General features: G+C 42.9%; 1 protein-coding gene across 1 annotated transcript; it reads right to left on the bottom strand.

Annotated features, from left to right (window-relative positions):
* Positions 1–37,789: 37,789 nt before the first annotated feature.
* Positions 37,790–54,891, bottom strand: LOC139156709 (beclin 1-associated autophagy-related key regulator-like). Its single transcript, XM_070732654.1, has 3 exons — positions 54,855–54,891; positions 52,584–52,665; positions 37,790–42,990 (listed from the first exon to the last, which is right to left on the bottom strand). The coding sequence occupies exons 2-3, from the start codon at positions 52,651–52,653 to the stop codon at positions 42,797–42,799; spliced, it is 264 nt and encodes an 87-aa protein (XP_070588755.1). The 5' UTR covers positions 52,654–52,665; positions 54,855–54,891; the 3' UTR covers positions 37,790–42,796.
* Positions 54,892–72,089: the final 17,198 nt, after the last annotated feature.

The following is a 72,089-nucleotide window of genomic DNA, read 5'->3' as shown; positions in this document are numbered from 1 at the left end:
ATGAGAGAGAAAGAGAGAGGCAGAGGTCGGGCGCATTACCGGGAGGTGGAGGCGGCGTGGGGACGCTGGGTGCCGGGGACACTGAGGAGGGGGTGGACGTGGTCTCTCAGCTGCAGAGGCGGAGGCGGAGGCAACGGCGGAGTCCGGCGCTGGGGCCATGCGGGGCCGCTCATCCAGGGGGGCGTGGACTGGCAAGTCGCCCTCCTTTCTCTTTCTTTCTCTCTCTTATACCACACCGGTAACAGGGAGAGAAAGAGAGAGAGCGGAGGGCACCTTGCCGGTCCACGCCCCCCTAGATGAGCGGCTCCGCATGGCCCCAGCGCTGCCCAGGCAAAGGGGAAACCCCAAGATCGCTTGCCGCTTGCCGTATTGCAGCGAAGGAGGCGAAGCAAGGCTCCAAGCTGCAATACGGCAAGCGGCAAGCGGCAAGTGATCTTGGGGTTTCCCCTTTGCCTGGGCGGCGGGAAGACCAAGGGAAGGTTCCTTCAGCCGCCCAACACCTGATCCGCTCCGCAGCGCGGCAACGGGGAAACCCCATCTTCGGCTCTGCGCTGCGGAGCAGATCAGCTGTTGGGCGGCTGAAGGAACCTTCCCTTGGTCTTCCCCGCCGCCCACACGCAAACTCCACCATCTGCGCACGTGCGGCCATGAAAAAAATGGCGCACATGCGCAGATGGTGGTTTTTACTTCCGCATCCAGTATAACGCGGAAATCGGTTAGCGCGGGAGGTCTTGGAACGTAACCCCCGCGCTAACCGAGAGATCACTGTATATCTTTACAAAGTCTGATTGTAACAAAACAAAGAAAAGTTAACTCACCTGCCAGGTTTTTTTAAGTAGCTGCCTATTTTGCTTAACAACTTTCCTCAGTATAGCTCTCAGCCACTCAAACAACAGTTTCCTCTTGGTTGCCAGAATTTGTCTTAACCTGATGGTAGTATTTCTCCACTTAGGGCAAGGGTAGGCAAAGTTGGCTCTTCTATGACATGTGGACTTCAACTCCCAGAAATCCTGAGCTAGCATGATTGGTTCAGAAATTCTGGGAGTTGAAGTCCATAAGTCATAGAAAGCCAACTTTGCCTACCCCTGACCCAGGGGAATTTTGACTGAGGAATTCTGGGAATTGAAGTCCACTATCTTCATGTTGGCATGATTGAGACATGCTGTCCTGCAGTATAACATAATATCCCAGCGACCAATTAGGTTGCACAGAGTCAGCCTTCTCCAGGTCCCAGCAGTCAAGCAATGCTAGCTGGCGGGGGGACCATGGGGAAGAGCCTTCTCTGTTGTGGCCCTGGTCCTCTGGAACAACTCCCCCCAGAGATTCATACCGCCCCAACTCTCTTCACCTTCCGGCAAGCCTAGGATCATTGAGCGATAGTTCTTCACTCCGGCCAGTAGTATGAATGCGTAATAACTGTATGCTGTTATATTAGCTTTTAATTTTTATATGTTTCTATTTTATAATCAAAGTATTTTAAATTTGTAATTATTTTATTGTTGTAAGCTGCCCTGAATCCACTAGGAGAAGGATGGCCTATAAATTCAATAAATAAATAAAATAAATAAATGCACTTTTGGAGGTTGAAGACAGAGTGTAGCACAACTTAATTAAGTCATTTGTATATCAACGTGTAACAGCATAACAGCATTGCAAGGGACCTTGGAGGTCTTCTAATCTAACCCCCTGCTCAGGCAAGAAAGCCTTTATCATCTCAGGCAAATTGTTGTCCAATCTCTTCTTAAAGATCTCCTGTATCAGAGCACAACTGAAGGCAAATCATTCTATTGATTATTGCCTTCGCTTTAATTTCATACAGTTAACCTGATTTCACATCTCTGGTAAGGATGATATTTCAACTCTCAAAGGAAGAGATGGAGACAGGGAGGGACAAAGATAAAGAGGAGATGTTACAAGGAGGGGTCCTACCCATTGTTTAGGCCAGTGATGGCAAACCTTTTTTTCCTCGGGTGCCGAAAGAGCGTGCATGTATGCCATCGCACATGTGCGAGTGCCCACACCCATAATTCAATACCTGGAGAGGGTGAAAGCAGCTTCCCCCACCCTCTGGAGGGCCTCTGGAGGCCGGAAATGGCCTGTTTCCCAACTTCTGGTGGGCCCAGTAGGCTCGTGGGCCCAAAGGCTTCCCTGGAGCCAGGGGAGGGTAAAAATACCCTTCCCCATCTCCCTGGAGGCTGTCTGGACGCCAAACATGCCCTCCCAGAGCCTCTGTGTGAGCCAAATATCAGCTGGCCGACACACATATGCACATTGGAACTGAGCTAAGGCAACGGCTTATGTGCCAGCAGATATGGCTCTGCGTGCCACCTGTGGCACCCGTGCCATCATGGGTTTAGGCTGTACCCACCACTGGCATGCATCCCTACCGATAGATTACCCTTGATTAAATGTGATCCAGGTCAGAAAAAAAAGTTGTACATGGCATAATATATATGTATTGCAGAACAACTGCAAGTCTGGTAGTGAATTCCAGGTGTTGACCACTCTATTGCTGAAATTGTATTTTCTGCAGTCTAGTTTGGAGCGATTTACATTTAGTTTGTCTCTATTACGTGCTCTTATGTTGTTGTTAAAGGTGAAGTAGTCGCTAACAGGGAGTATACATTGTGATCTATGATTTTATGAACAAAGGCTAAATCAGTTTGGAGGCGGCGTAGCTGTAAATTTTCTAAATGTAGTAATTGAAGTCTGGAGGAGTAAGGTAATTTGTTGCGTGAAGAGGAGTGGAGGACTCTTCTTGTGAAGTATTTCTGGACTCCTTCAATTGTATTAATGTCTGTTATGCAATGTGGATTCCATATTCAAGAATTGGTCTGACAAATGTTTTGTTTTCTCCAGTTAGTAGATCAGTGTTTCTAGAGAAGAAGCTGCGTAGAATTAAGTTTGTGACTCTTAGTGCTTTTTTGGCAATGCTGTTGCAGTGGCCTCTGGAACTTAGGTAATTGGAAATGAGTACTCCAAGGCCTTTGACTGAGTGAGGGTCCTCTATGAATTCAGTTTGTCCAAGTGTGTATTTAGCATTTGGATGCTTTTTTTACCAATGTGTAGGACAGAGCATTTGTTGGATGAGATTTGGAGTTGCCAGTTGTTAGACCATTCAGCTACACGGTCAAGGTCCTTTTGAAGGGTAGAAATGTTATCGGAGGTATTAAATAGTTTAACATCATCAACAAAGAGAACACAATTACTTGTAATATTGTCACAGAAATCATTTATGTAGAGTATAATGAGACTGGGAATTAGGACACTGCCTTGGAGAACACCACTGTTAACTGGAGAAGGATTAGATATGGCATTACCTATTTTGACCTCCTGTTGTCTGTTTGACAGGAACACTGATATCCAATCGTGCAGAGATCCTGAGATGCCATAAGTTTCATAAGAAGTTTGTCGTGAACTACTGAATCGAAGGCTTTGCAAAAGTCTATGTAGATTTGGAAGAAACTCCCATTTCCTTCTATACAGGTGCAGGAATGCATAGACAATGGATGACGTTGGCAATCTGGAAGAAATTTATTATGGCTACATGCAGGCAACCGTCTTGCAATTACCCCTCCCAAATTTCCACAGCAAAGAATATATTTTAAAATGGTATAAATTATGGCAGGACACAGGCTTTGGCCTGACAATGAGTAGAACCCAACAGCTCTGCCTAGTAGCAAATTAAATGAATTGTAGCAAATGACCCATTGCTGATGTGAGCATAGAATGATAATGCTACACCTTATATGCCACTTTTCCAGAAAGGTACTCAGGGGGTGAAACCAGAGGTGGGCTACTGCCTGGATGGGGGAGACGCGGTGGGATAGTAAAAATGGAGCTCCACCCCAGAGCATTCAATTTGCACTGAAAGATGTTGAAAAAAATGCAGGGTGTCCTGCATAAGCCACGTCCATAGTGTGGTAGTAAACATTTTGGTAGCCCTTCACTGGGTGATACTATCTTATTCTGAAGGCCACAAGACTAGATAAAGAACTGAACATTTTTGCCCATTCGCTTCTTCAGAAACTGCACCCGAAAGATCGATTATAATGTTGAACTAATGACTTATTTAATCATGATACTCAATCCTCAGTTCAGTCTCTAGTCTAGTAGATCAGAAGTATCCTCCCTGCAGGCGTGCCATGAGGCATAGACTAAAGCAGAATGCTTCCACCAAAAAAAGAAGGAAAGAGTTAGGAAAACTATGACTCAGATGCTTTGTGCAGCTCTCCAGGGTAATGCAGTTCATTAAACACAGTAAAGAGGAGCAAGGAAAGAGGGTAAAAGAGAGTACAGAAGAGTGTGCATCCAAGATTAAATTTGTGTGCAGGGACTGGAGGATGAGAAAATTCAAACATAAAGACGTTCACCATTATGAAAGAATCCAACACAGTCCTTCAAAAAGATCTCCAGTCCACTGACTCAAAAAGAACTCTCATCCAGCTCAATCCAGCTCATATTCTCAGCAATTGCTGTATTATAGCCTTGGAAAACAAAGTCAGCTAAAGCTGGCTATTTTACTCAGCAGTGTAGGTCTTAGCCACTCAAACCCAAGGTTCCTCCTGCTTGCCAGAATTTGCCTTACCCTGATAGCAACGTTTCTTAATTTGGCAACCTGAAGATAGTATTATAGCTTTAGTATTACAGGTTTCATTTTACAGAACGAAGATTTGCATGTGTGCATTTCACTCATTTGAGCATCCATTGTGAGATGGCCAAGGCATAGTTGGTTTGCCTATTGCAGTGAAAACGAACCTTTTTTTCTTCAGGCACCAAAAATGCATGTGCCTGTGCTATCGTGCACGCATGAGTGCCCAAAACCATAATTCAATGCCTGGGGACATCAAAAATGCCCCCCCCCTGGAGACCCTCTGGAGGCCTGAAACAGCCCATTTCCCAAACTCTGGTGGGCCCGGTAGGCCTATTTTTTGCCCTCCCCAGTCTCCCCCATCCCACTGGAGACTCTTGGAAAGCCGAAAATGCCCTCCCAGAGCCTCCAAGCAAGCTGAAAATCAGCTGGCTGGCACGCATATCCACACCCAAACTGAGCTAGGGCAATGGCTCACGTGCCAGCAGATATGGCTCCGCGTGCCACCTGTGGCACCTGTGCCATAGGTTCGCCATCACTGGCCTATAGAATAGAATGAGCCCGCTAGATTTAACGTGAAATGTAATAAAGGCAGAAATTTTGTACTATGTAATGTCCTCATCTTTTTGCCATAGAATAGAATTTGAAACCTGTACCCATGGATTAATTTGGTGGGGTTTCATTCCCAATATAGCTTTGAATTTCTGCAATTTCCAAAAAAATAGAGAATGCGCATCCATGACAGAGTTTTTATTAAGGTTGTGTGCAGGAGCTGGAGCAGAGGTGGGATTCAGCTGGTTCAGACCGGTTCAGGGGAACTAGTGAAATTTTTTTCATAGTTCTGAGCATCGGCTAATTGCACCACTGGCTGGCCCCACCTGTCCCCTCCTCTCCCAGTCACTTCTTATCTCCCCTTACCCACCTTGGCCACAGCATAGCAGCTGCTGCTCTCTGGCTCTCTTACTTGCTAGCTCGCTTGCCTCGACTATGTGTCCCCGGCCCCCGGTGGCCCAGCCCACTTGCCTGCCTTTGCCCCGGCCTCCCACACAACCCAATTCCCTGTAGAGTCTTCCTTCACCATTCTCCACTGCCTCCTATGCAGCCCAGCTACCTGCCTGCTTGGTGAGCTTTCTTTCGCTTCTTTGCTGCTGCTGCCTCTTTGTTGGTGCAAACAGTCTGCTGCCATTGCCTCTTTGCCAGTGTGAATCCTTAGTAGTGCAGTGATTAGAGTATAGTAGTGGAAGCTGTTCCTGCTGATCAACGTCTGCCAGCATTTTGACAGATCGAATCTCAGTAGGCTCAAGGTTGATTCAGCCTTCCGTCCTTCCAAGGTCAGTAAAATGAGGACCCAGATTGTTGGGGAAAATATGCTTAATCTAATGCTTATTGTAAAGCACTGTGAAGCGGTGTATAAATCTAAATGCTATTGCTAATCCAATGGAAGCCAATATCCCAGGGCTCTATTGCAGCATAGCGATGCTACATGTGGATTTCAGATATTTCAAGGTAAGTTCCCATAGTTCTCACAGTCTTTGCTGAGTATTAGACTCTTAAAAGTAAAATAAAGTGTGCCTTTCAGAGCATAAGTTGGTCTCAACATTTATAGTTTGGAGGCCCAAAGCCTCTTTTTGCTCTCTGCTTGCTTGCTGATCAGTTTGCTGATTTAGGGGACACCGGAAGGGCAGTGGGGAAGACCTCAATCCAGGAATGTGCTGGGCTTGTCACTGAGTATTTGTGATATCATTTGAAGTAACCTTCTGCTGTTGAAATTGTTTTACATATACGTATTGCTGCAATAATCCTTACATTAATCATGCAGAGTGTGACTCTGCAGTTCTGTTATTACATTCACTCTTTTTTTAAAAAAATCTTTTAACTTCACAGTTTGCTCAGTTGTTGCAGAAGCACATTAAACAAGCAGTACCACTCTGGAAGCCTGGATCAAACTTGCATAGAATGTAAATCAGTGAAGGAGAGAAGTTTTTTTTTCTATGAGTAGTACAAAAACAGCAAATGACTCCCCCAAACCAGGGAAAATAGGACCAGCATACTAGTTCTGCCCCCTAGTGCCATTTCACCTTAGGGGGCATTCATCTGTAGTAAAGGGTCTGTCCTCTCCACAAGATTCTCCATATCATTTAGGACCTAGAAAGTTAAGTAAACAAGCAAAGAAAAACAGAGTGAAGCAGAATAATAATAATTTATTAGATTTGTATGCTGCCCCTCTCCGCAGACTTGGGGCGGCTCACAACAACAATAATAACAACGTGACAGTGTAGCAAATCTAATATTTAAAAGAAAGCATCTAAAAATCTATCATTTAAAAACCATGCAACAGAAGCACATCATACATAAAACTATATAAGCCGGGGGGAGATGTCTCAATTCCCCATGCCTGGCGATATAGGTGGGTCTGAAGCAATTTACGAAAGACAAGGAGGGTTGGAGCAGTTCTGATCTCCAGGGGGAGTTGATTCCAGAGGGCTGGGGCTGCCACAGAGAAGGCTCTTCCCCTGGGGCCCACCAGATGACATTGTTTAGTCGACGGGACCCGGAGAAGGCCAACTCTGTGGGACCTTATCAGCCGCTGGGATTCGTGCGTGTGAAACTGTGATTCCAAAAGCTTTCTTGGCATAAATTCATGCTCTGATACAGATTAACACTTGTCTAGTCTACCACATAGTTGCAAAAATCTGGGATGTCCGAGAAATTGCAGCACAACGTAGTGTCCCCCAACCTTTTGGGCATGGTAGTGGTTCCATGAAGAGAGGTTTTTCCAGGGATAATAGGGGATGTGGCTTCATGTGCTGCCTGCATCACATTATGGGGCTTCATTTGTTTGTGTGGCCTGGTTGCTGGCATGTCGTGGCCCACTGCTGGTCCACGGACCAGGAGTTGGCACCCCTGTCAGAGAGACCTATAGGTTATCTGGATTTTTACACCTCCGATCTGGTAGTTTTAGTCCAGCATCCTATCTCAAATGACATACAGTCATACCTCGTCTTACGAACTTAATTGGTTCCAGGGGGAGGTTCGTAAGACGAAAGGTTCGTAAGACGAAACATTGTTTCCCATAGGAAACAATGTAAAGTCAATTAATCCGTGCAACCAAAAACCCCCCCCCCGCAAAAAAAACGCTGCCGCCTGGCTGTCACCTTTTAAAACAGCCTGGGGGCTTCTCAGCGACCTCCCGAACGCCAAACGCCAAACCCGAACTTCCAGGTTCGGCCTTCGGGAGGCCGCCGAGAAGCCCCCAGGCTGTTTTAAAAGGTGACAGCTGGGCAGCGGGGCTTCCCAGCAGCCTCCAAATGCCAAACGCAGAAGTTCGGGTTTGGCGTTCGGCTTCGGGAGGCTGCTCGGAAGCCGCCCGACTGTTTTAAAAGGTGACAGCCGGGCTGGGGGGCTTCCCAGCAGCCTCCCGAACCCTGAACCCAGAAGTTCGGCAAAGGTTCAGGGTTTGGGAGGCTGCTGGGAAGCCCCCCAGCCCGGCTGTCACCTTTTAAAACAGCTGGGCGGCTTCCCAGCAGCCTTCCGAAGCCAAACGCCAAACCCGAACTTCCGCGTTCGGCGTTCGGCGGCTGCTGAGAAGCCGCCCGGTTGTTTTAAAAGGTGACAGCCGGGCTGGGGGGCTTCCCAGCAGCCTCTCAAACCCCGAACCCGGAGGTTCGGCAAAAGTTCGGGGTTCGGGAGGCTGCTGGGAAGCCCCCCAGCCCGGCTGCGACCTTTTAAAACAGCCGGGCGGCTTCCCAGCAGCCTCCCGAAGCCGAACGCCAAACCCAAACTTCCGCGTTCGGCGGCTGCTGGGAAGCCCCCCGGCTGTTTTAAATTCCGAACCCAGAAGTTCGGCAAAAGTTTGGGGTTCGGGAGGCTGCTGGGAAGCCCCGCCGCCCAGCTTTCACCTTTTAAAACAGCCGAGGGGCTTCCCAGCAGCCTCCCGAACGCCGAACCCGGAAGTTCGGGTTTGGCATTCGTAACTCGAAAAAAGTTCGTAAGAAGAGGCAAAATTTTTCTGAACCCCGGGTTGGTATCACGAGTTGTTCGTAAGACGAGGGGTTCGTATCTTGAGGTACCACTGTATTTTGAAAGCTGATGTGCAGGGTGTCAGGCCGAAGCCATCATTTGGAGGTAGAGACTTTGGCCTGCCACAGTAGAATAGTATCATGATTCATGGGTACTAGGAGCGGTAGTTGCATGAGAGGGAAAGATACTAGCCACAACAATTTCCTTTCTTAAAGTCCAAAGTCATCCTTTGTTCTGCACCAGAGGATGTACGAAGGCAGTCGGTGGAATTCCCGCAACCAGATTGGTCCACGTGGTGAACTTGTAGGTGTGGGGGCAAGGGGTGAACCTTAACCTGGGTGGGGTACTGGAAGGAAGTTAGTATCTTGGTGGCTACTGTTATGTCTTACTATACTGTTTTAAAGCTGAGCGGTGATTGGTTAAGACGCGGCAAGTCAAATTAGACTTGCCGCCAAAAACAAGTAACTGTCAAAAGGTTTTCCCGCACTTTTAAAAGTATAAATAGACGCGGCTTTTGCCGTTACTCTCAGTTGGAGACTGTTAACAGAGCTGAACACTTCTGATCATTCTCTGCAAATAAAAGAGCTGTTATCAACCTGTGGTCTCCAGCCTCCTGATTTAACAGTGGCGATGAGGGTGCCCGACCTCCGCGTTCCCGATGGCCTCCTCCATGGCACAGGCACCGGCTTTCTTCAACCCCGATCATGGCTTTGTTAATAAATCAAACCTTGGATGAGAGAAATGGACTGGAATCTGATTTATTTTTCAAATGCTATTTGGAGTGCTGACACAGAGAATGCAATCAACAGCTGACCCAAGCTCCTAATATTCAGAATTATATATCATATCCTTGGTATATGTCCAGAGCTGTTAAAAGCTGGGAGACACATAAATTTAGAATAATGATAAAGATACCTCTTGTTACCATGACTAATTTACTGTCTTCCCTGAATTTGCTTTTCTTGTTCATAAAAGCTATCTAATCATTTAGGATCTGCAATGAAGGTCTTAGCATCTATGCTGCCAGGGGTGAAGTTATCAGGAAAAGGACATCTCGCTTTGGAAAACTTTCCTCAAGATCAGAGGTGGGTAAATTATTTTGCCAGGGGTCCTCACAAGAAATTAGGACTGTGATGGTCAACCGAACCAGGAGGCTGGACTTAATTCTGCTCCATATTAATTTTATTGCTTTATATAAAGCAGTAAATTAATATGATTTGGATCAGTTGCATGTAAGAATACATTTTATGATACAGCTTTGAAAATGTGTAGCTCAAGAATATCAGTAAAAAAAACCAGTAAAAACACCAAATATCACTATTTCATGTTCTTTTTGACACAACACACTTTTAGCTTTCACAAGAAATACTGAAAATTTGATATGTGCAGTATGTTAAAGGCGAGCAATTAATTAACTTTGTACAAAAGGCAATGGCATTCATTCTGTACTTCATCAATATGTTGAGCTCTGGTGTTGCTGTGGTTAGAACACAATATTGTGTATGTATTCTATCTATTGGGTTTTTTTTCTTTTTAGACCTTGTAATGTAAAAATGTTATTTTAGATTTTAATTATTAGATCTGTTACCATGCATTGTTTTTATCACTGTTGTGAGCCGCCCCGAGTCTACGGAGAGGGGCAGCATACAAATCTAATAAATAATAATTGTGGAATAATTCTTTCCACAGCCAAGAGTTTGATTCTGACCGGTCCTACACAGCCTTCCATCCTTCTGAGGTCAGTAAAATGAGGACCCAGATTGTTGGGGGCAATATGCTGACTCTGTACACTGCTTAAAGAGGGCTGTAAAGCACTACAAACTAGTACATCAATATAAATGCTATTGCTGTGGTTATGTTCAATTGCTTTCTGCTTCTCTTTGTTAGAGATCTCCTCAACTCCGTCATGGTTGGAGTTGAGCTCCTTCATGGTGACTTTGGCCAAAAGTACCAACATATTGAGGAAAGAGGGAGCATAGAGCTTCACTGCACTTTGCCTCAGACCAACCTGACCTGCCTGCTGCTCTTCTGCTATTGCTGCCTCCTTAGGCTGTTCCATGAGAGAAGGCTGTGCAGGTGCAGAATACCACTCTCTTTGCCCTCTGGCAGCCATCAGTGTTCAGCGTAGAGTGGGGCCTGATGCAGCTTCTTCTCCCGCCCCTATGCTGCATTTATTTATATTTGATTTCTAACTTCTGATTGACCTCATGTGGGCTGGACAGGGACAGCCAAAGAACCAGATGTAGCCAGAGGCCATGAAATGCCCAGGTGTGCTCAAGAGACATATGTCTATTTTTATTTAAACCATTCTCAGAATATAAATTCAGTTTCTTGTAACATAACAATCTTCAACTGCTGAATAAACACTGCCTATCCAATTTGTGAGCTGACAAAAGACTAACATCACCTAATACACAACACACACACACATTTTGCTTCTGTTGCCTTTGTTCCCAGTCACCACAGCAGAACATCCACCCACCCATCCACCCATCTATCCACCTACCCTTCCATCCATCCACCCATCCACCCAACCACCCATCCATCCAACCACCCACCCACCCATCCACTCACCCACCCAACCTACCCTTCCACCCATCCACCCACCTACCCTTCCATCCATCCACCCAACCACCCATCCATCCATCCACTCACCCACCCAACCTACTGTTCCATCCGTCCACCCAACCACCCATCCATCCACCCACCCACCCACCCACCTACCCTTCCATCCACCCAACCACCCATCCACCCCGCCCACCTATCCATCCATCATCCCTCCCTCTCTTTGTGGGTATTTCCCAACATTCTTTCTCTCACACTCACTTACACTCTCTAACCACCTTCTATTTATCTATCTATCTGTCTGTCTGTCTGTCTGTCTGTCTGTCTGTCTGTCTGTCTATCTATCTATCTACCTACCTTCCCCTCCCTCTTTCTCCCTCCTTTTCCTCTCTCCCTCCTTCCCTATCTTTCCAAAGCTGTGTTGTGGAGGAAGAGATTTAGAGAGTTCTGTGTCTTAATTACTTGATGTATGAACCTGCCATATTTTCTGTTGCCTAGTGTGGTAAGCCTACTGTTTTTCTCTGAAACATGTGAATATAATAGCTGACAATGGAAACTGTTAAGAAGTTGGTACCCTATCTGACTATGGGCTTGGTAGACTGTAGGTTATCTCTATTGCACTGTGGGAGATAAACAGGAATATGAAGGAAGCAGATGGTAGTATGCTTCCCAAGCTGGGACAGGGGGAAAAATAGATGAAACATAAATATTGAAAAACATTGAAAATGTCTACAAAAAAAAATCATGGAAACAACAGCTTCTCTACAAAATCTTTCTAATTCAAAATAAAAGGAAGGGAGGAGAGAGAGAAGATGAAAAGAATGTTCGAATCACAAGATATATAAAACTTCAGTTTTAAATGGATTCTTCATTCCCTTTCTAGTGCTCAGGTGCTTGCAAGCCAAGAAAAACTAAGAGATGTTAATGGGGATGTTAGTCTTGCATGCTGAATTTTATCTGCTGACCATCTAGGTCAGGGGTAGGCAAAATTGACTTGTGAACTTCAATTCCCAGAATTTCTGAGTTGACATGATTGGTTCAGGAATTCTGGGAGTTGAAGTCCACAAGTCATAGAAGAGCCAACTTTGCTACCTTCTTGAGCTGACTGTGAAAGTCCTCCTGTACAAATAGTCCTCAGTTATTGACCTTAATTAGGAACTGCAACTTGTTATTACCGTGTTTCCCCGATAGTAAGGCAGTGTCTTACTATCTTTTTACCCCCAAAAGCCCCACTGTGTCTTACTTTGGGGGTATGTCTTATATTGTCCCGGGCACCGGGGGTTGCTCGTCTTCAGGCTTCGGCTCGGGCGAGGCCTCTTCTCCTCTGGGCGGGCGGGGCGGGGCCTGCCCGTTGGGCCCGGTCTCCATCCCTCCTGCGCCGCGGCGGGGCCGGTCCACGATGCGCGTCCTGGGGCGCCCGGCTGGCCGGCTCCGGAGGCTGCGGCTCGTCTTCGGGCTTCGGCCCGGGCGAGGCCTCTTCTCCTCCGGGCGGGCGGCGTTAGGCGGCATTGCGTGGCAGGCACGGCTGCCCATCAGGCCCGGCCTCCATCCCTCCTGCGCCGCGGCGGGGCCGGTCCGCGATGCGCATCCTGGGGGCGCCTGGCTGGCCGGCTCCGGAGGCTGCGGCTCATCTTCGGGCTTCAGACTGGGCGAGGCCTCTTCTCCTCCGGGCGGGCGGCGTTAGGTGGCATTGCATGGCAGACACAGCTGCCCGTCAGGCCCGGCCTCTATCCCTCCTGAGCCGCGGCGGGGCCGGTCCGCGATGCGCATCCTGGGGGCGCCTGGCTGGCCGGCTCCGGAGGCTGCGGCTCGTCTTCGGGCTTCGGACCGGGCGAGGCCTCTTCTCCTCCGGGCGGGCGGGGCGGGGGCCTGCCCGTTGGGCCCGGCCTCCATCCCTCCTGCGCCGCGGCAGGGCCGGTCCACGATGCGCGTCGTGGTGGCGCCCGGCTGGCCGGCTCCGGAGGCTGCGGCTCGTCTTCGGGCTTCGGCCCGGGCGAGGCCTCTTCTCCTCCGGGCGGGGCGGCGTTAGGCGGTGTTGCGCGGCAGGCGCGGCTGCCCGTCGGGCCCGGCCTCCATCCCTCCTGCGCCACGGCGGGGCCGGTCCGCGATGCGCGTCCTGGGGGCGCCCGGCTAGAGGAAGCACGGCGGCAGGCTCCGGAGAAGAAAGAAGCGGCGGATAGCTGGCGAGGCGCCAGCTAGAGGGCTGGACCCCGCCGCTTTGCCGCCGCTCTCGCCGCCGGCTTTGCTCTCCCCCGCCGCGCCTGGGGCTGCCTGCCTGCTGCCCAACGCCGAGGATGCCCCGCGCCCAGCCCGGCTACGGCAGCAGGCAGGCAGGCAGCCCCAGGCGCGGCGGGGAGAGCAAAGCCGGCGGCGAGAGCGGCGGCAAAGCGGCCGGGTCCAGCCCTCTAGCCGGCGCCTCGCCAGCTATCCGCCGCTTCTTTCTTCTCCGGAGCCTGCCGCCGCCGCCGCCGCGCTTCCTCCGCCGGCCGAGGAGTCCTTATCCGCGCCGGGTTTGGGAGACTCTCCTGGGCGCGAAGCTCCCTCGCCAGCGCCACGAACTGCTTCGATGCCTCCCTCGCTTTTAGTACCTTGTTTCCCCGAAAGTAAGACATATGTCTTACTTTCGGGGTATGGCTTATATTAGCCAACCCCCCTGAAGCCCCCCATATGTCTTACAATCGGGGGGGGGTCTTACTATCGGGGAAACACGGTAACAAAGCAATTGCTAATTGAAACTGCATCTGTGCTTACGATCTTACTTACCTTGCTTTATAGACCTATTAAGATTATAAATGTGACTATTAGTAGTAAAGTTACATTTTCAACGATTCCTGGTGAGGCAGTGGTTAGAATGAAGTATTCCAGGCTAATTCAAACCCACCATTTTAACATAAGACTAAACTTAAATCTCGATTACAAAGCGAGCATGGCCCCCTCAGTTTTTATTTAGATGGTCTCTTTTATAACAGATTCAGAAAATTTATAACGCTGTTGTGAAAATGTTAATTAAAAATAAAATAAAATTCATTTATATGGCTGCTGATCTCACAAAGGTATCTTCAGGCGCCTGAAGGATGTTTGAGACATAAGGGAAACAAACAAATACACACAGTTGGATTGCACTCGAGAGCCCTGAATCCTGCTTTCCTCCTCCTGGTCTTCAAATTCAGCACCATTACTGGATCAGAAATCCTTTTAGGAGATTTCCTTAACATTGGCTCAGATTCCCCTTTGGTCTTTCAATATTCTGTCCTTGCCTTGCAGGATGCAGGCAAGGCAGATGCTCCAATATTTTCTAACAAAATCCCCATATCATCTCATCAGGTGTTGTTTTTTTCAGCCAAAACCAGTGATCTATACAGTATTTCCATTATGGAAGAATTGATATACTCCCCACCCCATCCTGCTATTTGCTAAAGCTCCCTGCTGGTAATTTTGCTATTCTCAGCATGATCTTCCTTGTTATTTTATTTCAGAGAGGAAGGAACGAACGAACGAATGAACGAAGGAATGAAGGAAAAGAAAGGACAAATGACACTCAAATACAAAATGGAAAACAATTGCATGTGTTCTGTAATACATCTACATTTCAAAACAAAAAGAAAGAATTATGGTCTAAATTTTTTTTGCTAGAAATTCTAAACCCACTATTTATTATTAAAATGGGTTGGGATAGCCCCAATAACTTCAAATGTAAGATTGTAATGATTCTATTACATTGGTTCAAAAAATGATTATCTCTTAAACCTTCTAGTGTCCAGTGCACTTAATAGGGAGACAGTAGAACCTACTGTATGAGCATAATGTTAATACATTCAAGAAACTTGATCTAGAGACATCTTTTATCATCACTACTCACCAGAGCTTACAAAACTTTTGTCAGACTCATCCTCAAATACAGCTCATCTGTCTGGAACCTACACCGCATTTTGGACATCAACACCCTAGAAAAAGCCCAACGATACTTCACCAGAAGAGCCCTTCACTCCACCACTTGAAACAGAATACCCTACGAAACTAGACTTACAATCCTGGGTCTAGAAAGCCTAGAACCACGACTCCTTAAACATGATCTAAGTATTGCCCACAAGATCATATACTGCAACATCCTGCCTGTCAATGACTACTTCAGCTTCAACCACAATAACACAAGAGCATGCAACAGGTTCAAACTTAATATCAACCGCTCCAAAGTTGACTGTAAAAAATATGACTTTAGCAATCGAGTTGTCGAAGCGTGGAACTCATTACCGGACTCCATGGTGTCAACCCCCAACACTTTTCCCTTAGACTATCCATGATTGATCTCACCAGGTTCCTTAGAGATCAGTAAGGGGCGAGCATAAGTGCACTAGTGTGTCTTCCGTCCCCTGTCCAATTGTCTCTCCTATATTTTATATATCTTTTCTTCCATTCATGCATCCTTTCCTCTACTCTTCATTGACGTATTCTATTCTCATATCTTTTCTTCTATCCTTTCCCTGATATTTACTGCGACATGTTTTTATTCTCTTTAACTCTCAATTTGTATTGGACAAAATAAATAATTAATTAATTAATTAATTAATTAATTAATTAATTCTTAAGGCCATCAAAATCTGTCAGTTTTAAGCGCTCTCTCTCTTTCTCTCTCTCCTCTCCCTTCTCTTCCTCTCAAAAATAAATTTCTTAATTGTTTCTGAAGTACCTTGCATATTTTTCTTACCACAAACAATTCAAATTAAACTGTCACCCATATGCACCATCCAAATCTAAAATGTTTTGCTCCTTTGTAATCAGAAGATCAGGATAGAGTCTGACAGACATGATCAGAAAATTCAGGATCCCACCTGTACAGAAAATGCAAGGGTGAAAATTTAAGAGCTCTTTCTTTCTATAGATGAATCTGTCAAGATAAGTTTTTATTTTAAAACAAAACAGAAAATAAAAACTTCATCCAAACTGAATTTTTCATCTATTGTTAGTTCAGGTTGAATTTTTACATTAATTTATAAGAAATAGAAGTCTAAACTGGATCCAACCCACATAATATTTATCAGTTCCATATGTAATGGAATACATTATATATTCCATATCTTAAAATAATATCCATAAATTGATTTGAAAAGATCAGTCAGTACAAGCAAACATTGACTACAACAATATGTTTAGTGACTGTTTGACGTTACAATGGTACTTTAAAAAGTGACATGACAACTGACGATTGTTGCAGCAACCCATGGACACATAATTAAAATTCAGATGCTTGTCAACTGATTTCTATTTATGATGGTTGCAATGTCCCAGGGTCATGTGTGTTAGTACTATGTACATTACTGGTTGGGTTTAGCAATATATAAACAAACTATCAATGTATGTTTAAATGAATTATAACACTATAGCTTTAAGTGTTGCAATTAGCCATAAGAGGGAGCCAGAAGTGTGTCTGTCTGTCTGTCTGTCTCTGCCTCTCTCTGTCCAACCCACATAATATTTATCAATTCCATATGTAATGGAATACATTATATATTCCATATCTTAAAATAATAAGAATATCCATAAATGGATTTGAAAAGACCAGTCAGTACAAGCAGACATTGACTGTAGCAATATGTTTAGTGACATATCTCTCTCTCTGATTATTATCTGATATTTCTGGTTTCTCTGTGTGACTATGCTGTAGAACTGTGTGACTATGCTGTAGAACTGTGTATTCAAATGATGGTTAATGTACTTTGTAAGTAAGGCTTCTAATATTGTATATGTATTGAGAGTATTGACTGATGTAAATGTGTATGAATAGAATTGTTCTTCACTAAGAGATTTGCCAAAGTAAATAATATTATACACTTGATGTATCTGGCTATCTACCGTATTTTTCGCTCCATAAGACGCAGTTTTTTCCCTCCCAAAGTAGGATGAAAAATCAGCCTCGTCTTATGGAGCGAAGATGCAGGCAGGGAGGGGGGGGGGGAGGCTGCGAATTCGGAAGCGCCATCCCGCCGGCTGGCTGGCTAGCTGCTGCCTGGCCCACCGTTCCTCGTAAGCTGCGCCCGTGAGCAGGCGTGCACCCCCAAATACACCCGAGCGCCCTTTTCCACGGGCGCGCGCTCCCCATCCCCCTGCCAGCCCGCGGGGAGGTGGGCGGGGGCGGGGAGGTGTGGCAGTAGGAGTAAAGGGAGCCGCGGCCGCCCCTGCCTCCCCGCTGGCTTCTCCACGCTGCCCTATTGCCCGCCCGATCCGCCTCCTCTCCTCCTCTGCCACCTCCTGCGTTGGGGCGCGATCTGCCTCTCCTCCGCTGCCTCCTCCTGCCTTGGGGCGCAATCTGCCCCCTCTCCAACGTCGCTGCCTTCTGCCTTGGGGCGCGATCCGCCCCCTCTCCTCCTCTGCCACCTCCTGCGTTGGGGCGCGATCTGCCTCTCCTCCGCTGCCTCCTCCTGCCTTGGGGCGCGATCCGCCCCCTCTCCTCCTCCGCCGCCCCCTGCCTTGGGCAAGCAGTCCGGGACAGGGTGGCTTTACGCTATGAAGAGAAAACGGCCGACTTTTCCCTGCTGCCGGAGCCGTTTCCTCTTCATGGCGCAAAGCCACACAGTCCCGGACTCCGGGATTGCTCGCCCAAGGCAGGAAGCGGCGGAGGAGGAGAGGGGGCGGATCGCGCCCCAAGGCAGAAGGCGGCGGCGGAGGAGGAGAGGGGGCGAATCGCGCCCCAAGGCAGAAGGCAGCCATCTGCCCAGACAGAAAGGAAACAAGAGAGAGAAAGTGAGAAGAAGAGAGAGAAAGAGGGGGAGAGAGAGAGAAAGAGAGAGGGGGAGAGAGAGAAAGAGAGGGAGAGGGAGAAAGAGAGTGGGAGAGGGGGGAGAGATAGCAAGAGAGGGAGAGAGAGAAAGAGAGAGGGAGAGGGGGGAGAGAGAGGGAGAGGGGGGAGAGATAGCAAGAGAGGGAGAGAGAGAAAGAGAGAGGGAGAGGGGGGAGAGAGAGGGAGAGGGGGGAGAGATAGCAAGAGAGAGAGAAAGAGAGAGGGAAAGGGGGAGAGAGGGGGGAGAGAAAGAGAGAGGGAGAGAGAGAGAGGAGATAAAGAAAGAGGAGAGAGAGAAAGGAAGAGAAAGAAAGAAAGAGGGATAGAAAGAGAGAGAGAGTGAGAGATGCTCAGTGAGCCTTTCTTTGAAGTTGCCTTTCTTTCTTTCTTTCCTTCTTTCTTTTTCTCTCTTGCTCTCTTGCTCTTTCATTCTTTTTTCTTTCTCTTGCTTTCTTTCTCTCCTTCCTTCCCTCATTCCATTTCTTTCATTCCCCCTCTCTATTTTTATTTCTCTTTCATTTTCTTTCTTTCTCTCTTTCTTGCTTTCTTTCTTGCTCTTTTTCTTTCTCTCTTTTACCTTCCCTTCCTCTATTTCTTCTTTTCTTTCTCCTTCCTACCTTCTTCCCTCCCTCCCTTCAGTCCTTCCTCTCTTACTCTCCCCTTTCATAAGTTTCCTTGCTTCCTTCCTCTGTTCCTGTCCCTTCCCCCTTTCTTTCTTTCTTTCCTTCCTTCCTTCCTTCCTTTCCTCCCTCCATTTCTTGCTTTCCTTTTCCTTCCTCCCTTCTTCCCTCCCTCACTCCCTTCTTTCACTCCTTCCTCTCTTCCTCTCCCCTTTTTGGCTCAAAATATTTTTTTTCTATTTTCCTCCTCTAAAATCTAGGTGCGTCTTATCAGCAGGTGCGTCTTATAGAGCGAAAAATACGGTACTTCTATCTCTGGGCTATCAGCTGGATATCTGTCACATACACACTTCTTCTGTGCATCCGTGGTAAGTCAAGGGTTACTCTGCACACTCTTTAATGCTTAACAATGTGATCCCCTTTTGTGGCCTTATGACAAGCAAAGCCAATGGGGAAGACACATTCACTTAATATCCATCTTACTAACTTAATTATAGTGATTTGCTTAACACACTATAGCAAGAAAGATAATAAAATAGGGCAAAACTCACTTAACAACTGTCTTTGCTTAGCAATGGAAATTCTGGGCTTCAGTTGTGGTCCCAAGTCAAGGACTACCTGTGTGCTCTGACAATGCATGATGGTTATTTAACAAATTATTCCAATTTAAACACTGAAAATATTCCTGAACTGAGAAGTTGTATTTCCAAATCAGAAGAAAGGCTACAACAGTAGGACAAATCTATAACGTTCGACCCCCAGTCTAGCCTTTTACCTTCCATAAATGTACATTAATTTTACATTAATAATAATCTTAGGATTTAGTGGATTGGGCTCAGAGTCCATCAACTTTCGTAGATTTTATTCTTTGTCCATTTCTATAATACAAATATGCAAATCACAAGTGGTTTAGTGTCCACATTAGTACACCAGCACAGACTCTGATGATACTTGTTTCTACATTTTAAAAATTAATAGCAGTCTGTAACCCTTTAAGTTCACAAAATCTTGCAACATATGGCTTTGTTTTCCATGCAATTATGTCACCATTTGCATAATTGCCTAAGGACCTTTTTTAAAAAATGCAAATCATTCTGTTATTTATTTATTTTTACATTACCCTTCCCTGATGCAAATTCAGACTATTTTATTATGTTCTGCTTTGAACAACACGGCTATTGTTTGGAGACAATCATTCCCTTCCACCACCACCCAATTCATTTTGTGAGGATTGGGGAAAGAGAAAATTAGCAGTCTGGTTTCATGCTCGCTTGTGTACCAGCGCAAACACTGGTGGGAACTTAAGTCCTCTCCTGTAAAATTTGAAATGTAATGTTGCAAAACATGAATAAGAAGGCTTGTCCTGCCTCCTATAAACCATCAATTCCCCACCACTAATATTTCTCATTCAAGTGTTTGTCCACTGCACACCTTCTGCTCCATATGGGGAGCTCCCAGGAAGATTGGGAACTTCCTTTCATCAGTGGGCTAAAGAATCATCAAGGATAGTCAGTACACCGAAGGCGCAGAATAATACGGAATCCACAATGAATGAGCAAAAGGGGCACAAAGTCAATGTTTCCGGATAAAAGACACAAAAGGCTGCCGTGTATGTTGTTTCCCCCGCAACCTGAGTTGCCTGCGGAGTGAAGGCTTGTGCTCCTAGCAGCTGAGCCTCTCTCAGGCTCATCTGCTGCTCATTAGCACTTCCCCGGGGGCTACTCTTAAGGAAGATGTTACTCCCAACGAGTCTGGCCTCATCATCTAGCTAGCACCTCTGCCCTATGCAGCTGGTTTCTTCTCCAGGTGATAATTCAGAGGCAGATTTGTTAATATGGCATTGAAAAGGAGAGAAACTCTGCAGGACTGGGCAGAATGGGATGCAGTTGAGACCTGTGTTTCTTGGGTAAGAGCTGCTGTCATAGAGTTCCCACTCCCCCATCTTCTCAGAGTTTAAGACATTTGCAGTATCTGTTTAGACAGTTCAAAGCCAGTGCTTTGTTTCCTTTAAAGACTGACAAATGGATTAAGACATAGGTATTCCTAGATGTGAAACCGTGTCTCCAGAACCCATCAGCAGTCATCTTTAAGCAGCTTGATGATTCCATTTGTTTTATCTGAAGCTATCCACAGTAACAAATTCCAGAGTCATTGGGGTTTGGGAAAGTTGTTCATGTTCGGGATTAAAAGGAGGGTCAACATTTAATGGAATACATTTAGAACATGTAAAATTCTTGGGACAATTTTTATGCTACCAGGCACTTATACCAGATTCTGATGCTTAAGTAGCTACTACAATATAATTATTAGCTGTGCTATAAACTTGTCAGATAAGTTGATGTGGACAGAAGCCATATTACTGAGAATTAGTAATGTTATAGATGACACAAGCTTTACAAGTATTCAAGGAAAATGTTTTGACCTGGCAGCAAGGATATTCCATGCTGAGAACAGCTGCTCTACCAAGTAGAAGAGTAGTCCAGAACAGTTGTAGAGGAACGGCTGTAGTAGCATGGTCACCAGTGGGAATGAATTATATCTTTATGGCTATATGTAACATAGTAGAATAGAATAGAATAGAATTTTTTATTGGCCAAGTGTGATTGGACACACAAGGAATTTGTCTTGGTGCATATGCTCTCAGCGAACATAAAGGAAAAAGATACATTTATCAAGAATCATGTGGTGCAACACTTAATGATTGTCATAGGGGTCAAATAAGCAATGAAGAAACAATCAATATTAATAAAAATCTTAGGATACAAGCAACAAGTTACAGTCATACAGTCCTAAGTGGGAGGAAAAGGATGATAGGAATGATGAGAAAAACTAGTAGAAATAAAAGTGCAGATTAAGTAAAAAGTTTGACAGTGTTGAGGGAATTATTTGTTTAGTAGAGTGATGGCGTTCAGGAAAAAACTGTTCTTGTGTCTAGTTGTCTTGGTGTGCAGTGCTCTGTAGCGACGTTTTGAGGGTAGGAGTTGAAACAGTTTGTGTCCAGGATGCGAGGGGTCAGTAAATAGCATGGAAAGCAGTGAGAAATTATTGAATTATGTTTTCCCAAGAAAAGAAGCAACTAATGAAATTATAAGTAGAAGGTTGGCATGCTGCAAAGGCACCTATCCCCAAATCAGCTTTATTTTCAAGAATACAGTACTTCTATTTTCTCATTTCTTAGAAAATAAAAGCTATCAATGGCTGTTGTTGGGGCTTGTTTAGAAACGTACCTATCCACGAAAACAAAAATGGCTAAGGTAAGTGGCAGCTGACAACCTTCTTTGATCTAGGTGGAAGCTATTATGATTTATTTATTCTTCAAATGAATAGGTCCTTTGGGACTTTGATGGAATATCCAACAGAATATAGAGGAGTGAACTTAAACCATTACCGAGAAGATTTCTTAGGCAGAGAGAGAGAACCCATGAGAAAGTGATTCAGAATAACTCTACATTAATTATTAGATCTAAGGTGATCTGAAGACTTGTTTTGATAGGTTTTTAAGATTCTGTTGCATTACCATAGTGGCAGTAAAAATATTTCCAGAAATCCAAATGGCACCTCTTTTTTAATTTTGCTGGCATTGCAGGATCATCTCTCTTTGCAATTGTGGTGAATATCTGTGGGTTGTGTGTAGGATGAAGGTTAGTTCCCTGTGCTTCTGGGGTTGGTTTCTGAATGTTTGATTACCAGGCAAGGTAACATCTTTAGCAGAGTTTAGGACAGGGGTGTCAAACTTGCCGCCCATGGGCCAGATGCATCATGCGCTGACCACAGCCAACCCTAGTTTAGCTAAGGAGAAAAGTCATCATGAGAGGACACGGTGATGAAGCGAGTTTGACACCCCTGGTTTAGGGGGTGTCAGTGTCAGTCATGGATCAGCTGTGAGTCATCAGTGGAGGTGAAGTGCTGGTTGACCCTCACCTGAGATAACTTCCCCATCACAAGACCCATCACAAAACTCTCAATGATGACACACATCTGACCAGAGGTGGGTTCTAACATACCTCGCTGCCAATTCACTTCCTCCTGCACTGAGTGGCTGTGCTTCATGGGTGTGTACATACTTTGCGCATGCACAGTAACAAAATATCTAAAAAACAATTTAAAGCCGAAAGATGGCAACACATGCACAATGCCAGAAATCTGGCTTATGCACATAAGGGGAAAAAATACCCCAAAATACCCCCCAAATGTTCCCCCCCCCAAAATGTATACAGTCCAATTTTTTTTTTTAAGATGGCGGCCTCCACAGACCAGCACCCACCAATCTTGTTCTGTGATGTCATTGTGATGTCATCAGTGGGTTGCTTCTGAACCGGGGGGAATCCAACTCTGCATCTGACCCATCATAAGACCCTCACTTGACACACCCACACCTGACTCATCACAAGACCTACTGACCACATGAAGCCCTCATAAACAGAAGAGCACTCACATCCCCTAAACTCCACTGAAGATGTTACATAGCCTGGTAATGAAACATTTGGAAACCACCCACAGGCTTGGAGAATGAACTTTTACCATTAATCTCTTTCCTGGGTTCTTCCCCTCCCGTGAGCCACAGAGAATAATGGTTCACCTTCCTCTTGTAATGATGTTACTCATTCCTTCATGTTCCCTGGGTCTGTTAGATATTTAATCACAGGGACTGACCACACCTTTAAGGCACCTATTTTATGAGAGTAACCATCACATGCCATCAATTTAGCCTTTTAATGCAAAAGCTTTTCTGCTTTGGCCTAAAGTAATCTTGGAGATAAATTATACTGTCCAAAGGTTGAGCTTGTCAGATTTTTGTTTGCAAAGCACAGGCTAATTTACAGAGATATTTGTACAATACAGTAAGAAAATATTTAGGGGGAAAGGACGTTGGAGTGGATTGGATATACTGTATGTTTAAATTGTGAGTGTTTTTCTTCTTCTACCAAACAGAAACACATCCATTATATCTAGCATTTGCCTTACATATTTTGATATGAATCCTAATCATTATCTCTAATCAATTATTTTTAAAAAATCTCTGTCTTTGATGCCATCTTTTATATCATTCTATTAAATTCAACTGATAATACTTGCTACTGTGGTTTTACAATATGCAGTTAAGCACACTATAACCATATATTATGAACGAAGTAATTGAATGACTTAACTATTTTAGAATCCTGGACTTTAATTTGATAAAAATACCCACCTTTAATTGGCTAACTTAATTGCTATATTGGCAACATAATGTGACTCAGCTCAAATCAAAATGCCACCACTGTTTCACATCTGTGACTTCTTTCCAAATAGTTTATTGCCTTGGACGGGAAATGAACACTCGGACACCAAGCTGGGTAAAATGGGTCACTTTATTAAATATTAACAGAAAGACCTGCAGGGGTCGCTAAATGGGGCGGAGTTTCCTGAACACAACATACTTGGGCAACTCAAATGGGCGTTACTCCATGCCTGGTCAGGGTGAGGCGTGCCCCGCCTACTCCCGACCCAAAAGCCACGCCCAGCATGTGGGAGGGCTCGCCTTGCATGACCCGGAACCGGAAATGACATAGGTGAGCCCCAAGGGCACCCCCTTCCCTCTCTCTGTCCGTGGAGGAAGCTTGAGTTGTGCAATGGGGGTGCCTATCATCTTACAAAAGATGCCCAAAGGAGAACACACAGTTGCTACTGATACCCTTTCCGCCCCGCTTGTGCCACAGCAGGGGGTCAGATCTCTATCTTGGCCCCCTGCTCCCCACCTAAGCCTGCCCCAGCTCACGCAGGCACCACTGCAGGTCTGTGTAAAATTTGCCACTCCTGACATCTTCCTAAATTGACCCAGTGAAAGCTAGGGGGGGGGGGTTAAAAACACATGCCCGGGTGTCAGATCACTTTGCCTCCCCCCTGCCATGTTAACCCATATCCTGGTCCCGTCAACTGCTGTTGGTGTGACGGCGACTCCGCATCCCCTCCATGTGGGGGTATCAAAACCACACACCACGGCCGTAGGCCCCGTACGACCGGTGGTTCACCAGGACATGACATCACTGTGCCAAGTCCACCAACAAATTGTATGTTGAGCCATATGCTCTGCAAGCCCCGGGGGTCTGCCATGACTTGACACCACTGAGCCAAGACCTTCACCAGCACCAGGTTGTTGCCACCAGTGTGCAACACCAACGATCTGGTCCATATGCTCTGCAAGCCCCGGGGGACTGCCATGACTTGACGCCACTGAGCCAAGTCCTTCACCACCACCAGGTCGTTGCCACCCATGTGCAACACCAACAATCTGGGTCCGGCCCATCACTGCTCCCGACTTTTCACAATGGAAGAGGCCCGTCTCCAACGAAGACCTCTGAGCTCAAGCCTTTCCGCTGAAGCCCCAGCGACTCAGCAACCTCCACATTCCTGAAGATAATGTTGCAGCTCAACGTTCAGCCACCAAGCCACGCTGTGGCCGCAGTTCACTACTGTGGGCAATGGAAGGGCAGCTCCTTCGCACTTCGCACGTAACAAAGTGGAGCAGGGCCAGGACCTAGAGAAACAATAAGGATACAAAGACAGTGTTAGCCACGCAATCCCAAAAGCGCTTGTACTCAGGTGTTCTGAATCTACTTCATGACAGCCACTGACTTCCATCTGCCACCGGATTCATTACTATGCTGAGAACTTGTTGAAACCTGCATTCAGTATTGTTGAGGGAATACCAACCGATATCCTGCCGATCCTCCTGTAACGGCCCCTAACTGTTATTTATTCAGTGGAGGCCTGTCTTATGGTAAAAAAGGCACCATTCCCTGGCTTCACTGCACTGAGTCCATCATACCCCGGCATATATCCTTGTTTGATATACCCGGCCAGTGATCAATCCACCATCTGCGTTACTTGTCAGCCACCGTGCGTAACCAACGCGGCTGCCGCAGCCCCCATTTAACACCAGGGAACCTTGCATATCCACTACTATGCGATCATGACAGCACCTTGCAGACCTACCATGTCCCAAAGGCCATTTTTTATGGCTGTCATGTGAAACAGCCTCGCCTCGTTGGGTGAGGATCTGGGTCTCATCCAATGACCGCTGCCCCTGAAACTGGGCAATGTATAGCGGCTTACTAATTTCTCCCCAATCTGAGTCCTTTCCTTGGACCATCTCTTGATCATTCCCCCTATCCTCAAATAGTTTGCCACCGAGGTCTTTTGTTAGGAGAGCTAAGCCCACCTGTTGCCCCTACATGATGGCATGTAACCATGTGGTCCAACCTGCACTCCTTTGCTTGAGAGATAGCACCGTCCACCAATTCTGGGTACCCTGCGCCCCAGCTTATGCCATGTGGCTGCCAACCGCCTGCCCATGCACACATACTCCCTGTTAACGGACTGGGCCTCCTGTTGCTGTCTCGCTTCCCTCCACCGATGGGTCAGCTGTACACCATAGTCGCAGACCCATGTTCCTGTATTCCTCTCAGGCAATCATAATACTCTTCCTCCAGCATTAAAATGCCAGGGAGATTAGCCAATATGCTCCGTGGCCCTGCCTGCTCACCCAGGGAGTAGAATAATTGCAAGAAATTTATGAAGATAAGCAAAGGCCCATGCCAGTGCTTTCTTTACCGTTAGCGAATGGATTAGCTTTACCAACATGACTTAATCAATATAACCATAATATCAATGGTACCATGTTGACACCACGACTTCAATATTGTTTATGATAATAACATTTTCTAAATTATTATTCACTAAAACAATTAATATAATGCTTAATAACTCATATTAAGCTAAAATCAACTCAAGCGTGAATTTGATTCAGATGACCTCAATGCTTAGCGTTCTTGCAAGCACCCCATTCCAGTGACTACACCATTCCTTACGAACAAACTAAAGGGGCTGAGATAAACTGACTAATTTATTTATTTATTTATTCGATTTTTATGCCGCCCTTCTCCTTAGACTCATGGCGGCTCGCAACATGTCAGCAATAGCACTTTTCAAACAGAGCCAGGCTATTGCCCCCACAATCCGGTTCCTCATTGTCTTACTCCTGAGGGGATTAACCAGAAATTAGGAGATTTCCAACTTTCAGCATGGTAATGACATCGGGATCCGCAGGCTGTAGTTATGGTATTAATAGTATCTTTCGGTTTTGTTGGTACAGAAAAGCGTCTGCTACCAACTGCACCCGTACTGTTATAGCCTTCAGTACAATAACTTTACATTTGGAAATGTGGCAAAATTCATAATATTAGTAGCACCTTTCATGGAGACATAATGACTTCCATGTGCAACTGCTCCAGGATCCGGCACATCATGAAAATAATAATAATAATAATAATAGTAATAGTACTAAGAATAATAATAAAATACCCAGGAGCAAGCACATAAAAAACCTTGTTACCAAGTAATCCAGTACAGTGATCCCTCGAGTATCGCGAGGGTTACGTTCCAAGACCTCTCGCGATAATCGATTTTTCGCGATATAGTGGTGCGGAAGAAAAAACACCATCTGCGCATGCGCGCCCTTTTTTCAATGGCCGTGCATGCGCAGATGGTGGAGCCGGGGAGCGACTAATATTAGATAAGTGCAACTAATACTGTATTAGATAAACATCTATCTAAATAAATAAAATACAGTAAACATCTCGCCGCTTGTCCGTTTGCCCGCCGCTCGTTCGTCCGTTCACCTGCCGCTCGCCGCTCGTCCTTTCGCCCGCCCGCCGCTCGTCCTTTCGCCCGCCCGCCGCTCATTCGTCACTTGTCCGTTCGCCCGCCCGCCGCTCGTTCATCCGTTCACCCGGCCGCCCGGCCGCCGTTTGCCGCTCGCCTGTCCGCCATTTGCCGCTCGCCTGTTCACCCGCCCGCCCGGCCGCTGTTTGCCGCTCGCCTGTCCGCCGCTCGCCGCTCACCTGTTCACCCGCCCGCCCGGCCGCCGTTTGCCGCTCGAGAGCAAGAGGGGGAGAGATAGAGAAAGAGAGAGAAGGAAAGAAAGAGATGAGAGAGGGAGGAAGAGAGTGTGAGAGAGGAAGAAGCAAGATAGAGAAAGAGAGAGAGAAAGAAAGATGAGAAAGGAAGGAAGACAGTGAGAGAGAGGAAGAAAGAGAGAGAGAGAAGAGTGGAAGGAAGAGAGAGAGAAATGATAGAAAAAAGGGGAGGAAAAAATAGAAATGAGAAAATGATTGAAGCAGAGAATGACAGGAAAGAAAGAGAAAGAGACAGGGAAGTGACTCTTGGTGATGACGTATGACGTTATCGGGTGGGAAAAACCGTGGTATAGCAAAAAAACCGTGGAGTATTTTTTAATTAATATTTTCTGAAAAATCGTAGTGTGGCGTTTCGCGAAGATCGAGATCGCGAAAATCGAGGGATCACTGTACATCAGTAGTTAAGTATGGCCATAAAATTAACAAAGATAATTCCTCAGGAAAAAAGGGGGGGGCATATTTGACCAGGAGGATTGCCATTAAGCCAACTTGAAAGTGAAGAGGAAAACATACAAAAGTAAACTTCCGGCCTGATAACATGTATATATTCTCAACAAAAGCTTTAATAAGCAAATTTTACTATGTAAGGTGTAGAACATAGCTCACTATGTTCCACCTGCCATAACAGTTTATATTAACACTGTCAACCCTTATTAAAGCATGAGAGCAATTATTTATTTATTTATTTTAAATTGAGGGTAAGGGAGCAGCATGAGGCTATATTTACTTACCGCCCAATAACCTAATTGCTATTTTCAATGTGGTAAAGAAACATATGCCAGACCTGTCTGCCAAACAGCTTCTTAGGTCCCTATTCCACAGTGCTTCAAAGAAAGGCCAAGATATATTTCTGCACAGTGCTCTCGGTAGGAGATCCTTACATAGGAAGAAACAAATCCTTTATATTCAGCATCACTGTTCCAAAGGAAGTGCAGAGATTTATAATGTTTGATAAAAGTGTAATAAAGATTAGCAGCCTCCCAAGTAGCAGAAAACCCTCATCATTTGTTGTAATGTTTCTTCTAAACCCGCTTACGAGTAGAAGCCAAGGTTTTAACTGCAAAGCTGCTGTCAGAAGCCAGCTAAGTCCCCTGAAGCTATGATGAACCAAAGGGGCAAGGTCTATAGTAATGTTACAGTCTTTTGATCACTACAAGCCATTCTCACTGGCAAAGCAGTCTTTCCATAGATCCAGTTGCTCAAACACCACCTAACCTGGTTTCATGGCTACTATCCCTGATTGTTATTGTCCCTCTTGTGAGAAAATGCCATAGGAGGGCGCCATTATCCACTGGGTATGAAAGAACTGTTATCAAATGGTAGTGAGACCGGGCTGCTGAAAAGCATTTCCGAATATGAATTTTTTAATCCCCATACCATTTCTATGTCCACCACATTATGGCTCAATTATATATCTCGTTCGAACCAATGCTCATAACTCTTTGGCCTACCCCAATATTTAACTGGCGTACAGGAGCCTTATTTCTCCAGATTTGTGTACACTAAAAATTGCCTTAAAGGGATGCTCACATTGCCCTGTGGAATTGGGGGGGGGCAGAGGGGGGGAGTTTGCCCCCCCCCGCTGTAATATCACAACCCATGTGTTGTGCCCCCCCAGTAAATCAGTTTAATTTCAGATTAATTCATTTTAAGCTCACTCCATTCAAATATACTAACTTAATAAATTAAACCATTTTCATAATTCATTAAGTACAATCCATTCCCATATCCTGACTTAATAACCTAAATCATTTTTTACAAATCACTTTATGTTCAACCAAATCCAATATAATTGTTTCAATAAATTAACTCGTTTTAATTCATTCCCCCTAGGATCAATTCATTCAAGTATACTAGCTTAAATTAAATTAGATCATTTTGATTCAATCATTTATGCTCAATCAATTAAAGTCTACTGACTTAAATCGATTAAATTTTAATAATTCAATTCAAGCTCAATTTCCCTATGCTGACTTAATAAATTAAATTGTTTTTACAAATCTTTGGAACATAGAATATCAGTTGGAAGGAACTTCAAATGTAATCTGACCCATTCTTTGCTCAAGCAGGAGACTCCATGCCCCTTCAGATAGATATCCCATCTCTTTTGAAAGCATCCATTGATGTAGCACCTACAGCTTGGAATTTGTGTCACATCCCTGTAGGGAAGGTACAGCATGGGAGCATTGTATATTAAGAGCTATGATTCCAGCCCTATATAAAATCCTCTATCCACATGACATAAGAGTAGAGCTCTTTATATCCTGCTTAACATGAAGCAATACTCCAAGATGCCAAAATTAATGCCCCAACCATATTAGCAATATATTATTCAAGTTGAATAATCACGAAGTTTAGCTATTTTAGCACAATGTATTATCTGGCAGTGTGGATGCCCTAGATCTCACCCCCCAAGTGCCTGATGAGTTCCAAATACCCACATGATTGCAGCTATTAAAACAACAATAGATTCTCCCCCCCCCCGCCATCCAAATATATACATATATATATATTTCTTAAACAAACCAGTGAGGGGTGGGGGGCAACAGATAAAACTTGTCCTCTGAGAATGTGCACTTCAGAAAAGGGGAACATTTGCAGATCCTTCAATCTGCATCTCTCCTGTCCTCTCCCGTCTCCATCGGATCTCTAGCCTGACACTCCAATGAAAGTGAGAAATCCACCGCGTAGCTTGCATCCAGTGTAAGCAATGTTTTTTACCTACACTTAGGAGGGCGGGGCGCGCCAGCATGCCCAAGGCAGACTCCCGCCCCCCATCCCCACGAAAGGAAACTCAGGCGCGGCGCGCCATGCCGGGAACAGAGCAAGTGCGAGTAGCCCGCCACGCTGTACCAACCCCGGCGCCGCGCAAAGCGTCATGACCCCGAAATCGGCTGCAAAAACAAACCACGTGGAGGAAGGGAGAAAGTCCTCTCCGCTGCTGTCGCCCACTCCCTAGCGCTCGCCCAGGCTGCCCCACACCAAAATGCTCCAGGCGCGTAGCCAGCTGGGCCGTCAGGGCCCTGGATCACCTGCCCGGGCGGAACACAGGCCCCGAACCACGAACCCAGCAGGCAAGCCGTCAAAGCCCCTGCGCACTCCGCCGCTACATACACAAGGTTGGGGGGGGCGCCGACCCACGCCAGCCATCTGACCACCTCCCCCCTTTCCCAAGCAAGCAAACCGGGCGGGAGAAAGGTGAATGTTCGATGTTCTTGTAGGCGCCGTTCTGCGCGCTGCCGGCAATGAAGGAGAGGCGATCCAACGAAGGAGGCGAGCTCCGTTTTGTGGCGAGCTCGGGGGCAACAGAAGCGGGGGGGGGGGCAAGCAAGCCCTGATAAAGGGGTTGCGCCCCGCCCCTCGGCTTTCCCAGAATGCCCGAGCGGCCACTGATTGCTCTGGGGCGTTCCCGCGCTATCGCGGGGAACGCCCCCCAGCTGATGGGGGAGCTGAGTTGGTTCCTGCCATTGGCAATTTTCGGCCAGGCGTTATTTCGCCCGGCCTCTCATTTATCCTACAACATAGGAAACATTGGCTGTTTTTCCATAGTAAAAAATAAAGTTTTGGAAGAAATAGAAACATTGATGACCATGTTGTTGTTTTTAATTCTCACTCTTCAGAGGTGGGTTCCTACCAGTTTGGACCACTTCAATAGAACCATTAGTAACTTTGCGGTCTGGGTCGCTGGAATTGGCACTGACCCACGCCTGCCACCCCCCCAAGTCAGTTCTCTTGGCGACACCATAGGCGTGTAACATGCACCCACCCGCCCATGTAGTATGTCCCTGGGTGAATCAGCAGTAGAAGAATCTAGAATCCACCCCTGAAAAAAATACATCACAAAATAAAAGCACCAGATCATAAACTTCTCATCTCCAAACACTTCTCATAAATTGGTTGTTCGTCATGGTAAGGAAAAGACTTAGCAAAGTGTATTTTTTGAGCCAAAAAGCTCAGTGGAGATATTGAATTTATACATCCCCAAACAGAAATAACCCCAGTGGGCTTCTCAAATATTCTGCATGAATTGAAATGGTAAAGGCTTATCTACCAGCAAGGACTAGGGCTATAACACTATAGTAATATTGTGCCCCAATATAATGTTCTCCAATGAATTAGTTTTAATGGACCGCGCTTGATAACAAACTAACTGAAAAACTTTTAGGCTTGTAATGTGTTATAAAAAAATCCCTTTCATCAAATATTTCATTGTCAATAAAATCTGAAAAAAGGACAGTCCTGGTTCAGGGCAAGATTAGTGCAAAGGAATTCTCTGCAAATATTAAATTTGCAGGCTCAAAAGGCTTCTGTGCTTGCCCCGAAGCCTAAGAATTCTATTATGGTTCATTGCTGCTAAAAGATTTATTACAGCTTGCTGACAAAGATTAAGAATAAATGAACATTGGCTTAATCCAGTAAACAAGTCTTAAAACAACAATGGCCTATGATTCTTTATCTAAAACCAGGATCCATTTTGATGGTTAATCACTGAAATAATATGCTAGACTGGGGTTTTCCATTGCTACAAATCTCAGAGCAAGTATAATTTCATAGCCCTGTCAGCACTTTCCTTCCAACGTCTGCTGTGTTTAATCAATAAATGTCTTCCCTTCTTGTGATTTTTCTTCAGTAGCTGTTCAGTTGATTGGTGGGAAACAGCTAAGTCGGGGAAAAAAGTCATAAGTCATAGGATGCTACAGCTGTAGCATCCTATGACTTAGTTATACAGTGGTACCTCGAGATACGAGTTTAATTCGTTCCGGACCTGGGCTCTTAAGTCGAGCAGCTCTTATCTCGAACGACTTTTCCCCATAGGAATTAATGTAAATAATTTTAATTGGTTCCAACCCTCAAAAAACTCACAAAGTTAGTCTAAATTATGCAGAAAGACATGTTTTAAATGAAGAAATGTACATGTACATATAAATGAATAATGAAGTTTCTTTCACTTAACTTGTAAACTTTCTTAAACTTTTAAATTTACATATGTTCAACTTCTCTGCCACCCAATCCTGTAGGACAGAGGTCCCCAACCCTTTTTGCACCAGGGACCGGCTTTAAGCGATCAAGAGAGGAATGGGTGAATGAATGGACAGAGGGTGGGAAGGAAGGAAAGAGGGAAGGGACAGGAACAGAGGAAGGAAGCAAGGAAACTTATGAAAGGGGAGAGTAAGAGAGGAATGAGTGAAGGGAGGGAGGGAGGGAAGAAGAAAGAAAAGAAGAAATAGAGGAAGGGAAGGTAAAAGAGAGAAAGAAAAAGAGCAAGAAAGAAAGCAAGAAAGAAAGAAAGAAAGAAAGAAAGAAAGGGGGAAGGGACAGGAACAGAGGAAGGAAGCAAGGAAACTTATGAAAGGGGAGAGTAAGAGAGGAATGAGTGAAGGGAGGGAGGGAGGGAAGAAGGTGGGAAGGAGAAAGAAAAGAAGAAATAGAGGAAGGGAAGGTAAAAGAGAGAAAGAAAAAGAGCAAGAAAGAAAGCTGCAAGCACCCCCCCAGCCCCCCAGGCCGGCTGCAACCTTTTAAAACACGCGCGCCGCTTCGCAGCTGTCTCCTGAAGCCGAACGCGGAAGTTAGCGTTTGGCTTCAGGAGACAGCTCCTTGGCGCTTGTATCTCGAATTTGGGCTTGTAAGTAGAACAAAAATATCTCTCCCCTCCCAGCTCTTATCTCGAGTTGCTCTTAAGTAGAGCAGCTCTTATGTCGGGGTTCCACTGTACAGTGAACTTCCACCTAGCCCAGCTTTTCCTACACTACTGTTTTCCAGAAATTATTGTGGAAAAAATACTGGAAAAGACACATTGATTTGGGGATAGCATTATGACATTCAAAATTCATATGATCTTAATGGTAGTGGGGATTAAGTGTTTGACTTAAAAAAACTACCTATGTTGGATGATTGTGTGGAGATTCAAAATCTACCCCACTGTGGATTTTACAATTGGCCCTAAAATTTGGGTGAGCTTCAGTAGCATTTGTGGAAGTTTGGGGACCTGTGACTATATAGTCAAAACTCTCCCTTCCCTTTGTACAGGTGTATGATATCATGTAGAGGTATATATGAAGTGATGAGACTTTACATGTCACAATTGCCATCTGGATGGTTTTAATACCCTTCCTATGCAGATCTCAACAGACTTGGTTAAAATAGAGAACGCTTTTTGTTAAAACAGTACATAAGTACTTTTCTAAAAAGGAAAGTATAGGCATACATGTAGATACAAACTATAATTGAAACTGAAAGGATGAGAAGTTGAAGAAAGGTTTTGGAATGTTGTTGTCATATAAAGTCGTGTCTGTGAAATTGCCAGAAGTCAAGTTCAACTTTATCTTATACAGTACTCAATTTGGGATGAAAAATTAATATTATGCATGCAACTCTGGCAAATAGCAAATAATACTGATAGCATTTTGATTTTTTAATTTTCAAACAATAGACAATCATTTTAATTATATAAACAATTACTGCATTGAAATGATATACTATCATGTGTTACAACATTGCAATTTTTTTTAAAAAATCAATTTTAATTTCATTTTTTTTACCCACAGACTTTTCTTTGAAGTCAATATTCCTGTATTTTGCAAGCTAAATTATATAGCAACAAGTGTAACATTTGTCAGCTTTATTGCAAGTCAAATTCCATATATTTCTTTTAATCTATAACATCTGATGAAATTAGTACATGACATAATGCAAATTAGAATCTAAAGTTAAGTCTTAATCTCCATTTCACCAAACTGAGTAAAATGTACCTAATTTCTCAACCTTTCTTCTTCCTTGCATTGATCACTTGGAATGAATTAATAGACCTTCAGTGGTTCATACACACAATTTGAGAACATCTACTTTAACGTTTAAAATTGCAGGATAGTTCTGGTCATGCACATATTCTAGGATAAGGTAATGGTGTCATGAGTGAGCTGAGGTTCAGCATTCACTTTTAAAAAGTGATTATCTCCGAGACTGCCTTCTGCCACACGAATCCCAGCGACCGGTGAGGTCCCACAGAGTTGGCCTCCTTAGGGTCCCGTCGACCAAACAATGTAGAACCTTCTCTGTGGGAGCCCCGGCCCTCTGGAATCAACTCCCCCCAGAGATTTGCACTGCCCCCTCCCTTCTTGCCTTCTGAAAGAGCTTAAAAACTCATCTTCGCCGCCAGGCTTGGGACTTTTAGATCTTCCCCTGATCACTGAATGCCTTAAGTATGACTGCTGAATGTTTGGTTAATAAGTTAATTGTTTGGTTAATTTTTTTCTTTTAATTGTTTTTAAATTGTAGTATTAATTGGATTACATTATTGTTCTGTTTTTATATATGCTGTGAGCCGCCCTGAGTCCTCTGAGAGGGGCGGCATACAAATCCAAACAAACAAACAAACAAACAAACAAACAAACAAACAAATAAAATCACAGCAGTAATTTTAAAATTAAAAAAATATTGCAGGGGAATATTTAAAAATAAACGAACAAGGCATTTCTTTTTTTTCTTGTACTTTCAAAATAGCCTGATGCTAAATTATTTTGGCAGCAGGGTATGTTGAGGTTTCATAACATCGCACTTCCCAGAGGCTAGAATCCTTCAGGTTATAACTTGGATTTAGTTACATAATCTTTAGTGAGCTCTTTGATTTAAACGTGAAGATGTACACTCCAGGGATTATTTTCACATGCCTTCCCTACCGGTTCGCAAATGTGAGCACGGGCCTAACCCTAACCATCCCAAGCATGTGCTTTACTCGCACGCGAGCCTTCCATTCATGCACCCACCCTAAAAAATGTGGACAAATAGGACAGCATAGAGCTGGGGCGGTTCGGTGGATGAACTGGTCCGAACTTGCTGAATAAACACCTCTAGTACATTCCACTTTTTTAAAAAACTTCCATTTTTTTTTTCCTCTGGCTTGTGTGGTGATTCAGGATGGCTCATTAAAAATGGATTTAAAGGATGGACTTTAGAATTGTTCTTGATGAATGTTTCAGTACTGCCAGCATGCCTGTAATCAATATATTCTGATTCTAGGCAATCGATTTATGAGTTGTCTGTTGTTAAATGAATTGTCTACAATATGTATTTCAATAAAGCATACAATAAAACATACAAATGTGCAGTTATTTTCTCAAAGAAGTATTATCCTTCTTGTGTCCTTCCTTTAAAAAGCAGTTTAACAGAGATGTTGTTTTTTTTAAAAAAATCAAAGAATAGCTTCTTCACCATTTGAGCCGGGGTGGTGCAGCAGGTAGAGTGCAGTACTGCAGGCCACTAAAGATGACTGTAGATCTGCAGGTCAGTTGTTCAAATCTCATCACTGGCTCAAGGTTGACTCAGCCTTCCATCTTTCCGAGGAGGGTAAAATGAGGACCCAGATTGTGGGGGCAATATGCTAGCTCAGTTAAAAAGTGCTTTTGCTAACATGTTGTAAGCCGCCCTGAGTCTAAGGAGAAGGGCGGCATAAAAAAATTGAATGAATAAAATAAATAAATAAAATAAATAAATTGCAATTCTAATCTCCGGGGGGAGTTGGTTCCAGAGGGCCGGGGCTGCCACAGAGAAGGCTCTTCCCCTGGGGCCTGCCAAATGACATTGTTTAGTAAGAAATGATGGGAAAACTCTGTGGCCTGGAAAAGCAAAACAAAAAGAGTAGGGATGCCTCCTTCAGAACCTGAATCTGTGGAAGAAGAAGAGCTGGAACTGGAGAAGATTGAGGGAGCTTTGGAAGAATGTGGAGAGGAGCCGGCCAAGGCAACCCAGGTAACCAGGTAAGGTAACCAGGCATCCTGCTTTTAGTGGGACAGTCCCGCTTTTTAGGAATTTTTCCCGTGTCCGTTGTTTTTAAAAGGTCCCGCTTTTTTCGGGTGGCCAGTTTGCAGAAGCACGCTCGCTTGTCCCGGCTTTGCAGTGCCCCACCGCTGCCGTCATGAGGCCCCTCGCCCATACAACCCTCCTGCTGCTGGGCTTGCTGCAAGCAGGCAAGCTGACCCAAGCAGCCTCCGCACCCCAAACTGATGGGCCAAATCTGTCCTGATGCTGCGGAACCCACAACTCCCGCTGCAGTCTCCCTCCAGCCCTCCAAGCCCTCCAATGATGCCTACAAGACAGGGGCCCTGCCGACGCCATCGAAGTCACCACCCTCCAGCAGCTATGTCTTCATGGGGAAGAACAGGCAAGCTTTTTTGAGCGTTTTGAGTTTTGTCAGTCATCCATCTCTTCCTCCCATGGCATTTAAAATAACAACAGCAACAATAATGAAGAACATGAGGTGGGGTGGGGTACTAGGAAGGCCCAAGGGAGACATCCTTAGACATTACATAAGCTCCAGCAGCTCTAGCCATAGCAAATATGCCAAATGTCTTGCAAATGCAAAGAGGTGAGTGATACAAGACAAGGACTTTCATTTAATTTCAATTATATATATATTGTTTTTTTCTGTTGGATTACCCTGGTATATTGAAGGAACGTCACAGCTCCTTTTTGCCTCTAGGCCCAACCCAGGGCCATTTCAAGGCAGTTAATTTATTCATAGCCAACAAACTATGTTTTATATGTATCACATGTTTTTGCTGAATTTTTAAAATTAAGGGAGACGAGGATAGCGCTATTTCAGCCTTGTTATGGCCTCATCAGCTAGCCATACCCTTACTGCCTTACAAGGCAGAAGCCCCAGGATCAAATCACAGTAAGAGTATGGCTAGCTGGTGAGGCCAGAACAAGACCGAAATAGCGCTATCCTAGTAATAAAATAGTAACAAAGAGTAAAATTCTACAGTACAATGGATAAGAATAAGTAAAAAATAAAACCCAGGATAAATAATATTCAATCATCCCTCATTCATACTATTGGCCAGAGCGAAACTATCGCTCATGGCCCCCAGCAACTTGAATTAAATTGTCCATTTAATCCACAGCTGCAAACTGGGAAGGAGAGACTGCATGTAAGCCTTCAGCATGCTTTCTGCAGCCTCCAGAACCCTCCAAATTGATCGAGTCAAAATGTGCCCCGTTCTGATCGTTAGATTTATATCCTGCTTTTTAATTTTAGATCTCAAAGAGATCATCTTTCCATTTTTTTCTTACAATAGCAAACCTGTGAAGGATCATTCATAATCCTTGTCCTAACACCTTACGCATTATATCCCACTGGCTACAGTACATGTAATAAAGGGGAGGGTTTTGATTATGACCATCATCTTATAACACACAAACAAATCCTAATGCATCCTTGATTTAATTTGTTCCTCCTAATCCCACCCACCCACCCACCCAAGTAATGGATGTCGAAGGGCAGTCCATCCAGCAGTAAACCTAACAGTGTCCTGTAAGAAACGGGCTCACTATCACCCACCACCCCATCATTCCTGCCTTGTTACCTGTTCGGCTTTGGATTCACTGTCCCAGTCATAGTTATTAACAAGCGAGGCACAAGCCCTGAATGAAGGGGTAGGTCAAAGGGGACAATTTGAAGACAAAAAACAGATTACATTATGTCAAACCAATTAACAACATTGAAAAGCCCACAGTCCAACAAGGTCTAATGCTGTAGCCTGCCTTGACTTTTGACTTTCTTTTTATTATAAATATATCTCTTGTCATCATTAACCCTCCCACAACTTTTTTGTAAAGTTATTTCTGAACTTGTTTTCCTTTGGGCCCCCTCTTGGTCTCAGATAAAGGCTTTCTCCTACGTTATACCGCCTCTAGTTTCTATCTCTGACCTGTGGTCTTGATCCCCAGGAGGTGGACTTTAAAAAAATAATAGAATAGATTTCTGAAGAAGTCTGATTCCAAAAGCAGCCCAATGTCAAAACTTTGCATTGAGCAATCCAATGAATTTTAGCTTTTGCTTTCTAGAAGAATGATGTGGACTCATCCTGTAATGAACAATGAAAACATTGTTGGTTTATATAACATAAATAGAACTGTTTGTTGAGAGAGAGCAATCCTTTGGCTGGTGTCTGAAGCTTGAGTTGTATACAAACCTCACATATCGCAGAAAGCTTCAAAAGCACACACATATATAAGCAAACTTTGTGTTCTAAGGGCACGTGCTATAGAAGCCTCTTTAGAAAATACTCTGTCATTGTTCGTGTAGTGTCAAGTATATGCCCTGTGCAAACACGAGTCATGAGTTCCCACGCCAAGGGTTTGGATTCAACAATTCTTCCCTCTGTATTCCCTCTATGACAAGGAAGAGACTGGACAGCCACTTATCAGAAACAGTATAGGCAGGATATCCTGTTGGGACTAGATTACCTACAAGGTCCCTTTAAAGTCTGTTATTCTTTATCTGTATCTGGGCTTTCACTCTGCAGAAGTGAAAATTGGGACTTTGAAGAAGTAGGGTGAATAGGGTATTGGTGCTTTCAAATTTTGGTATTGGAGAATGATTGCTGGAAATGTCATGAAAACAAGAGCCGAGGGGGTGCAGAGGTAAGAATGCAGCATTGCAGGCTGACTCTGCCAACTGCCAGGAGTTCGATCCTAACCGGCTTATGACAGACTCAGTGTTTCATCTTTCCAAGATCAGTAAAATGAAGACCATCTCGGTTGGTCTAACTCATGGGAAGTTCAAAGAGTCATATTCCTGACACATTATTTGAACACCTGGTTCTCTTGAGAAATTCCTGATGCTGGGAAAAATAGAGAGAAAGAAAACAGAATGACTAACATCAAGGTAGGTGGACATGATTACTGCAGTGATGTGTGCGCTGTTGAAAGACCTGAAGGGCAATAGTGGTGACAGATCATCCTGGAGAAAATCTATCTACAGGTAGTCCTCGACTTACAATCATTTGTTCACAATCATTCAAAGTTACAGTGGCCCTGGAAAAAAAAGTAACTTAGAACCAGTCCTCGGACTTACAACTGTTGCAGCATCCTTGCTGTTATACAACCAAAATTCAGATGCTAGGCAACTGTCATGTTTACAATAGTTGCAGTACCCCATAGACCTGTGATTGCAATTTATGGCCTGCCTACGGTCACTTCCAGCAAGCAAAGTCACTGGGGAATCCAGATTCAATTAAGGTAATTAGCTGAATGGCTTTGGAAATATAAGGCTATCAGGTGCAAGTCATTTAATAACCGCATCGCTTAGCAACGGAAGTTCTGGTTCCAGTTCTGGTTACAATTCGAAGCTACCAGTATGTGGTCCCTTAGAGTCAACGAATAACTTAATAGCTTACCGTAATCAAAATCCTAATGCAATTCTACTCTCATTTCCACTATTATTTTTACTGTCAAAGTGATTGGTAAACCCTGAATTGTTGGCAGGAATTTGAGGAGTGGTGCCCGAAAGATCAAGATAACCATGACTACATAATTAATTCCTACTTAATTCTGACATGCATTGTGTCAAAAAGGGCAAGGTTTCGATCATGCAGTTGTTGTAGATGCCATCTTTGACTGGGTTCCAGTATAGAATCAAACATATTGAACATCTTGAAAAAATAAAGATGGGATGAATCATGAGATTCAGTTCCCACAATGAAATATAGTATCAATATGCCTCAATCCAGAGGATATAATCCTGATAACTGGGTAAGAAACCAAATAGCTTAGTACATGCTGTAAAGGATGATCCTCCTCTGTTTTCTCTATCCTTTAAGAACATAATGGAGACATCTTCATGGGCCTCTAAATGCCTCACAAATTGCCATGGCAAGATTGCACAAAGCAGCCTTAAGAACATAAGAAAATAAGAAGAGCCATGCTGAATGAGGCCAAAGCCCATCGAGTCCAGCATTCTGTGTCACACAGTGGCCCACCAATTGTCCATAGGGATCTTGAGCAGAAAGAGAAGGCAAGACCTTCCCAACAAATGGATGGTACCCAAGGGAATCCTGCCTGCCTCAACCAACATACAAGTTGCACATGGACATCTGTTTCAATAACCACTGATACACTTGGCATCCATGCATCTGTCTAATCCTGCCTTGAAGCTATCAAGGCTGACAGCTGTCACGACCTCTTCTGGAAGTGAATTCCATAAACCAACGACCCTCTGGGTGAAGAAATATTTCCCTTGATTTGTCCTCACTTTCTTACCTATGAGCTTTAGGGAGTGCCCCCTTGTCCTAGTATTGTGTGGTAGAGAAAATATTTTTTCTACAGCACCATAGTTCAAAGGCCTCAACTGCTCAGCTTTTCTAATGGTCCAGCTTTCACAGCCATATATTGCAACTGGGAAAACAATTTATGGTAATTTCTAAATACTTCATTAAGGCTCGACCCATATCCCACCTAAACTTCTTCTGAGTCCCCTTTGTGCAACTCACACCATTAAATGAAAAATGGTTATACAGGTATTTCTATCAATGCCAATTTTTAACTCTACCATGTTACATATTCAGTGGCAACCCATTTAATCTGGTTAAACCAAGAGATGAAATAGTAATTCCTTCCCACCACATCCTTAGATCAGTCAGCCTTTCAGCCTTCCTTCCTTCCTTCCTTCCTTCCTTCCTTCCTTCCTTCCTATCTATCTATCTATCTATCTATCTATCTATCTATCTATCTATCTATCGGATTTATATGCTGCTCCTCTCTGAGGACTCGGTGTGTCTTACAACATATAAAAGAACAATTTAAATATCCTAAATCAATTTTAAAATTAAACTAATTGGTCTAAAATCCCAGTTTCTTAAAAATCAATCACTCTCATTCAAACAATCAAACATACATTTCATTCATCACCCAGGGGCTAGTATCTAATGGCCCCAGGCCTGTTGGCACCATCATTATCATCATCAATTATCTCAATCAAATCCTCTTCCTGATGGTTCTAGATGCACATAATCACACTAACTAGCATTTTGGAATTACCAAGTGAACCCTGACACACTTCCTTGCATCACTAGCTCCTTCTTCATTGGAAAACCAGGCAGCAGTAGCTTCAAGGTGGACACTGTATACAATGTCCGCAGGTGTGTTCTCCATTGCTAGATGTCCACATTGAGTTCTATGATGGAAAATCTTGATCTGTCCTACCCCCCAATTGCTTATGCAACACAACTGATTGTAGCACTAGTTAATCCTATGCATGGCTGAATTTATTCTGGCCTAAATCTAATTCTCAGAGTTAGCTGATTCAGTTGACTGGCTCTTTCGTGCTGTTCTTGTATCACACTCACCTTCCTCCTACTGACCTGGGTAAGTGTGTCATAGGAGAACGCCGATCAAGTAACACACAGCTGTATTTGTCAGGGGACATAATACCTGATCACGAGTAAAATTTCTTTTCTTTTCCAAAGAGGCCCAGCCTCGCCATGGAAACAGAAATAATAAAGGAGAACAACTATACCTATAACTACAGCACAACTATACCTATATAGTTGAATAGAAATAATAAAGGAGAACAACTATAGCTATAACTACAATTCTGGGAGTTGAAGTCCAGATATCTTCAATTTGCTAAGGTTGGGAAACACTGGTATAGGAGATATAGGAGAGCAATAGGACAGTCGGTGGAAGGCACTCTAGTGCACTTATGCCCGCCCCTTACTGACCTCTTAGGAATCTGGAAATAGGAATCTGGAAATAACTATAGACATTTCCAGATTCCTAAGAGGTCAGTAAGGGGCAGGCATAAGTGCATAAGTGAATTCTGGGAGTTGAAGTCAAAATATCTTCAGGTTGCCAAGGTTGGGAAACACTATCCTTTACCATTTTTCATTTCATTTCATTTCATTTCATTTCATTCATCCATTCATCCATTTGATTTGATTTGTATGCCGCCCCTCTCCGCAGACTTGGGGCGGCAAACAACAGTAAAAAGATAATGTAAACAAATCTAATATTAAAAGTAATTTTAAAAACCCCAATTAAAAAAAACCCAGTTATTCCAACTCTGCCATCCATCCAAGGGATCAGTTGACTCATTCCAAACAATAAGGTACTTGCTAAACCATATAACTAATATTGCATGGTACTAAAGCTTCCAAATATCCTAAACCAGTAATGAATTCTCAATCTAATCATCTCGGTGTTTTGAGGAAAAACTACTATAAAAAGGGGAGAATACAAATTAAAAAGATACTTCAATTTAAAGGAGTAAATTCAATTGGTTTCAGTGAGGCTTATTTTCAAATAGCCATAGAGGAGAACATCTCAATTCAATGCATCGTTACAGCCTTCTGGTTTTTTACCCCTCGTTACAAATATAAATACTATGAAAGTGAACCACTTCCTGAATATATGGTGAACCACATCAGCCACACTCCTCCTCCTCCTCACCTCATCCCGATTTTCACTTCCTCAATAGGGAATATAACAGAGTTCATTCCAGGACATGTGACCGCCGGAGATCTGCCAGATGTTCATGATGGCTTCTCAAGTCATAGTTCTTCTTCTCCACTAGCTCTCCAAGACGGCGGTTGTGCCTCTGGATTTTCTCCTTTTTGTCCTGGTGGCGCTGAGCCCTTCTGTAAAGTTTCTGGTTCTCATCTTTAATCCTAAGAAGCCACTCTGAATCTAGAACGACAAAAGCAGAAGTAAATCTTTGGAAGACCCTCAAAATGGAACAGCTGATTACTCCAATGGATAATGCCTGAGTAAATTATATTAGTTGGATACACAAAATTATACACTGTTATCATTAGTAGAAATATACAATGTCTGTGAAATAAAGTAGTGTCTGGGATCTAGTGCTGCTGTGGAGCTCTTGACCACACAATCAGGAGGTTTTGAGTTTCATCCTAGGTAGAGGCAATTGTAGGGTCTTCTGCTTAGGGAGGGATTTGGACTAGATGACCTGCAAGGTCCTTCCAACTCTGTTAAATCTGTTAGAATCTCCAAGCAGGATTAAATCTTAAATCCACAGCACAGCATTTTAGGATGTCAATGTCATCTTGTCCCACCTAACTTATCACATTTTTTTTATTTTAAAAAAAAACAGAGTTTGACATGCTGTAAGGCTAAACAGCCACCTCCAGCATTATTTTGATCTGGAGTAAAATGTCTAGGCCCAATAGAGCCTCCTAGAAAAGAAAAACAAAGCCAGCTGTAGCCCAGTATTTGGTTTGCATGGCTACTCAACATTCCTCCCACTAATCAAAAGAAAATTTGGCAGAAGTAATAGGAAGTTGTTAAGATTTCATGGTAGACAACATTCATATATCTGGGTTATTGGATTACTCTTCTGTTGGAATTATCCCAACATGCCTTAAGTATGACTGCTGAATGTTTGGTTAATAAGTTAATTGTTTGGTTAATTTTTCTCTTTTAACTGTTTTTAAATTGTAGTATTAATTGGATTACATTATTGTTTTGTTTTTATATATGCTGTGAGCCTCCCCGAGTCCTCAGAGAGGGGCGGCATACAAATCCAATAAAATAAAATAAATAAATAATAAATAAAATTTTAGCTGCTGATCTAGAGAGAACTGGCGAGAGATTGATGTTCAGCCTGTTTTGGACACTTGTTGAAATAGCAATTCATTAGTGCTTTTTTGATCCGTAGTTGTTACTGCATTCCCAAGAAGTGACTATGGTAATACAATTCTGCCATGACAACAGCCACAACCCTTCTTGAGTAGGTTGGGCAGAGATGGTTATCTATATCTTGGTTACATCTCAAGATCCTGACCTTTAAATCCTTAAGTACCACAGAGCTTAATTATTTGAGGGACCACTGCCACATCACACAAATCAGTAGTAGAAGTTTTGAAGAGGTCTCACTTTCAAAGGTTAATCTACAGTATATGGTACCTAGAAGAGGGTGCTGGGCTTCTCTCAAGCTATGGAGTGTCCTCTCTAGGGAGAGGCTTGAGCTGTAAAGCACCAGTATTTTAAAAACACAGTTTTTTTCAAGGAGGCATCTCTATTCATTAACTGTTTTTTTAATTTTAGTGATTTTGATGGTACAGTTTAATCTGGTATTTTTGTTTTAAATGTGTGCTACTCTTAAGACTTAAATAAGTAGAAAAGCAAGGAATAAATTTAATAAATTAACAAATTACAATTAAAAGAATGAAAGAGGTATCCACCACCTAATAGTATTCTTCAACCCAAGCAGACAAATGCTAGGCTGAGAATGCATGTGCCTTGGAATTCTTGCTCTGTAGTTTTAAGATTTCACTATTAAAATACAGATAATTCCTAAAAGGTTATATACATTTTAATGTATTATTAATGTGAAAGAACATAAAAACAAGAAATATTGTATCGCTGTCAAATACCGTATTTTTTGGACTATAAGAAGCACCGGTGTATTAAAATGGGGCGCAAAAAATGGGGCACAGAGAGGGTTCGGGAAACTTGCAGAGTGCTCCTGGGGCCGCGGGAAGGCAAAAATGGGGTGCGCAGAGGGTTTGGAATGTCACGCTGTGGATTGACAGCCTCCAAAGACATTAAGAAACATCCTGTAGTTAAATGGTTAACTCTGTTTGTTAATGTAGCTCCTCCCTTTTCTGTGATGTAACACTGCTTTGCTCACTTCCTCCTCGAGCAGGAAGAGAAGCAGAAGCCATTACTCTTTTCTTTTTTTTTCTTACTAGCTAAGATGTAAGACGTGTTTTCATGCCACTCCGGCAAAACTTATTTTTCCTACTTTTTACAATAAAAGTTTATTTCATTTTTATAATGAGTGCTCGTAGCTTTAATCCATCGACCTCCGGGAAGCCTCACTTCAGTTTTAACAGGCTGAGCTCTCTCCGTGAGTTCCACTTCCCGACATGGAAGACCTGCAGTGTTTTACTACGGTCTGGAGGAAGGCAAAAACATAGTTTTTGCAAAAACTGGCCCATTTTTCACCTGGTTTTTTCCCCACAAAGATCCCCAGGAGCACTTTGCAGGCCTCCTAAACTCTCTGTGGAGGTGGAAGCTTCAGGAGGCCAAAAATGGCTGTATTCGGTGTATAAAACACACCGACATTTCCACCCTCTTTTGTGGGGAGAAAACTTGCATCTTCTACTCCAAAAAATATGGTAATTCTCTTTGGCCTATGTTCTGCCTGGCTAAGGGCAATTAGCCACCTTTGAGTTCAGAATGATTTCAAACACATGGCAAGGAAATTCAGACAGTCTCTTTTATATTCATAGGCTTGAAAAAACACAAAAACCAATGACTGCTTCATTAATCCCCAGAGGTGATAGTTACTCATACCAACAGTTCATTTGAAGTTGAGGCGTGTGCCAAACCAAAGGAGAAATTTATGGAGCAATAAAACCAGGGTTTCACACTCCAAACCTCACAGCCCTTTCCGGCTTAAGTGTGTCAAGAGTTCACAGACGTTCCGAAACAGAAAGCAGCCCCATGCTGTTCAATCTTCTTTCTCCTTCCAAATACGCTAACGATAAACACCCATGCCCAGCACGCCAAAATAGGCGTTGATTGCTTACCTGAACGCCTCTTCTCGTACGGTGAGCGGGTACAGCAGTCACATGGGTTGCTCATGTCCAATCCGGTGGAACTGAGCCTAGTGTTAAAAAAGCTTGCCGGATCCGCCCCTTCCCCAGAATTCGCGAATCCATAGACTAGGCTCAGCTGTGAAGCTCTGTAGTGTTCAACTCTTATTGTTAGAGGAAAAAAGGATTATAGAAAGGTAAGGAAGACACATACAAGGGCGGGAAGTGACTGCTGTACCCGCTCACCGTACGAGAAGAGGCGTTCAGGTAAGCAATCAACGCCTATTCTCCGTACTGAAGGAGCGGGTCCAGCAGTCACATGGGACATACCCAATAGATGGTCCCTAGGGAGGGATTAGATTGCTATCGTGTGAGATAACGGATTGGAGTACCCTTCTGCCGAAGGCAGCGTCCGCTGAAGCGTAAGCATCAATCTTGTAGTGCCTGATGAAGGAATTTGGCGAGGCCCAAGTGGCTGCTTTGCAGACCTCCTCCAACGGGGCTTGAGTCGCCCAAGCGGCCGAGGTGGCTGCGCTTCTGGTGGAATGCGCTGTGATGTTCCTTGGAACTGAGAGGGAGGCCGATTCATAGGCCTTAGATATAGTCCCTCTGATCCAACGGCCTATTACTGTTGAAGACACTTTGGCCCCCATGACTCTGGGGTGATAGGCTATAAACAGTGCTTCTGACCTCCGAAAGGGTCCTGTGCGTTGGATATAGATTCTCAGCGCTCTAATAAGATCCAGAGTGTGCCATCTAATTGCCAAGGGATGGTCTCGTTGGAGGCAGAAGGAAGGTAGGACAATATCCTGAGTTCTGTGGAACATGGAACTGACCTTGGGTAAGAAGGTAGGGTCCAGTCGCAAGACTACCTTGTCCTGATGGAACTGACAAAGGTCCTGCCTGATTGAGAGGGCAGCCAGCTCCGAAATGCGTCGAGCAGAGGTAATAGCCACCAGGAATGCTACCTTAAAGGATAAGTACCTTAGGGACGCTGATTTTAGGGGTTCGTATGGAGCCTGCGTGAGGGAATGGAGAACCCGAGGCAAATCCCAAGATGGATACCTGTGGACCTTGGAAGGTCTGAGGTTGGCTATGCCCTTGAGAAACTCCTGAACCTCTGGAAAGGATCGGAGAGGCTGTCTGCGGGGGCCCCCTAGGACAGATGAAATGGCTGCCAGATGACGCCGGAGGGTGCTGGTAGAAAGTCCTTTATGGAAGCCTTGCATAAGGAAGGAGATGATTCTGTGTATGGGAATGCACAGAGGGGAGAGGCCTTCCTGAAGACACCACTGGTGAAACTTGGACCACGTGTGGTCGTAGATTCGATTGGTCGAACTCCTTCTGGCCTTTAAAATGACCTCCGCTGTATCGGGGTCATGACCACGCAGTTCTAAGTCTCTCCTGATAACAGCCAGGCGGTGAGGTGGAACCACTCCGGGTCTGGATGGAATGAGGCCCCCTGCCGCAGCATATCCCCCGAAACGGGGAGTCGCCAGGGGTCCTGGACGGACAACTGTTGGAGATCCGCGAACCAGGGTCGGCGGGGCCAATGAGGGGCGATTAAGATTACTCGGGCCCTCTCGGTGAGGACCTTGTGAATCACGTCCGGGAGAATTGGAATTGGAGGAAAGGCGTAAAGTAGGCCTGGCGGCCATGGGCTCCGGAGGGCATTGATTGCTTCCGCTCCCGGGGATGGAAATCTGGAAAAGAAGCGAGGGAGTTGGGCGTTCGCATTGGTCGCGAAGAGATCCAGAATAGGTAGGCCGAATCTGAGGCAGATCTGATGGAACAGGTCCTGATGGAGGTTCCACTCTCCTGGGTCTATCGTTGCTCGAGATAGCCAATCCGCCTGGACGTTGAGGCTCCCCGAGATGTGGTCGGCTAGGAGCGACCGAAGATGTTTTTCCGCCCAGAGGCCTAACTTGAGGGCCTCCCTCATGAGAGCCTTGGATCTCGTGCCCCCCTGTCTGCAGATATGGCTTTTTGTGGCAATGTTGTCGGTGAGAATGAGAACGTGCCGGTTGGGAATGCGAGGAGAGAAATGTTTCAGAGCCAGGGAAACGGCTCTTAATTCTAGCCAATTGATTGGCCTGGAAGCTTCCTCCGGGGACCACGTGCCCTGGGCTATCATCCCCTGGGCGTGGGCGCCCCATCCCGATAGACTGGCATCTGTGGTGATGACAAATTGATCCGGGCACCTGAACGGGGATCCTTTGTCCATGGCCGGAGACTTCCACCACTTGAAGGATCTGCGAACACTTGGTGGAATGCCAATGCGACGATTTGAGTTGCTGTGCCCCGATCTCTGAAAGGGTAATAGGAGCCACTGAAGTTCCCTAGCATGAAGGCGAGCCCAGGGAATGATGCCTATGCATGACACCATCTTCCCCAAAAGGGAAGACAGAGTTACTATGGATACTGAAGGTTTGGATAAAATGTTGGAAATTAACTCCCCTATACTGAATTTTCTCTCGGGAGAGAGAAAAACCTGGGAGGATTCTGAATTAATAATGGAACCCAGGTGTAAGATGGATGTGGAAGGTTGGAGATGACTTTTATCAAAGTTGATGGAAAATCCATGGTCCTGAAGGACTGACATGGTGACAGACAGGTCTGATTTCACTTTCTCTAGGGAGTTCCCATGAATCAAAATATCATCAAGATAACATAAAATGTGGATGGGAGACGCCCGGATATGGGCCGCCAGGGACCCCAAGAGCTTTGTAAAGACCCGAGGGGCCGAGGAAAGGCCAAATGGCATTGCCCTATACTGGAAATGCCTACCTTGAAAGGAAAAACGTAAAAATTTTCTGTGGCACTTGGCTATAGGAATGTGAAGGTAGGCCTCAGTGAGGTCTAAAGAGACCATGAAATCTCCCGTGTGGATGGCGGCCAAAATAGAAGATAAGGAGTGCATCTTAAACTTCCTATATTTGATGAATAGGTTCAGCTTCTTTAAATCCAAAATAGCTCTCCAACCTCCGGAGGACTTTGGCACCATAAATAGGATGGAGTAAAATCCTAGGCCCTTCTGACCGGAAGGGACCGGTTGAATGGCTCTGATTGACAATAAATGAGAAATGGCCTCCTCCATACGGTTACAATCTGAGGAGGACCTGGGAGAAGGGCAGGAAATAAAACGTTTCGGGGGAGGAGAAACAAATTCTAACAGAAGGCCTGTTTGAACGGTGTCAATGACCCAGGGGTCCTTGGAGGTGAGACGCCAATTAGGGGCGAAATGGGCTAGACGACCCCCTATGGGAATTGAGGAAAAATTACCATCTAGGTTTTTTTGAAGCCCTGTTAGAAGACGCTCCCCTTTGGAAGCGAAAACCTCTGCCCCTGGAGTTCCTACCTTGGGAACGAAAGCGGGGGGAATACTGACCTGGAGATCTCTGATAGGAAGCCGCTTGATCTGGCTGGCGCCCTGGGCGACGAAAGGACTGCGTTTTGGTAGCCTTTTTGGTGGTTGGGCCCAAGACTTTCTTCTTGTCCGTGGTTTCCGTGAGGAGTGGATCCAGAAGATCACCGAAAAGAAGGTCGCGCTTTAAGGGACCCTGGGATAACTGCCACTTCTGGCGTACTCCCGCTTGCCAAGGGCGAATCCATAGGAGTCTTCTTGCCGTTGTAGAAGCTGCAATAGACTTGGCAGAAAATCTAGTAGATTGCAAGGTGGCATCAGCCACGTACTGGGCAGCTGCAAAGACCTTGTTGAAGTCTTGTTGACCTCTCAAGTCATCGGGAGGAATATGCTGTTGTAGTTGGCGAAGCCACAGAAGCATGGCTCTGGAGAAAAAGGAAGCTGCTGCAGAACTTTTAATGGCCCAGGAATCTGCGGTGAATCCTCTTTTGAGCATTTGTTCAATCCGCTTGTCCTCTGGGCGGAGGACTTCCTCTGCTTCGCCTGGCACAGCCGCTGCCGAGTGAAGGATCTTGACAGGTTCATCCGGTTTAGGAAAGGAGAGGAGCTCTTCATAGGAAGAGGAAAGTTTGTACAATTTTCTGTCCTTGGTGGAGGGATTAAGGCCAGAGGCTGGGAAATCCCACTGTTTAAGTAAGGCATCTTTAAACAATTTAGGCATAGGAATTACCTCGTTATCCTCCTGTTCCTCTGTGAAGTAAGGTAAGTTCTCCTCCGGGGGATCAGTGGAAGTGGAGGCTTGTTTCTCCTGGGCCGCTAATCCCGTAGAAATTCTAGCTTTGAGGAGGAGAGATTTGAACAATTGAGAAGGAAAAATAGTAATTGGAGAAGGAACCTTTAATTGGGATTCCTCATCATCTGAGAGGCCTTGAAAAGGATCCTCATCATCCTCCAAATCCTCATATTCGTCCTGAGAGGAATCTGAATCCTCCTGAATAGGAGCTCTGACCGCTGGGGAGGAACCCAAGGGGCGGGAGGGACGAGGAGGAGGAGGAGGTAAGGAAAGCTCATTGATGGTAGAGAGTTTGGCATCAATGGCCTTGGACAACACAGAAAAAATAGATTGGAACTCAGGAGGTAAACTAGAAATATCAGCAGGAATGGCAGAAGAATCCCTAAAGGCCTGGGAGGATCCTGGCTGGGGGGAATCTTCAATAATATCTGGTTCCTCTGGACCTATGCCCCATAGATTAGGTTGGGGTCTGTCTAGGTTAGGCTCATCCAGAGATAACACAGGGACCCCAGAAGGAGGTAGACTAGAAGCCTCTGGGGGGTCTTGACTACTGAGTACTTGGGCCTGTACTTTCAAACGTTTTGCTGATTTATCATGGATTCTTTGTAGGGCTAGGTCCCTTCTCTTCTCGGCCCTGGTGACCTTGGTCGAGGGGCGGGCCCCTGGAGAAGAGGAGGAAAAGGCCTGGGGGATACTAGTAATTTCATCGCCTGTAGGCCTGGCCTCTCTGGGACCTTTAGTTGTGCCTCTCTTGGGAAAGGTAGCCATAGTCTGACAATTAACAGAAGACAAGGCTGAGCCAATAACTGAATAATTAAGGAGAAGAATTTCAAGTACTTCCCAAGAGGAATGGATCCTGCTTCGAGGCCTCGAAGCTGCTGAGACTTGAGGGCAATCTGGGCAAACCCAGAGTTCGTGTCCCCAGATCCAGCGGGGCCCAGCCTCCCTAAACTTTTTAATTAAGTAAACCAAGGCACTCTGGTTGGAGGCTTAGCCGGTGGAGAATTAAGCCTGGGCGTCCCAAGGCCCGCTCCGGGATCCACGCGGTGGACTGAGGCCTACGCGGCTGGCAGAAGGCCAACACGAGAGGCCTAATTTTTAAAAATGGGCGCGAAGGCCTTCGCGCCTAAAACTCGCTCCGAAATAGGATTTTTAAAGGGGAAGCGATCGACTAAGTCCAGGAGACTAGAAAGGCGTCTCACTCCGCAGGAGGTATATTAAAGCCCTTTAATCATATTACAATAATGAATCAATAAATCAATACTTGCACCGAGACCTCCAGGCCAAAGGATTAAAGGAATCCACAAGCGGCAGCGGGAATCGTACACGGCAAAACCGCCGGGGGAAAACGAAACCGCAACTTCTCCAAAGGAAAAAAGCCGAGCCTCAAACGGCTGGCGCTATCCGTGCAAGTAAATAATAATGGTAAAACAATTCTTACTACTTTGAAGGAAAGGATCGAAGGGAAGGTGTTAGAATGTTGAACGAGCTATCACAATACAACCGCAGGATATGCGAACTGAGCGAATTCTGGGGAAGGGGCGGATCCGGCAAGCTTTTTTAACACTAGGCTCAGTTCCACCGGATTGGACATGAGCAACCCATGTGACTGCTGGACCCGCTCCTTCAGTACGGAGAACCTTCCTTATTTATCGGATTCTCAGCAGTGTAATTAACCCCTGAAAAGCTGCACTCCTTTTTGGTGCCTGCACAACTGTTCCCTTCGTCCCAGGATGCTGCGCACGTGGGGATTCAAGATATCTTCCCCTTCATCCATGATATCTTCCCCTTCTGAGTCCAAGGACTCTCTAGCTGGGGAACCAACTGGTGGGCTGGCTGCATCCATTCCCGTCTGACTCTTCCCCCCCCCCCCACATTGCCTTACCCCGGCTAGTGATTCATCTTCACTGTCTGAGGTAGTTGGCAACCAAACAGGTCTTCTATAAACAGAGGACTCCCACAGATCCACATCAAAATCCCCAGCTACAGGAGCTGGCCTAGAGCCAACAACAACAGCCTACAACATTGATTTTCAAATTATGTTCTTGCTCTGATCCTGTTATGTATCAAAATGCTGCACATTACCCAAATCATTCTGGAAGCTCACTTGAGGGTACATTAAATACTAGGTAGGCCTATCCGGCTAATCAACTACATATATTTAAATATGCACCCAATGTTTAAATGTAGGGGGAGGGTGATCAACTGTTTTTTAACCTTTTATAGTGAGTGTTTTTATTATCTGTAAGCTGCCCAGAGTCACTGAGAGTAAATGGGTGGCCATATAAATCTTCTAAATAAATAAATAAAATAAACAGCACAGGAGTGCAAAGGGAAATTTGAAATATAAAGGCAATAACCTTCTACGGAGAGGGGCGGCATACAAATCTAATAAATAAATAAATAAATAAATAATAAATAAATTTACTCCTTTTATCAAAATAGCTTTGATAAGATAATGAAACTGATTAAATTAACTTTGTACAAATATTGGATAAGATATGGATACAGAAAAGGAATGTCATAACAGGAATCTGCAAAGACTTCTACAACCATCACTTACTTTTTGCTATTTCTTCATTTTCTTTGCATATTGTTTGCTTCAGCTGCTCGATTCTCATCTTGCAAGACATTATTTTCCATCTCTGAAAATAAAAGAACATCTATTAGGATCTTTGCACTGCAAATACATCTATAAAAGAACATCTATTAGGATCTTTGCACTGCAAATACATCTATAAAAGAACATCTATTAGGATCTCTGTAAACATTTTTTGCATTCTTAAAAAAACATTTTGGCCAAGGTAAACAGATGGCTAACTCCATTTCTAAAATCCATTCAGTTCAATCAACAACCCAGAAGCTGCTGAGGCCATTGCAAAAGGAAAGTGCAGTAATTAGGATGCCCCAGATTTATCTTTAAATTTGGCATCACAATTAACCATCTATGCTTTGGTTTTGCCAGCATTTTAATTTTACCTTCATTTCAGAAGAGAGTAACACAACAGAATGATTGACACTTCAAACAAATTGTCTAATGCATGTTACAGATTTTGATTATCTGCTAGTTCTTTAGGCACTTTCTCAGAAGTAGAAAGTTTATCTAGGCCAAGCTGCAGTGATCCTCAAATAACAAAGTAAAAAAGAAAAGTTAAAGGAATCCTTGCAGATATTATTCTGTTAGTTATTGCCAATTATAAGGGATGGTGTTCAACTCTATTTCAAGGCCATTCAAGCTCTAAAGACATTTTTGCGGTCATGTGGCCAATATGATGTCATAGATGGCTGTTACTTTCCCACCAAAGTGGAATCCCAGCGACTGGTTAGGCCCCACAGAGTTGGCTTTCTCCAGATCCCGTTGGCCAGACAATGTCGTCTGGCGGGGCCAAGGGGAAGAGCCTTCTCTGTGGTGGCCCCGGCCCTATGGAATCAGCTCCCTCCAGAGATTCGCATTGCCCCCACCCTCCTCGCCTTTTGCAAGAGTCTTAAGACTCATTTATGTCACCAGGCACAGGGCAATTAGATGAAGCCCCCCTCCCCCCATTTACTAAATCTGATGAGTAGTTGTGAATGAATTGGCTGATTGATTTTAATATATTGGAATTTTAATTTCTAATTTTTTAATTAATTAGATTTGTTGTTGCATTGTTTATATTGTGTCTTGCGAACCGCCCTGAGTCTTCGGAGAAGGGTGGCATACAAATCTAATTAATAGTAACAACAACAACAACAACAACATTTATCTACTAGCATTTGCATGCTTTTGAACTGCTAGGTTGGCAGGAGCTGGGATGAGGACGGGAGCTCAACCACTGAGCCACTGTGCTGTCCCCTCAAATAACAATGGCAGTCAAATCCTTACAAAAAGTTCTATATCTACCATATTTTTCAGAGTATAAGATGCAACTTTCCCCCCACTAAAAATGGGTGACAATTTAGGTACGTCTTATAGACCAAATACGGGTGTTTTGGGCCTCTCGAACCCTCCGTGAGTCACGTTTTCACCCTCCCCAGCTCCTAGATGCACTCTGCAGTGCTCCACATGGCCTGTTTTCATAAAAAACTGGGCTGTTTTGGGGTTCCCAAGCCCTCCACGCATCAAACTTTCACCCTCCCTGGCCTCCAGAAACACTCTGCAGGCCAAAACTGGGACAATGTTTTGTAAAAATGGGCTGTGTGTGTGCTTCTGGGGATCTGGAAGGGTGAAAACGCAACATGCAGAGGTGAAAAACTATTTTTTTCTTGTTTTCCTCCTGTAAATTTAGGTGCGTCTTATAGTCTGATAAAATATGATATATCAGACAGGGGCAAAAAGTTCTATATCAGGGGAGCTAAGTGCTAATTTCAATAGGCACAAATCTTATATAAAAAGGAAGAGCAGCTGATATCCTTTAAAAAATATCCGACTATTGTACTATTTAATAACTGTGTACAAAATGATTTGAGTTTAAAATAAATAGCTTCAAACTTACTGAAAGCATTCCAGAAATACTATAACCCTCCTGGAGATGTATTATACTTGAAACCACCTTGTTTTGAGGGCAGGCTTGAAGGGAAAGCAATTCTGAGCTATGAACACTTTTGGAATGCCTGGAGTAGATTCAGTACTTGGTAAAGTCAGAACACTATTCTGATATTCCTGAAGAGATTTATTTGAATATTAATCAAATACATTTATAAGATACAATAAGCATTTGCTCATTTGTGCTGAAATTCAGTTATTTCCAACAATATGGGCATCACTACATACCGTATAAGAGAGCACCATGAATAACAACACTAAGGAAAACTAGTTGAAATGAAATATGAAGTGAAAGAATTCTTCAACACTCACCAATTGATCTGCTATCCGCTTCCCCTCTATAGCTTTTAACAACCCATTTAAAAAGTGGATGAGTGGAAAAAGAAATTGAATATTAACTGGCAACCAGAAATATACTTTATTTATTAAGATACATTACATTGATTGTATATTAACATCAGCTTAAATAAATAAAGTGAAATAGAATGAATTAGGACTTACTGAGACTGGAATTCATGCTGTTTCTTTCTAAGGTGCTTTAATCTCTCTTTTTTTCAGAAAACCTAGAAAAGAATAACATTGAAATGTGTTTCCCAATAAATAAGAATATAAATAACCTCTGTATTAGAAAGCTGTTGCCTAGTCCTAGAGCATTTCCACAAGTGAAATACATACTGGCTGATACGCATTTAAAATGTAGGGGAACAGGTATTGCACCTTCTGCTAGGCTTCTGATAATAAATGTCCAACTCGACAATCATAAAAACTATATAAACTATGTAAAAACCATTAAATGTGTTTACTAGAACAGAATATTTTATCTGACTAAGCATGATTAGACACACAAAGATTAGAGTGTGTGTATGTGTGTGTATAAAACCAGATATATCTTATTATATTTGACTACTGTTCCTCAGTACTGTATAACCTATTCTACCAATACGACAGTTTTATAGGCTGAAACTTTGGAATTATGCTTGGCTGCAGCTAAGATGATTGCTTTACTCTAGCGAAAGAATTCCAGCACATCTAATTTTTTAAAGCCGTCAATGAAAAATATGCATTTATTTTTTAAAAATGCACAATATAAAACAATAATTATTTCCTTTGTTCAGGTAAGGCTATGAAAGTTTACTTCAAAATAAGTTTGACTATGTTCAATTAATTTATTCTTAATGAGTACAAGGCTTCACAATCCTAATGGAACTTCCTGGAAATAACCCTTTGGCTGGGTTAAATTTTATATTTACCAACAAAGAAATAAAGGGAGACTAGTATAGATCTATTTCAATTTAGCTCTCATCAGCTAACCATACCCTTCTGCATCTGAGATTCAAACCTGTAACCCTTTAGTTGTTTCCACATAACATACTGATCCATTAACCAATTACACCCTCGCACAATTTGTTACACAAACACATTCCATATAATTGGTTTATAATCCCTGTGACCCTAGGAAATAGGATAAATTGAACAAAACATGGGTAAATTAACCATAAGTAATAATATAAGGCAACATAATTTTTCAGCAAGGAAGGGGAGAGATTTCTACATGAACACGTATAAGAAGATATTGCTCATCATTTCTAATTTCCAGCAGGTCCTGTAAGTTCCAGTTATAGCCAATAAAGATACAAGATATAACCCCCCCCCCCCCCCAACCTTTCTCTAACCATGCTATTCTGTGGAATGATCTCTCAGTTGAGAAATATTGTCTCACTGTTTACAATATTTTTCAGCAGTGAAGGCTATGCTCTTTCAAAACTCAAGGTGAAGAAAAATGTGTAATGACTTTTGGCTGTTTATCTTTGTCATTTAATATTTGCATTTCATTAGTGTGATTGACAGATGCTGGAAGTTTTACAGACAAAGAGATAAAGTGGCGGTATTTGTAAAGTAAATAATTAAAATCCAACGTGCATCCTATCGATGTAGCTGGTATATAAGAGGGCAGAGATATTTGACTTCCATAAAAATTCTCAATCAATAAGAGAAAGCTTATACCAATTCATCTCTCAGAAAGATTTGTTTATGTACTTATTTTAAGGATCTCCCAACTCCTAAACAACTTGGGTGGCACACATTTTTTAAAAAAGTATGTTTACAAGATGCTTGAAAGCACTCTTTCCACACTTAAAGAACTTGGGGTAGGGAGTCTTCAGAGAGGCGCGGCATACAAATCTAATAAATAATAATAATAATAATAATAACAACAACAACAACAACAACAACAACAACAACAACAACAACAACAACAACAACTATGGGAACACTCCTTAAACCACTAATCTGAAGGAGACTTACTTGAAGGTAAGCATGCAGCGTATTGCTATATGGAGTTAGAAGTACTTAGTCCTCATTTAGTTACCACAACTGAGACTGGCAACTTGGTCATTAAACAAGCAATCATTAAGTTTGTTCTGCCGGGCTCTCTGGTAGGAGCCTCCCGAAAATTCAAGGATACAAATTTCAGACACACACACATTTGAAAATTCAAAACAATGTTCTTTATCACAAAATTCAAAATAAACTGAGCACTCTTTTTGTATTGCAAAGAGCACTCATCCCAAAACAACCGGGTAGTCTGTACAATTTTCCTTAATCAGTCTTTAAGTACTTAGCTAGCAGCTGTGAAGAAACTTCACACCCCTTCTTATTCCACAAAGTGAAACACACACACACTTTGCTCTGCATTGGTTTCAAAGACGTGAAAAATCAACAAACAAAGTCAAGGCACGACTCCTGAAGAACTGTGATCAGCTCTTTCACAATGGCCAAACCCACCCGCTGCTATTTATAGCAGCAGCCCTAATTACTGGAGCCCCACCCCAACACAGGTGGCCTCTCTTATCTCCGGTAATATGTCCTTACTTGGTCTCTTCTACACATAATTCTGCGCTTGTGTGGGTCCAAGACGTCTTCATCCAAATCAATGGAAGATAATGGAGATTGACTGCCCAGGCTGTGTGCCAAGCCCCCCTCTTCCAAGTCACTCCTACCTTCTTCTTCGTCTGAGGAAACTAAACTCTGAAATGACTCTGTCGGCAATAACACAGGCCTGTGACATGTTGAAGTTTCCCCTGCATCCACCTCCACATTCCCTGGGGCAGGAGCTGGGCCAACCACAACAAAGTTTTCACTTAATTTTGCAACTGTTTAAGTTTGCAACTGCTTATGATCTTACTTTGCTTAATAAACTGAAGATTTAGAATAGAATACAATAGAACAGAATAGAATTATTTATTGACCAAGTGTGATTGGACACACAAGGAATTTATCTTTGGTACATATGCTCTCAGTACATGCAAGGATTGTCACAAAGTTACTCATTTACTACCAGCATAACTGAGAATAGTTACTATATAAAGCAGTCACTAAATCTGGACCCATAGTTAGCAGCAGGTTCTTTTGAGGATGCCTTTCTATGATTGTTCTGAGGCAGAAAAGAATAGAAAAAGCAGTATTTGAGGGCGAAATTTACCAACAGATCAGTCTAGATCAGAAGATTCTCTTCCAGGATTCTCAATATAACTCTTTATAAAATTAGCAGGAACATAGCTTTGTCAGCTTTTGTGTGACAAAAATACCATGTTATAAAAACCCTGCTACAATTTGATTGACCTATTGTACTAAACTATAAAGCAACAATTTATGGCTCATGTCACAATATAAATGTATAAACTAGCATTATCATGTTTAAATACATGGTTTTAAAAATTCTGGAAATCTGAATGTTCCGATGGTGCCTTGGCCTGATACAATTCAACCATGCTATGAATGGTAATATTTGTGCAGAATAGAGTGGGGTATAGAACAGTATAGCATAGGGGGTTGGACTAGAAGACCTCCAAGGTCCCTTCCAACTCTGTTATTCTGTATTCTGTAAATTGAGCAGTGGATTCTTGAACAATGGACACACCATTACCACTCTCAAGACAGGAGATAGTATTGTACATCTTCACTAAAGGAAGCACTTACCACTGACTGCATTCAACCTGCTGTGACCTCTCCAGATGCTTTTACCAATAATGTAGGTTAGAGGTCTCATGCGTATAAAGTAATGCTAACAACAGAGAGGACACTGTCCACTTCCTCCAGAACTCAGGCTCAAATCAATCCCAGAAAACTCAAGACAAAGCTTCTATTATCTCAGTAGTAATTGCCTAACCAGTGTCCAAGTGAGTATGAGAGATTTTATTCTACAGATGCTTAGCAACACTCCAGCAGACCCGCTTCCAAGATGGTTTTCCCTAACAGTGACCAAGTCACTTAAAAAGTTATTGGGCAATTAGAATAGAATAGAATAGAATTTATTGGCCAAGTGTGATTGGACACACAAGGAATTTGTCTTGGTGCATATGCTCTCAGCGTACATAAAATAAAATATACATTTGTCAACAATCATGTGGTACAATTATCCAGAAATATAACAAAAACAAACTTGCTTAACCCCTTTTATCATCATGGTGCAAACCCTTACCTATATTCAATGACATTCTTTGTCTGATGCTACAGTTGCTTTAGACATGTTTTCTGTTGCATTATATCCTGGGAACCCTTCAATACATATGGAACCTTCTCATGGATCAGTTACTACAAAGAGATTACTCAGGAACAAGCCTGTTAAGTGGTGCCTCTGCCCTCTAATTCCAGAGGTCAATCCTTGACTCAATTGCACTCCAACACTTGTGAAACTCCCCATGTGTTGTTTGGAACTCAACAGAATCTATTCTGGTGTCATGAGTGAACCATGAGAAGGGAAAGATGGAAATGTTTCCCTTCCTCTTATCAAATTTCAGCTGTTCTGAGATACAAAACAGCTCTAATGGCTATCTGCTTGTCTAGGCTGGGTCTATAATCATCTGGGACAAACGTATGATTGCCACAGTGTCTAAGAATTCACAAGTTGCTTCTCCCCCCACCATAGGAAGGCACGTTAAAGTTCTCCATAATAAAATATCAATGAAAATCCAACATCAATCGTATGATTAGATTGATCTGTGCAGCAAGAAAGTTGAAACTACAGTAGAACCCCTACCTTGTCCTCAAAGCAACCTCACAAATAGTGCCTTACAATGTATCTATGGAACAGTGCCTCTGATGACCTGGAAAATCTCCTAGATGATAATCTTCACTCTATCTCTTCTGCCTTGGGATCATGGTTGATGCAAAATTTGAAAGCGAGATGGGTAGATCTCTGAGAGAAACCCCACCCACCCCTTACCTATTGAGTTCTTAGCAAAACATGGCAAGCTTTCTCCCTCACCCTTGATGAAATCATGGAAGATAATACATCTAGTGCAGGCAGATCTGGCATTTAACAACACCAATCACAAACCAATGTAATCTGTAGATCTGTTATCTGGCTCCCAAGATGTGGCTCAGGGATTACAAAAAGGCCTAAGATTTCCATTCTCTAAATCACTTGATATACCAGTGCAACTAATTCCACATTTTAAGAAAGGCAAGGAAGCACATAACTTGCCTCACAAGAGCAGACTATCAAAACACTGAAGATCTCAGCACTGAGAAGATCTCAATGGTACTTTACCCACTGACCGTGGTTTAATCTATTAAACTCAATCTCTTTATGCAAATTATTTGTAATATATTTACTGAGACCAAGCACCCATTCAGTTTAATCTAGTACAGGGGTGACAAATATGTGGCATCATGTTGTCATCATGTGCCGTATCACAACTGTTTCCTTCTTTGCTAAACCAGGTGTGGGTGTAGCCAGTGAGTGATGCATCTGACCCACAGGCCGCAAGTTTGATATACCTGATCTAGCATATTGTGTGAATATCTGGAATTATATAGGAAGTCTTACCCTCTCCTCAAAATAAATGAAACAAGAGCAAAATACTTATGCCTTGAACCCAAATTTAAACATATTTTAATGAAGATGAACGTTCCTTCTCCAAGCTTTGTCGGTTGGTTTCCCAGTGTTTCATTACCAGGCTAGGTTACATCTTCAGTGGAATTTTATTTTATATTTTAATTTTGGAGTGGCTAAACTGGCATGCCAATCAATCAACTTTAAGAACATTAAGTTACCTTCAGAGATGAAGAAAGACACCTGTTTCCATCATATTTGACCACCGGTTGTACTGACTATTGAAGACTGGAACTGAACATCCAGCCATCATAGATTCTCTATCTAGTCTCATAACCTGCACTCACAATCGCTAACCAAAACTTTCATTTATTTATTTTCAAGCCTCTCTCTCTCAGGACTTGACAGATGAACCCTTTGCTACTGGCTTTCACAGATCCCTTTAATTAATTATAACAACAACAGCATAGTTGGAAGGGACACTGGAGGTCTTCTAGTCCAGCCTCCTACTTAGGCAGGAAACCCTACATCACTTCAAACAAATTGTTATCCAACATCTTCTTAAAACTTCCAGTGTTGGCGCATTCGTAACTCCTGGAGGCAAGCTGTTCCACTGATCAATTGTTCTAACTGTCGGGACATTTCTCCTTAGTTCTACATTGCTTCTCTCCTTGTTTAGTTTCCATGCTTAACAAGATTTGTGTTGTAGACAGGTTCAGTGGCTGGCTCTGTGCATTACATATTCACAGTCACTTGGATAATTTTTTCTTTGGGGGGGGGGGGCAGACGTGAAGTTTAATTTAATAAAAATTTTCTTCAATTTTCCATACATTCAAGTGTGAACAAGTGGGATGGCCCATCTGATACTGTTCTTTCCATCTCTAGAAACCCCCTCCCATCCTTCCTCTCTGCCTGAAGAGAGACCTTTTACATGTGAACACTCACCCAATTCCTATTCTTTCACCTTCCTGCTGGGGCTCTACAAACACTTCCCTGAACAACCCAACACCCAAGGAAATAGGCTAAAAGCTAGAACCACAGATGAAATTAATTGACCCAATCTGTCTGTTCCCATGATCCACAGTGGTTCTCAATCTTTCTAATGCCTCGACCCCTTAATGCAGTCCCTCATGTTGTGGTGACCCCCAACCATAAGTCTAGAGCCAATTCTCCCAACAGAGATTTAAGCTGATTGGCAGGAAGGTCAGAGGGACACCCCCACTGTAAATGCCTGATTGGTCAGATTGTAAAAATACACTGCTCAAAAAAATAAAGGGATTCTCATTGAATACTTTTTTCTATACATCTAATCAGAAGGTGTTTTTTTTCTTTTCCAAAGACTGTTCTTTATTAAAACTTTCTCTCTTTTTTCATTTTATTCTATAAAATGTACACTTTTGACAGTCAATATAGACTTAAATGTTCTAATTCCGGATGTAAAAACTTTTACAACTCCATATGTGCTTCTGGTGGAAATTGAGATATGTGTATCTCTTTTTATGTTTGTGAGTTTTTGTCTGTTTTGTTTCAAATATAATAATAATAATAATAATAATAATAATAATAATAATAATAATAACAACAACAATAATAATAAATACTGTACTTTGTTCTGTACAAAGTGGAATGTGCACAACAACATGTGAAATTGATTGTCAATCAGTGTTGTTTTCTAAGTGAAGTTTGATTTATTTGGAATTATATTGTGTTGTTTAAGTGTTCCCTTCATTTATTTGAGCAGTGTATGTTCCAGAATAGAAGCTTTAGTTCCTAACACCATGGGACATTTATCTTTTCCCATGGTCTTAGGCGACCCCTCTGAAATGGTCGTTCGACCCCCAAAGGGGTCCCCACTCCCCGGTTGAGAACCACTGCTCTACAGCATAAGCTATCCATAGAGATTTACTATACAGCAAACACTCAAGTGTGGTTGGCTGGTCTGTAGTAGCGTAGCAAGTAGAACTAAAGGTATAGCAGCACCAGCGCCTTATCAGCCAGAAAAACGGGAGCAACCTTTTATCCGATCCCTTTAAAAATGCCTAGTACGGAATCCTGGAACCTTTTGCGTTTCAGACGTCTAACCCCGCCTGCGAGAGACACGGGCAAACAAAGCAGGCCAACAATCCAGGACCCGGCCCAGCCCAGCCCAGTCCCATCGGGCACCCACCGCTCAGAATCGCGGCCATCGAAGAAAACGAAGTAGCCGCTGCGGACGCACTTGGCGCAGGTCAGGCGGCAGCGGGTGCTGTTGCAAATGGGACAACACTCCACGGCCACGGCTTCCGCTTCCGCAGGGTAAGCATCTGCGGCGGCGGCGGCCACAATGCCGGGTGGCCGCCGCCAGCTGGGGACGGCCCAACCGTCTCCTCTGGATGACGCCATATTGCTGACGCGCTAGCGGCAGGCCGGCGGTCACGTGGGACTTTGTTTTCAAACAGAGGCATCATGGGGGAAAAGGAGGCGGGGGGAAGAGCAGCACGTGCGGAAGGTCGGGGGGAGGGGCTAAGGAAACCACAGAGGCTCAGCTGCTTCGGACGCGTGGGTGGGGAGGAAGGGAACGGTGAGGTTTTTTTTCCTCACCTGGAGTCCAAACCTGGCGACTTTACGACTCGGAGATCAAAAGTGAGCAGAACTCAATGAAACTCAATGACATGACCAATATTAACTATAATTAAATGGCTCGTTTACACATGGTAAGTGATTATCTCAGTAAGATTTGTTGCCATCAAAACTAAACAAAGCAATCTAGGCAGTTTACAATCAATTGCTTAGGTGACTACACATTTAGCATTAAGTAAATCATCGTATACTGTATTTTCATTTATTTTCATGCAAAATAATTACATGGTCACGCAACACTGAATTCATTTTAATCTTCAGGATCCTGCTGAAGTCTGAAACATTTACATAACTTTACCTCCTTATTAACTATGTATTTGAATAATAAATTTCAAATGTTTTCTGGACTATACAAATATCTGATAAACATTAAATGAGACAAAACTAAGGAAAGAAGCTACATCATTCAATTACTGTTGAAATACTGGAACATTCTAAACTATATACAAACATCATTTAAAAAAAAATAACTTAAATGACTTTCTTGAAACTTTAAAATTGGATATATATTTTCAAATGCTTCATATAACTCAGAACGGTCTTTGGCACCTAAAAATAATTTTAGAATTAGTTTTAACTACATAAAATTTGATCCTACTACAAAAACATGTTCTTAATATGAAGTTTGTGCCACTAACTTGGGGAATAATAGAATTCATTTGCATTTCTGTATAAAAATAGATAGGTGTCCATGATCAGATACATGTGAATGCCTTTAATTAATAGAGTTAAAGATTTTCCTAATAATAGGAAGGTGCTTTCCTGAATTTAAGATTATTGTTCTATATCCTGCATTCTGGGAATACAGGAAGACAAGTTGTTTATGGCTTATTTATTATCATTTTGTTTTATTTTATTAAATTTAGAGGCTGCCAGATTCCAGATCTCTCTGGGTAACATACATAATAAAAGACAAAAACAGAAAGAAAATCATGAAAAATCCTAAAATCATGAAAAATCCTAAAATTTTCACATAGACAAATACAATATCTCCAAAAATACTTTAAAAACACAACAGCACTTGGTGAGAGGAGCTCAGTAGCCATCCTACCCCGCCAGATCTGGGAGCAAAACCAAGTTTTAAGCGAATTTCAAAATGTTGGGGCAAGAACTGTATATATCTTCAGGGAGATGCAATTCCAGAAAGCAGGCACAATATAGAAATCCCATCACCTATATCTCAATAGATGACATAATTTTTGAACTGAAAGGACCTGGGGTGCATCCACTCTTCTCAATCTTACTTGAGGGCAGACTTAAAACTTTGTATTGTTCTTTGACATGTTCAGATGATAACTGTCTCTCTTCAGATACCTTCTCTCAAACTAAACATGGAGTTTCCTCAATCTCCCCTTGTAAAGCAAGAATCATCCCCATTGCTCTGCTGTGCACCTGTCCTGGTGCAATATCCAGAACTGTTGAGGCCCTTGGTGTATATTGACTAATGGTGAATGGAGTGGACATATTACGTCCTTTGATTTAGAAATTATAATTTTACTGTTGCAACATATAAATTACACATTTAAAAGTCAGCAGACACATCATGCAGTATTACTGACCCATTCAGCTTGTGATCAACTACATTATAAGTTCCTTTTACATATGCTCTAATTCAGTGTTTTTCAACCAGTGTGCCACGAAGCTCAGAGGGAGAAAGAAAGGAAGAAAGAGAGAAAGCAAGAGAGAAAGAAAGCAAGAGAGAGAAAGAGCAAGCGAGCGAGCAAGAAAGAGAGAGAACAAGAGAGAGAAAGAGAAAGAGGGAGGGAAGGAGAGAGAGAGAAAGACATAGAGGGAGGTAGGGAGGGAGAGAGAAAGAGAGCAAAAAAGAGAGGAAGGAAGAGAAAGAAAGAGGGATGGAGAGAGAAAGAAAGAAAGATGAAGGGAGAGAAAGGGAGGGAGAGAGAAATAGAGCGAAAGGGGGGAAGAGAGAGAGAACAAGTTTGTCCAAACTTTTTTTAGGCCTCCCCCCCCCCGCCCGCTCAATGTGCCTCAGGGTTTCGTAAATGTAAAAAATGTGCCACAGCTCAAGAAAGGTTGAAAATCACTGCTCTAATTAACCCTGTTATCTACCATTATTGTATGTATACAGTGTATACACTGTATGTATACAGTGGTACCTCTACCTCTGTCTTTTCTGGCCCTGTTTCTTCCCAGGAGATTCATAGAGAGGCCCCATGGAGGCTTGTCCCTGCCTTTTCCGGTTATGGTTTTGGAGGCTCGGGTTTGTAAGTGGAAAATGGTTCTTGAGAAGAGGCAAACACCCTGTACTTATCTAGAAAAGTTTGTAAGTAGAGGCGTTTGGAGGTAGAGGTATCACTGTATACATGCCTTGATGCCTTGTCCTCTACAGGATTGCTTTCTCCCATTAGATTGTCCTAGCCAGTTCAACTACAGTATCCAACAACCGAAAGTGCACATAGCTTAAAGTTGTCGAAATACCAGTCAAAAAGTATAGCTTTGTCGAACTCCAACAGAGTCTCCTTGAATGGCACGTTTGGCAGCACATACATTTCATAATGATAACAATAATGTGGGAAAGATAGATATGCCCTGCATTGTTTGTGTATGTATCAGTGATGCAGAAACAGATTGATTTTATACAACTGAATCACTTACCAGTTAAAACAACTTTTCCAGAAACAAAAATAAGCAGTACAATTCTTGGTTTGTCCATTCTGTAGATAAGCCCAGGAAACAGCTCTGGTTAATAACTACAATTTTCAGAAAAAAAAATTAAAGTAGGCAAAATTTACTATCTATGAACTAACAAGATATCTTTCAGAGAGTTCTTTTTAAAAAATAGCTTTGGAATTTCCAGTGCCTAAAAAATACAGTCTCTTCTGCTACTAGCCCCTTTTTGTTAACTCTATCCTTTCCTGCTCCCTTTATCATAGACATTTCGATTCCTTTGTTTGCTATTTGACAAGCAAAAATTACACAAATTTTTGCACCTCAATTTTTATAGTTACAATCAAGTAAGTTACCTCTTTGCATAATTGCAATTAGGGGGGGGGCTGTATTTTTTATTAAATTAACTGGATATCTCCTTTTAAAAACACATACTTTTAAAAAGTCAGCTTACAGTTACTTTGTTTATATTCTAGAAAACAGTCCAGAGTCATTCTAGTATCTGGCGTATAAATTATAGTGAATACATTTTTAAAATATAGAATACCTTGATTTTGTTCAAAGACCAAAGGTCCTAAGTGGTAGCTCAATACTCATCATTAATCAGGAGGTATGATGAGTAGTATTGGGTGAAGCAAACCCGCACAATTCGAGTCCGTACCGAATTTTGTGGTGTTCGGCATGCCGGACACAAACCCAATTTTTTAAAAAAATTCGTGATTTAGTTCGGCATTCGTGCCAAACACCGCGAAAGCCACTGCCCGGCTGTCATCTGCTGAGAAGAGGAGGAGGAGCCGGGCACCAGTGGCGGCGGAGGAAGGCGAACACCGGGGAGCTGTCAGCTGGTCAGGAGGCTGGGAGGGAGGCAAAAAAGGAGCTGGAGAATCCCACAAAGAGATTCCGGGGGCAGAGCTTTGACAACACGTATACTGGCAGGTTGCTAAGGATGCCAAAGTGATCACTTCCTGGATTCCATAGAATCCAGGAAGTGATCACCTTGGCGTCCTTAGCAACCTGCCGGTGTACGTGACATCAAAGCTCCACCCCCGGAATCTCTTTGTGAGAGGGATTCCCCAGCTCCTTCAAAGGGACGTCTTTTCATGTAAAAAAAACAAAATTATTTTTACGAAAAAGAATGCCGCATAAAAGTTTTTATTTTCACGTGAAAGGACCTCCCTTTGCTTGCTGCACTGCTGCGGCGTCCTTTTTTGTAATATATATATATATATAAAATCTTTTTTTAGCTGGAATTTTAAAATTAAGGGAGACTAGGATAGTCCCATTTCAGTCTTGTTCTGGCCTCATCAGCTAGCCACACCCTTCCTTACTTGGATTTGATCCGGTGGACTCTGCCTTGTAAGACCGAGAATTAGCAGTTGAGCTATTAGATCAGATCCCTTCCAGCTGCTGTACCAGGGAGGGGCTATATGTTTTTTTATGTCGGATCACCCTGGTATATTGAAGAAACGTCACAGCTCCTTTTTGCCTCTAGGCCCAACCGAGGACCATTTCAAGGCAGTAATTTTATTTATAGACGACAACTATATTCTGTATGTGTCAAATGTTTTTAGCTGAAATTTTAAAATTAAGGGAGACTAGGATGGTACCATTTTGGCCTTGTTCTGGCCTCATCAGCTAGCCACACCCTTCCTTACTGGGATTCGATCTGGCAAGGTCTGGTGGCTCAACTGCTAAATCTCTGCCTTACAAGGCAGAGGCTGCCAGATCGAATCCCAATCAAGTTGCCTGCAAGTCCCAACTCCTCAGGATATCACGCCTAATCTACAACCATTAACTAATCAGCATACCTCAGCTACATCAACGACCCCAATTGTTACCCCACTGACTCACCAGGAAAAATCTGTAAAATCTGTAAAATCTGTTTACAATAGCCAAATCATGATCTTGTTGTTATGTGAGATGCCATAATGCTCATCAGAATATTCCCAGGAAAGGCAAGCTCTTTAAATTGATTCCTTATCAGATTGCCTTATTTAAATTCAAGAGGAACTATGAATAAGTTTCTAATTTTCAAGTTAAAGGAATGATAAATAAACCTAGGGTTGGCTCACAAACAATCTTTTTTCCAATCACTTCCAAATAGGTAGAATGTGTTCCATGAAAGCAAATAGTCACTTGATAGTCTGCTCTGATTACATGATCAGGCTAGGAAAAAGCAGTTTCTCTATGATTAACCAATTTGATCTTTCTATTTGAAGGGAGTCTAGAAGGAAAAATTCTACATGTTCTGTGTTAGATGGCTTCTCTGGTTTAAATAATGCAAGTTTCATTGAGTTAATGCACAAATATTTTATTCAGTATGTACAGGTGTTGATATGATTTGGTGAAATGATTCTTATAACTCAGGTGGTATTCAGCAGATTCTGACCAGTCTTGGAGAACCGGTAGTGCAATTTTGAGTAGTTTGGAGGGTCATTAAATACAACCTCTGAATGGCCCAGCCCCCATCTAATTCTCTTCCTCCCTAGTCCCAGCTGGTCAGGAGGAAATGGAGATTACAGTATCCTTCCCCTGCCATGCCCACCAAGCCACGCCCACAGAACCAGTAGTAAAAAAAAATGAAATCCACCATTGAATTACTCCTATTTAATTTTACATTGCACTGTATTTTGTAGTATTAGATTATGCTTTATGTTCTATTAGTTTAGATTTAAACTGTTGGGGAGGACGAATATAATTGAAATTACATTTGACCATGAATTTGATTCCATGATATTGACCAGTAATGAATACATATGCATACCATAGGGACTTTTATGAGAAAAATGCCAAGGTGCATATGTAGGTTACTCAAAATACTTGGAAGAAATAATCACCAATACATGAAAGGGGACATTATTTATTATACAAAAAAGTCAAAAAATTTGGTTGGAATGAGATAATTGAGCAGTTTATGTGAACATAGTTTTTCAGTAGCCTTCATATTTATTTTAAATATTTTATTTCAACATTTTTATAAATTGGGTTTGGAGAACTCCCAAGAGGCACATATTAGAATATCAATTGGTAGTCAAGTAATGATAATTAACAAAATAAATAACCAAGAGCAAAATAAAACATTTAAAAAGTTGCATGAGAATTCCTAATTGCTTTTAAATTGTTCCAAAAAATTGTCTTGCTAAAAAGATACACATATAATATGGAGATTGGAATTTGCTCATTCTTATTTCTGGATTGTTTCTAGGAAGCTCCAGTTGTCATGCAAGTGACAGAACTAACGAAGCCACAGCTATCATCAGTTTGTGTTACATGTTTGTTTTTGATCATAGAATACAATAGAATAGAAGATTATTGGCCAAGTGTGATTGGATACACAAGGAATTTCTCTTTGATGCATATGCTCTCAGTGTACATAAAAGAAAATATGTATTTGTCAAGAAATCATAGCAGGATGTTAGCATTAAGTATAGTTGCAGGCTCAGCCCAGGGCATTTGCAGCCAGTCCCTGGGAACCAGAGAGAGTCTTCTTGTATCTGGGGGCTGGATGTAAGCGCCCCATGCTGCAAATATCCCATCGATTTCAGGATGGACTTTCTTCAGTCAGTATGGAATCATGCACTAAATTGGAAGCATGAAGATACCTCGATACATTGAGGACAAAACCTGTTCTCCAAAGATCTAAGATTCAAAAGGAGAACAGATACAAGCTATTTAACAAGGGCAGGCAATTTGGAGAAGTTGGTGTGAATATACAACCATCAAAAGACAACGCTACTTCTCAGCGGGGCAAAAGAAACAACGCTTGTGTGCCAAAGCCAAGTAAGTAAAAGCTTTTTAAATATTAACCAAGACTTGTTTTCAGTTTTTATCTTTGTTGTCTTTCCTAAATTTACTAAGTTATTTTATTATCTTTTTCAATACAACAAGTCTTCAGGCAGGTTAAGAAAAGGTTTAAATGGGTTTCCGGGTTGGCAACGTGGAGTGAAGCAGCTGCAAGGAGGATCTCCTCCCTGGGCTTGCTTTTTTCCTCCGATCTCCGAGACCTTTCGGGGCACAGTTCGCTTGGAGGGCGACGTGGAAGATGAGGGACTATCTGGGTATCGATTGTTAAAAGGCGTTTTGCAATCGGTGCGAAGGACACCCTTTCTATCAGAGGCTGGAGGCACCCGTCTTTGCTGTCAAAGTATGGCGGGTCCGAAACTCCAAGGAGCCACCGCAGAGGGAAGCAAGTGAGAAATACAGATCTTTCCACAATTCTTTTTTTAAGATCATACTATGTACTGCATATTGAAGAACTTATTCTAGAACTTTTTATTAGAAGTTAAAGATAGAAATTCTATTATATTGCTGAAATAGACTGCCTGTAAGGAGATCTAAAAAAAAAATTACCGTAGGAATCTACAAAAGCGGCGACGGTGAGGTGGAAAAATCCAGCAACCCTTTTTGATCGGGTGCTGGTTAATTTGAAAATACCGATCTCCGAAGGGACTTTAAAAACTTTTTCCCAGGACAGTGTTTAATTTGGATTTTTGGAACCATTGATAATATAATACTGAAGCACATAGATATTGATTTTTCCTTTGCTGGTGTGCGTGGAATCCGGAATTGAACTCAAAGATCCAATATAACAGATCGAGAGAGCAGAGGAAATATTCATCTATCCCCCTCTCTCTTTTTCCTATTTATTGAGAACTGCGGTGTTTGCAATTGGGGTGTTTGGAAGAAGGAGAAAGTAGCAAAAGTGGTTCTTTGAACATAAAAAACCTGAAAGCCAAGGGAGCCGAGTGATTTGACAAGAGGACGAGGAGAACGCCGAGAACAGAAGGGAGATTTGTTCCACAATCCACAACTTTAAGAATAGGAAGCCGGCGCTGAGAACAGCCCCAGAGACGGGGTGCAAAACAGCATAGGAACCGAGGAGTCGGAGGAGAGCCGAAACAGACAAGTCAGCACAAACCAGCAAGACCTTGTACTTTCCCTGCCCCTGAAAAGGAGGAAAGTCACACTCAGCGAACTCAAATACAATCAACCCTATAATTAACTCGTTAACTCTTTCAAAAAAAAAGAAAAAGAACTGCATCTCAGAGCCGCACTTCAGAACACTTAAAGCTTTCGAAAGTCCTTGGAATAAGGACTCTTTAACAGCACGAACTACAATCAACAATCAAAGAGGGGAGAGAAGACACAATACCTCTTATACTTCACACATTTGCTTATAATTTTCTTATGATTTCTACTCTTATAATTACTCATAACTACTATACATAAGGGTATTTTTATATATATATAATATAGATAAGAATAAGCATTAGAACTATTTATAGTATTGTGTTAATATTTCTTCCTCATTATAATCCTCCTCTTAACATAATAAATAGATAGATAGGAATTGGAAATTGAAAGCATATTATTTGCCTAATATTTTTAAGAGTATCTTAATTGTTCTTCTTTATTTCTTTATTACTTTGGATTGCAATAAGATAGAAAACTATAGAATATTGATAAGAATTAGAACTGAACTGTATAGAAAATAAGTTTATAAGTTTATAAGTTTATATTTACATTGTTATTTACATTGCTATTTGCAAAGGAATTTAGAACCATTTAATTAATTACAAACTAGAAAGTTGATTGTTAAAATTCAATTAGTGAATGAAATACAGCAAGAGTTATTAATCTGCTTAAACACTTTTCTCTCATCTCCTATGGTGATCTGGAATAGAATATTCACTATATTGGAAAAGCAAAATCAGATCATAAAAGAGATGGCTAGTTATCAACCTAAAGGTGGTAAAAAAACCACCACCACAACAAATACAGCTTCCCCTGCCTCTCAAAGGCAAATAGATGAGATGTTAAATGTAGAGAAGGAAAAAGAGAGTACTTTATTGATGCAAAATATGAACAAAATTTTAACAGTAATGCAGGAGACCATGTTGAAACTGCAGGAACTGATTACAAATAATAATGTAGAATTAAAAACGGATATACTGAGGCTAGAAAATCGATTGGAATCCGCACAAGCAGAAACACAAAAAAATGAGGAAACTTTCTTCCATATGTGGTGGTCCTGCCCTAAAATCCAAAAAATTTGGGAAACAATACCATTTGAATGTTTTTACCCTGTTTTGCATTGCATAGTATTAAGTTAATATTATCCATATAACAACTGTAACCGGTAAAAAAGTTGGATAAGACCTGTAAACTGTATAAACAAATTGTGATATATGTATCTATAAAACAATAAAAAGATTTGCAAAAAAAAAGAAAAGAAAAGGTTTAAATAATTAAATTGAATTGTTAAATTGTCCCACAATGACTTGCCCTGTATATATAATTGCCAATGTAGATCTTTCTGTGCACTTTGGGGGGGGGGGGGGTTGTTTATCTAATTGTTTTTATCTCTTTTTGGTTTGTGTCTACTGTTCTAACTACTCAAGATATGTTTTAATTTTGATCTCACACTTTATATGGGATTTCAACTCGCATATGTTCAATTTTAG

This window comes from Erythrolamprus reginae, chromosome 1 (genome assembly GCF_031021105.1).
Source record: "Erythrolamprus reginae isolate rEryReg1 chromosome 1, rEryReg1.hap1, whole genome shotgun sequence".
NCBI lineage: Eukaryota > Metazoa > Chordata > Lepidosauria > Squamata > Dipsadidae > Erythrolamprus > Erythrolamprus reginae.
The sequence above is the reverse complement of the archived record's forward strand: the minus strand, read 5'-3'. Positions and strand labels throughout refer to the sequence as shown.

Excerpts from the sequence above, each read along its gene's own strand:
- LOC139156709 (XM_070732654.1), bottom strand. The coding sequence starts at position 52,653 with ATGTCTTGCAAGATGAGAATCGAGCAGCTGAAGCAAACAATATGCAAA. Across the intron at positions 42,991-52,583 it reads AAATGAAGAAATAGCAAAAA|ATTCAGAGTGGCTTCTTAGG; the intron begins GTAAGTGATGGT and ends TTGTCGTTCTAG.